General features: G+C 44.3%; 1 protein-coding gene and 1 pseudogene across 2 annotated transcripts; one reads left to right on the forward strand and one right to left on the reverse strand.

The window, feature by feature from the left end:
* Positions 1–1,708: 1,708 nt before the first annotated feature.
* LOC139604310 (CMP-N-acetylneuraminate-beta-galactosamide-alpha-2,3-sialyltransferase 2-like) lies at positions 1,709–6,497 on the forward strand (annotated as a pseudogene).
* Positions 6,498–6,963: 466 nt separating this feature from the next.
* Positions 6,964–35,156, reverse strand: ERGIC3 (ERGIC and golgi 3). Of its 2 annotated transcripts, XM_071455525.1 has the most exons (13): positions 34,999–35,156; positions 34,808–34,878; positions 34,212–34,299; positions 33,971–34,090; positions 32,632–32,725; positions 31,311–31,476; positions 29,349–29,406; positions 16,191–16,222; positions 15,445–15,541; positions 13,712–13,776; positions 12,767–12,903; positions 11,881–11,936; positions 6,964–9,302 (listed from the first exon to the last, which is right to left on the reverse strand). In XM_071455525.1, exons 1-13 carry the CDS (start codon positions 35,084–35,086, stop codon positions 9,223–9,225), a joined length of 1,152 nt encoding a protein of 383 aa, XP_071311626.1. In that variant the 5' UTR covers positions 35,087–35,156; the 3' UTR covers positions 6,964–9,222. The 2 variants fall into 2 exon arrangements, with proteins under 2 accessions (XP_071311626.1, XP_071311627.1); XM_071455526.1 differs by lacking the exons at positions 13,712–13,776; positions 15,445–15,541.
* Between the last annotated feature and the right edge of the window lie 36,481 nt (positions 35,157–71,637).

Raw genomic sequence — 71,637 nt, forward strand, 5'->3', positions numbered from 1 at the left:
AAGCCCAGAGAACTACGGATTACTGCAGCCATGTCCTCTTCCCCTGCTGCTGCTCTCCACCCTGTCCACAGTCCCTGCCCTTTCCAGTTCCCAGACTGATGGTGTGTTTGTTGCTTGCATCATATCATGGTGGAGGACCAGATTGCACTGTGTTGCCTAACAGTGGATGTTGCTGTTGTCCACATGTGATGAAAGGTGTTAGATGACCAGCCTGATTGTTGTTGTGCCTGAAAGTCAAGGACCCCATCTGCACATCTGATCGAGCACAGTGGAACAGTCTGGCCCACACTGGTTCCTCCAGGAGCCAGATCCATGTTCTGGCCATGCTTGGGATGTGTCACCCCTTCTTCCTCGGAGGAGTAGTTTAGGAGGTGACCAGAGGCCAGCATCAGCTCAGTTCCCACATCTGCCAGTATTTATCCCCTTTAGTTTTGACCTGAATTGGTGTTGCTCCTAGCAGTTTCTCTTTTCAGGAGTGCTGTGATTCCTTGGCATTGACATCTTTCTGCAAATTGCTGGGAATGCTATCCTTGTATTGTTTATAATTCCAGGTTTTTAGCAGGTTACAGAGTGAAATTTTGGACATGGAGAAGATTGCAGTGTCTACAGTGGCCCTCCTTCTCTGGGCTGCAGGAGACATCTTTCTTCCTGAGGACACTGCAAAGGCAGAGCCCTTTCCTTAGGGACACCTTGCTTGATCTTGAGATCATGGTGAGCAGCACTGCTGGCTCCGTGCACAGACCTTCCCTGGGAAACTGAGACCCCATATGATGCACCTGCACATGCCTGGGTGCAGAGAATCAGCTGCCTGCATAAGGATGCTCAAGCAGAAGGAGGCATCTTCTGGATCCCTCTCTCAAACTCCCCAGAGATGACCTGCTACTCAGCACCTCCTCTGGACACAAAACCTCCCAGTCTCTCATTTTAGTTCTTCACACCATTGCCAGGGGCTTTGGGATCAGGTCAGTGGAACTAGTTTTGGTTTGTGTCTGATGAAGAAGTTTTCTCCTTCTTTGATTCCTCCAGAATCAACTGCTGCTCTGCAGGGTTCACGGTCTTTATAAGTGTGGTAAGGATTGAGCACACTGGAGCTTGGGAAAGCAAACAAGTGGAGCCAGCACCACAGAGGCTGTGCTGTCCCTAATTCCTCCCACCCATGTTTCATTCTCTGTGTGATCCAGAAAATGTGCTTCATGACAGCTCAGGGCACAGTCCCTGCCTGGCTCCCCAGTAGTGGTGCAGAGGCCCTTTGAGCCTGAAACCAGTAAATACAGACCCTTTGCATTTTCCAGTGCTGTTCTAGTTTGAGTTTCTAGATCCTTCATCTTTGTGCCAAACTTCTTTGCAAAGCTAAGTGTTGACCTCTCCTTGGATAAAATAATCACTGTTTAGCTTGCACTGCTTTTTCACTGGCTATACTTTTCTAATTGCTGAGCACATTTCACAGTGTTCTGTCCCCTCTGAGTGAAAATTACATCCAGGTGTGCAAGAGTCCTGGTGAGGTGCTGGATGTACAAGGCTGTTGAGAGCTCTGCGTTGCTGGTGTCAGTGAGCCATCCCAGCAGGACACACAGAGGCTGGAGGGCAGCTCCACTCCAGGCAGATTTTCCCACCCAGAGGAATTTCTTAATCATTAAATTCCTGATTTGGCCTTGGGAACCTGACTGGGGCATTCAGCTTCTGGGCTTCACGGAGAGGCTGTGCCAGAATGCCAGAGTGGCAGGTACTGACGAAGAAGGGACAGCAGCTCTGACCTTACTGTACCACCCACAGTTCTCCCCCACAGCATGGTACAACACTGCCTCTTCCCTTCACAGTTGCTGCACTTGCAAAAAGCACTGGAGAGGCTACTGAGACCAGTAGCATCACCTTCGCCTGTTCGTGCTCAGTGGAGTGGCTGCTTGCAAGAGTACAAAAGATTAGGTCATAGGAACTTGTGACTGTCATCAGGGAAAGTGTGGGGTCTCTGGTAGCCACCCTGTGGGGAGAAGAGCTGGCATTTCATGGCATCTTCCTGCCTGGGAGAACCCACATCTGGGTTTCCAGTTGCACTGGCAATGGCTTGTTTGTACTTCCCCCTTTAACATGGGGTGATGGTTCCTGGGCTTTTAGAAGGGCCAGGCTATTAGAAGGAACAGCAGGCTTCAGCCACCTAGGATCATGCAGATTCTTGTTGCTGTTATGTAAGAAACGACACAGACTCATCAGAAGGCTGGTTGGCACAGCATCTCGCTTTACTTCAAATTCTCTCTTTTTATACACTGTTCCAATACAGATAGACCAGATTTGTCAATTATCAATACATTTCACCTGATTGGCTAATTAACAAAATGCTTTTCTTATAAACAATCTCTGAGAAAAACAGGAAAACCGAGAGTAGGAGAACAACACCTGCCAGTTGTTTATAATAGGAAGTTATCATTGTTTATCTTCAACTCCCTAAAGTCTCACAAGCCAATTCTGGGAAAACTTATCTGTCGCAGACAACTTTTATGAAAAATCCTTTACTTAGGATTTTTCCTCCTGAGAGGCCTCAGGAACAAAATGTATACATACAATTGTTATCTGCTGCTGTGGAATGCAACAGGTGGATCTGTGATTGGTCTCATAGAGTTGTTTCTAGTTAATGGCCAATCACAGTCAGCTGGCTTGGACTCTCTGTCCGAGACACAAGCTTTTATTATCATTCTTTGCTATTCTATTCTTAGCTAGCCTTCTGATGAAACCTTCTCTTCTATTATTTTAGTACAGTTTTAATGTAATATATATTATAAAATAATAAATCAAGCCTTCTGAAACATGGAGTCAGATCCTCGTCTCTTCCCTCATCCAAGTACCCCTGTGAACACCATCACACTTATCTAGTTTTCTCACTCTCTGACCAGGCTGTCACATCCACAGATTCTTCCATTCTGTTCTGTCTCCCATCTCTGTTGGTTGACTGGACCCCTGGGACAGCAGTTTTGCTGTCTGGGACGTGTATTGGGGGTCAGATCTGAGCACAGATCTGAGGCAGCCACCATGGTGAGCAGGGATGTCCATTAGGGCTCTCTTCTCCAGGACATGCAGAAAATGGTTTCTATGGAGAAATAGAGCTAGTGCTGACACATAGCAACTGAGGGAGGCACAGGGTGCTACTGTGAGAACATGAGGGATTTTCTAGTAGAGAGGGGACACCTCCACAAGCCAGTTGTGTTCTCTTCTGACCCTGGGATGAAGGCTGCCATGAAGCTCTGCTCTTTGCTCTTGCCTTGGGCCACAGAAGCCAAGTCCTGTGTCACTGAGCACTTAATGAATTCCCTGAAGAATGGAAAGCCCTTTTCCCTCTGACCTTAGGCTACATGAGAGCTTTTTGATAGAGAACAGATGTTATTTCTGGCAATGATTTAATGCCCTTGAAACTGCATGACCCCAGGACTGCTAGGGTGGGAGCTGCATGGTGCCTGCATGGGCTCAGCAGGGCAGAGAGGTTGTGGGGCTCCTCTGCCCCAGCTTCTCTTCAGGCATGGGGAAGAGGACTCACTGCTAGCATTGTGCACTTGGTAGGTGAATGTACACCACTTAGGATGGGGAAGCTGATGTTTGACTCGTGGCCAGGGTGATGATGCTTTGCTGCTAGTTCACAGGTCAGTTTACAGACCCTAAATATGTTGCAGGCAGAGAGAAGTTTCTTGTACAGCACATGCTTCCAGCCAACCCTGTCTGGGCTGAAGTAAATGGTGGCAGTGGCAACAGCAGAATACAGCAATAACATCATTGAACACTTAGAAAAGGAAATTAATATTGGGCTTTTTCAGTTCCCTCAGGGTGGGTGAGCATCCAAGGGGTGTCCTAGGAAGCTGGGCAGAGAGAGTGGGTAAGAAGGCATCCTGTGGTGCCACTGCCACTGGTGTTTGTGACACATCACTGCAGGTGGCTCATGGGCTGCTGTTACAGAGGTACACAAAGGTGGTGCTGGCCCTGTGCCCTGTGCTGCTTGTCCTGTGGCATTGTTTCTGAGCCCTCACAGATAGCATTGGTCTTGTTGGGTTCCCTCCCTCCTCCACACCCCTACTGCCCACTGCACTGCCCCTACCAACAGCTCTGCATGGTTCAACACCCACTACAAGGCAGCCATAGGGCCTCTGTTGACAGGTGCACACCACGAGCTCTCAAATGTAGTTCAGTGGTGGCTGGTGAGGCAATGGGCAGGAGCTTGTTGGTCTTCCCAGGCTCCCTGAATCTGTTCACAGTGGGGCAGGGCCAAGAACAGATATGATGGGGATAGAGGGATGCAGAGATCCCAGCTCAATTCTTCCTCCCCTTCATACCCTGCCCCCTGGGCTGTTTTGCACCCTTTTCCTAACATCCCATCTGTTTTTGCTGTCCTTTCCCAGGTCTCTGCTAGGAAAAATGGGGCTCTGTCTCCCTTTGGGCTACTGGTGGGGGTGCTAATGCTGCATGTCACTGTGCTTATTCCCCTAGACCCTGCAGGGTCCCAAGTGATATCCAGCTCCAGGCCATAATTCAGCAACTCTTCAATGTCTTCTGGGCCCTGACAGTTGATGGGTGGGACCCATCTCACTTCAGGACTTGTGCAGTGGTGGGAAACTCCAGGCAGCTGAAAGAGTCCAGTCATGGGCTGCTAATTGATGCTCATGACTGGGTGCTGAGGTGGGTGACCTAAAGGGACTTGGTCTCTCCCTGTCTTCTGAGAACCCTAGCACGCCCCAGTCCCTGTCCATGCTGTTGAAATCTGCCAATACAAACCCTGTGAAGGAGGTGGCTGGCTGACCCTGATTTCCGGAGCCCTACATCCTGGGACACACAGGCCTTGTGTCACCCATATCCACTCTTTGCTGGCTAGGGTGGCCTGCTGTCCCTGTCTGGTGGGACCAAGAGCCTGGGAAGATGCACCTTTGTTTTGGGACACACCATCCTGCTATCCTTTAGGATGAATGGAGCAAAGATCACTGGCTTTGCGCTGGATGTTGGCATGAGAACAACCCATCTCTTCATGTGTTGCATATAGGTAAAGCCTTACAGAATAAGAGCCTTGTTACCCTTGTAAAATCATAGATTAGGCCTGCTGCATCAGCTGGGTGCAGCTAATAGCTAGCCTAGTAAGTTACTGTGAGAAAGGAATTGTACCTGTGAAAATAGAGGCTCTAACCGTGAGAATAATTCTGTACCCATGAAACAAGAAAGTAAACATCATTAGAGAGGAAAGTTTTTGATGGACACATACACTAGCAACTACTAAGCAATGAACTGATTTCCAGTAAGTTACCAAGTAGAATGAAACATGATGCCCTTTGAACTGTGATAAATATGATAAATACGAACTGTGAACAATAATGATTGGGCTATTGTGCATGAAGAAAAGAAGTGTCTTGTCCATCTCTACAGTGACATTCATGTACCCAGAAGAGTGCAGTGAACCTAAGCCCTGATCCTTGTCCCCTTCAAACCTCTGGGCCTGTAGTGATTGACCAGTGTCTTCTCCACTGGAGAACTCACACGGAGTGTCAGCATTGGGGGATGTTGTCTTTTGTGCTGGAAACCCTGTGGATGGCACAGTGTGATCTGGGGATTCTAGTGCTCACTGGAGACCTGACATGAGTCCTGATGGCACAAAAGGTACTGAGCATCCTTCTGCCCTGCACTTTGAGGTAGTTGCACATTGACCTGTCCCCACAGGGCTTAGGCAACCTGCAGTACCATACTCCTATGAGTGGAATGGCAGCTGTGCCCACATTGGGGCCATGAGCTTGATGCGTCCCTTCCTACAGCCAGGCCAGGCGATGCTGCTTGGCCAACTCAAGGGGTGGGAGATGCCACTGGGCTGGGTGCTGGGAGACAATAGACAACCCTCTTCAAAGAAATGGGCCCCCTCAGCAGTGGGTGTACTTACTACATGATCACTGCTTGCCTCTGCTTTTGCAGCACTGAGAGTTAAACAGTTCAAAGGAACAAGGTAATGGCTCCATACACTCCAGCTCCTCAGGGGCAGGCAGAACTCTGTTGGGCAGTGAGCCAATGGCTGCACTGTGTTGGGCTGACTGTCCTGTTCCAGCATGGAGAGCACCATATCACTCCACTCCCCATCCAGATTTTGATCCTGAGCCCAGCTTTCCTCAAGTACATCCATGACAACTGGACAGAGCATCATGGGTGATAGCTCTCCACTGGCTTCACAGCCCTGCTCTTTGCCTTGCACACCTGCCATTAGGTGAGCACAGCCAGTGGTACCAGATGCTGCCACTGTACCTCTCCTTGCACTGCTTGTCCATATGCTTGTAGGATGCCCCAGTGTCCACATGGCATTGGCTCTGGCTGGCATGCGCACAGGTCTCCATGTTTGGCTTTGGAGCAGACAGTGAAGGGAACTGGCATCACTACTGGAAAAAACCCACTGGTCTGGAGCCTTTTGCAGGACGAGAGCCCATGACACTGATGTTGAATTCAGCCTCATTGAGAGACAGGTACATGAAGGCAAGATTGTATTTTACAACTGATGCATTTCTAAGAAACTGGAGCCAGCTGTTTGGCCATGAATGGGCCAAAGGATACTGCCAGCAGCTGTCCTGGCTCTGTAGTTTGCTGTTCCACCCCACCACCTGGGCTCATAGACCCTGCAGTTCATAGGGTTTCAGTACTGCTTGTGCTGGTCCTACCAGCTGGGTACTGTGGATGCCATTCTCCTATGGCAGTAGCAATGTTGTGTTTAGCTGGACATAGGGTGGGCACAGTTCTGCCCAAGCTGGTAGGGAGGGACAAAGGGGAGATGTTGGGGCTGGAAGTGGGCATGGAGCCTGTAAGCTGCTGTGTGTAGCCCTGCAGGGCTGTGAAGCCAGTGGTGGACAGCAGCTGCTCAAATATGGCTGTCCACATGACAGAGCTGGTATTTCCACCTACAGATGGCTTTTGGGGGAGGTCTGTAGTTGGTCTTAGGAAAGGAAGATGCCCTCCTCACCCTGCCCAGTCTTTTACTCAGACTTTTATTTTTACAGTCCTTAACTAAGGGAGTATTTTTTAAATTGCATCAAGGAAGAATAAAAAGGGAAAAATCAAACATGGTGACAGAAGACAACAGAATCAAATACATTTGAAATGATCTTATGTTGAATAAACTTTGAAAACACATGAACCACCACTTCCTTTGCTTTTTGACCCCTTACAACTTTGAAAAGGCATCCCTGCAGAACATGATCCCCCTGCAGATCAAGACTGCAGACCCTGGGGACTGAGCTCCCCAAAGAAGGTTTTTGTCCTCAAGAGCAGGATTAGCTTTCTAATTATTAGAAATTAGATTAGATTTCTAATTATTAGAAATTAGGATTTCTTTTATCACTTTCAATCCCTAACATCCTTGATTCAGACTCAGCTTTATTATGGTTCTTAGTCACTTGGGCTTTCAGTCTATTAAAATCACCAGAACTCTTGGACTCATATCCTCCCTACTGATAGCAGAAGCCTGTATTACTTAACTATTGGCTTCATTAATTTTCTGTCTCTCCAGATAGAATCTCCATTTCAGTGTCTTCAATTTCTTCTCTCCACTATTTCCAGTTTCCCATGATGAATACAAGTATTGCACCTTCACCTTCCCTTCACCTTTCTTTAGGTCCTCAGGTCTGCTCTAGGCAATAATCTCCAGTGCTTGTCCAGTTTACAAGCAATTGGCTTTCCTATCAAGGATAAGCCAGTCCTAGATAGGAAACAGTGATGATAACTGTTTCACTGTGGGTTAAACTCTTGCTGCATTACTTCCTTTCATCTTCTCTCTCCTACTATTCCTATAAATTTAGCTACAAAGCTGACATGCATTGATGAGCAATTGAAGCTGTTCAGGTCACTTTTTGATCCTGAGAAACATACAGATACTGTGTTCCATTCCTCATGCTGTAGTAGTACTATGTGATCCTGACCCACTGGATTAATTAAATAGTTTTGTAAAAAATACATTTAAAACAAACCTGCTTTTCAACATTCTTGCTTGAAGATAATCATTCTCCTTACCCACACCACAAATTGCTTCCCTCCCCAGCTGAAAAAACAGTTTTTAGACTCCCTGGTTTATAGGTAAGTTCAACTAATTAAAAACCCCAACCACCTAGCAAAACCTGCTTCAAAATAAATTGTAAAACAGCTTTCTCTCTGCAGTATCTGATCCTGTGCCTGTCCAACTGCTTGGACCAATATTAGAATCATACCAAAGCAAATCCAGATCTGAGATTTAAGAGTAATCAATCTGTTTTACATCCAATAGGCAAGAATTCACAAATTTTTTTCCTCATTATTTTCAAATTTCTCCCAATATAGTTTCAGATACCAAGCACTTTACTCACTTGTGCAATCATTTAACATAAAAAAGCCCCATCATCATTACAATCTCTACATACTTTGCCATAATGCAATGTGTCTTAATTCTTATTTCCAATTCAGTATCAGGACTAGTTAAAATAATTTAATTATTCTTCCATATGCCTTACTAGAACAAGAGAGGATGGACTTTATTTGAAAATATATGCCAAGGAGAAATGAAAAAAAATCCAATTAAAAACTCAATTAAAATTCTGGACACCTTTTTTTTCTGAAACATCAACTTGCATCTTTCAGAAGAAGAACAATTGGGAGCTCCCCCAGCACAGAAAGTACATCCCAGATGCTTAGGCTCCCCATACATTCCAGGATGGCTGGAAGGCAACAGATGGGATTCAGCACATTTTTATGAAGGTCTGACATACAGCATCAGTGCACCCAGAAACATTTAATGGAAAAATTAAAAATCCCTAATGGTGTTGCTAGAAAGCTTATTTGATGGCAACTTCAATCCATTACAGGTCTCTTGACAATAAAGTACATTATTCCTAGAGGGAAAGAGAATGCAGTATCTCCAGCATCTCTGTTGGGAAGGGGAATAGAACTGGAGGAACACAGACTGACACAAAAAGAGTGTGACAGTAGGGCCTGCAGAGCCAGATATGATAGCTAATCTTTATAGCAGCAAGGTTCAAGTTGTTCCATCCACAAACTAAGGCCAAAGAATCAGGGGATATGAGTGGTTAGGGCCATCTGGAAGTTCCAAACCTCTTCTCCTGTGCACTCTCAGAAGATCACTTGTGCTTCAAAGAGCCTGTTCAGTTCTCCTTGGAGGCTTGAGGGGGTTACTTAGTCTTGTTTGTCTGTTTGGTTGGTTTTGGTTTGTTTGTTTTTAAATGGGTTGATGCCATTGCTTATTTATGTTGTCTTCCCAAGTTCAATTTTCTTCTGGATGGCACGTGCTGAGTGATAGATCAAGGAGTCAATGAAACCAGCAACTAAAGGAAAAAACCAAAGGGATGAAGTCAGACATGCCTCAAAGACAGAACAACTCCCAAAGATAGAAAACACAAACCCTACTGTCAGAGGAAAGGAATCCCAGGTCCACTAGACAGAAAAAGGTTCTGCTGCTGCTGTTGCCGCTCAGAGCAGTAAAGTCCTCATCTCCTCAGGACAGATAAGACCCACCCTACAGGACAGAGGTGATCATGCTTCTCTAGAAAAGATCCCTTTTCCAGAAATAAAAGAGACAGGCTGCATCATGCATGTTTACTGATGACTGAGAAGAGTTTGGAGAGGAAGCTGATGTGCTTCACGCCACTTGTTGCCTTGACTCAGCTTGCAAAGGACTTGTTTCCCATTTCTTGCTCATTTCACAGCAACTCTAAAAGTACCATATGCTGCCCTTGAAGGATGCCCTTTATTGGAGACGGCAATGTACACCTATCAGACACAAAGTAATACAAACCACTACCTTTAATTCTTTCTGCAGTATTTTTCTCAAACCTCTCCAGCCCTGAAGAAGCCTCTTAATTCAGTGTTTGTTTGTGACCACAGAAAAACTCAGAGTGGCCTACTGTACCACAAACCCCAGAGAACCAAGGTTTTCACAGGATACGAACCTTGAGCTCCTGCCAGGGAAGGAACACAAAGGTTGCTAGGGAGCTATTTTTCAATGACTGGATTTTATAAAGCTTCATATTCTTTCTTTTATTCAAACTTCAATCAAAGGAATAAGTAAATGATTACCTGGCAGTATACAAAGACATTTCAATATGATACAAAGCATTGCAGCTAAAATGGGAATTGAATCCTCTGTTTATTACTATATATTACGATATTCTTGGACTTAATATTTGGTCTATCATGCTTCAGATAACTCTTGTGTGGTTGTTTTGCCCTGAAATTATCTCTACTTCTGGAATCAATTTGATACAGTTACACGAACACTGAGGTGACTTTAGAATAGCACAGAATCATCTAGGTTGGAAAAGATCTCTAAGGTCATAGTGTCCAATTGCCCCCAGCTCTGCCAAATCCCCCACTATACCACGTCCTTAAGTGTCACATCTACACATCTTTTAGATTCCTCCAGGAAGGGTGACTCTACCACTGCCCTGGGCAGCTTGTGCCACAGACAACCTTTTCCATGACAAATTTTTTTTTTCTAATATCCAATCTAAACTTCCCCTTGTGCAACTTGAGGCCATTTGCTTTCATCCTGTCCCTGTTAGAAGAAGAGACTGACCCTCATCTGGCTCCAACCTCCTTTCACATAGTTGTAGAGAGCAAGAAGGTCCCTCTTGAGCTTCTTTTTCTGCAGGCTGAGCACCTCCACCTGCTCCTTATCAGACCTACATTCCTGCTCCTTCCACAGCTCCATTCTCTTCTCTGGACTCGCTGCAGCACCTCAATGTCTTGCTTGTCATGAAGGGTCCAGAACTGAACCCAGGATTCAAGGTACATCACCAGTGTGCAGTGGGGGACAGTCACCGCCCTGGTCCTGTTGGCCACGCTATTGCTGGTACAAGTAATTGACCTTATTGGCCACTAGCTGATTTGATCTCTAGAATACAGAGAGTCTGAGCATGGTGTATGGCAGAAACATGAATTGGCTGTCAAACCAGTCAATGCTAAGGGGCACTTGAATTTGTCATGAAAGAAATTTCTGAATGACTTTCCAATTCAGAGATGAATAGGATAAAATTTATTGCAGACAGAAATTCTGTTTAACAGTATCAGGTTAATTTAACACCGTGACACCTCAGATGATGGGAATCTTGCAGATAAAGGTATGATGTTATACGTAATTGATACAGATGTTATGTGACACAGAAACTGGTTTCTCAGGTTCCCTGACCACATCTTCAGGCTGGCCCTTAACACCCACATGTCTGACTATGAGCACCCTGGATTACTACCTGGATTACTACCTGCACGGCTGCACCAAGGCTGCTCCCATGCACAGAGCTGAGCAGATACTGATTAGCTATTCCAGATGCCAGCACTGAGAGTGAAGTGCAGATACTCAGAAGTATCTGCAGGAACCTCTGAGCCTCTCCTCACAAGACCCCATCTAGTCCTTGAAGAATACTAGCTGGAGGTCCTATGTCTGGGAGCAGTTTGATGTCTCTAAGATATATATTATGCCCATGGCAACCTGGGTTCACAGACTTAACTGGCATTGATTCCACATAAAAACAAGTATCTACTTACAGACCCAACCTGGCCAAGAATGCAAGTACAGACACTTTCATATGGTCTGTGAAGAACAGCTTTGTTAGAAAACAAAATGTCTTGTAGAGCATCAAAATGAAATATTATGACAGGTCTACAGGTCTAATTAAATGAAATGCTGTAATAGGTCTACATTATCTACAACATCTTGTAAGCCTCCAGTGCTAGCTACAGTCTGATGCCACTCCTGCAGCTCTGCAGAACATGTATCACTTCCCAAGGGCTGAAATAATCTGTCTTAATCGAACAGAGATTTATTACTAGACATGCAGACTTTAGAAAGTGTAAGATAGTAAATATTTACACTTTAGAAAGCAAAATGATTGAAAGGTGCAATACCTGTAAATATGCCTCCAACAATGGCACAAACTCCAGTGAGAAAGTGAGTAAAGGACCTAGAATTTGAACAACCAACATGAGCTCAGATACCAATGTCAGGTATGTAACAACTAATAATTCTAATAATATTCATCATACTATATAAATATGCATTACCTAAATAGTCATAGCTAACAATTCTCATATTAAGGAATTAATTAACCCCTACTGGCTACAGAATAGAGTTTGTCACTGCTACTTTTAGTCATCAGCACTAAAAGGAAGCACTGAATTTATAAACTTGAAAGATGAGCTTTAAATTAAAGACATTCCTACCCAGTGAGAATGCACAGGAGGGTCACGCAACACAGTAATTAAATTCTAAGCACACATTAATACATTTTAAGATATAGACAATTTCTGCCCCCCATTATGAACCTCAAAGACTGGACAGCTACAACCCCTTCCCTTCCCCGTAGTTGCATTGCCAGCCATTAACCCAGACAGAAGAGGAGGTTCCACACTGGTTGGAAGATGTAGAAAAGTGACAGCAAATTCAGACTAAGGAACCAGTTGGACTGTGTGGGTGCTGCTGGTAAAATGGGTATGCTATGTAAATCTAATCTTCCCATTAGAAGTCTGAACCAAGAACCATTAGATCACACTTCTGCTCCTTGCACCACTTTTCTTTTCCATCTTGATACATAGCAACAGAAAAAAAACAGACCACAGTTCACATAGAGAGGAAGGGCATCGGTGAGCACCTCTTCCTTTTCACTGGCTGGGAAGGGGCTTGGATGAATTTCGGGCATTTGCACTATCATGTCTAAATGACGATGATGTTTCGAGCTATGCAAAGTTACAAAATCAATGAAGGATGAACAAAATAGAATGAAATGTCTCTTACCTGTGTTTCTCTGTCAGCTTCACCATCATGGGTGAAAGCTCATACAGCACAAAGACACCAGGCAGACCCTGGTCTCCCAGTAGCCCATTTGCTATTTTCTCATGTCGTGTAACTGAGAACTGGTTAGTTCTTACCACCTACCAGGAAACAAACACAGCAAACGTTATTTTGCTAACAGGGAATAGGAAAGGCTACTAAAACATGCGTTCAGTGAACCACATCAGTGTGGCCCTGCCCATGCGGGCAACCTGACAGTGGTTAGAAAGAGTCATGAAGAGCTCTATCAGGATCAGGTATTTGCTATCAGGTCTATTTTTACTATAGGCTACCAGTTAAAGCTGCAGCTAGCCCATGGTATGAAGGAAGCATAACACCCAGGTTGGACTATTTGGTCTCTGCTGGCACACAACAGCATAAGCTGTCCCTCTCAACCCTGAGTCTACGTCATCCTCTGCAGGACCAAAATGCAGTCCCGTCAAGCATGCTTCAGGACACAGCACTGATAGCAAAAGGCCATAAATAATCAAGAGTGAGAAAAAGGAAAATAATACATAGAGGCAGGAGAGCAGAGAAAGACAGACATAGCCTGTCTTCACATAAATTAAGATCACCCTTCAGCATTCTTCTGTGCCCTGCCATTTTTCTACGCATTGTTCATACTAGCCCTATTCTTAGAACAATTAAACTGTGTTTCTGTAAAATGAAATTATGTTCTATCATCCCTACTAAGTTATCTGACACAAATTACAATCCAAGTGGAGAAAGATACTATCCAGGTTTCTTTACCGAATTCCACACTTGGGGTTTCCAAGTACTGAATGTACAATACAGCCCCTGGTATACATCTGGCAACACATCTGGATCCACAGTTACTGACAGCATCAAGAATATGAGAAGAAAGTGAAGGCTTCCACTTGTCAAAGTAGCAGGAAAAAAGGTACTTACTTCACCATCTACTTTCCTATACACAGTGGGGACCACTTTGACAAAATACTGAAACATCATAGAAGCTATAAGCAAAGAAAGGGAAAGACATAATTAATATTATGCCATAAACTGGAAGCTTTTCACTGACAGGTCAGGTAGACACAAACTAGTTTTGTTCAGCTTGTCAGGGAACATCTTTCTGCACAACAGCTGCTGGAGGTTTTCAAGGACAGTAAAATTAATGTCTGGAATGTGTCTTCCTTTTGCCAAAGTGAATTTCATTTCTGCTCCAACCAAAACCAAAACTCATGGCATTTTGGCCTTGAATAAATAGAAAACTTCTACAGGCTTGCTACAGCTTTACCAGTAAAACTTCTTGCAAATTCAATCCTAGTCCAGGAAAATGTCTTAACAAAATAGCCCTAAGAAAACTTACTCAGATTTAAATGAGTATCTCATATCAACTTCAATAAACATTGCACTTTATTCTTATAGAAGCATGGCATTTATTGTATCAGAAGATGAAAAGGAAGATCTGGACCAGTGAAGAAAAATAAGAAGAATCCCTTCTGTTGCCCCAGACCAGCCTGTTCCTTCAGTTCTCTTAAGGATAACACAATGCAAGAAAAAAGCTATTTTCTATGAAATTCCTTAAGAGAAGACTATCCATCCATTTCTACAGCAGAAGTAATTCTTGCATATGGTATCTTTAGCTGCAATAAACATAAATTTGACCTGCAATCTACTGCTCCTACTTCTTTACTGGAGCATGTCTTCAGAACAAATTCTTCAAGAATTTACCAACTGAGGTAAATTTCCCTGAGGCTCAGGATGAAAAGCTTGAGCTTATGCAGAAATTTACCAGTCAGCTCAAGGTCCTCCCTCTCAGATAGTTTGTTACTTCACAGAATAACTACAGCATCATAATCGCACTGAACATTATGACACCTTTTAATTTTTTTGTACTTTTTTTTCAAACGCCATCCTCTGATTTGGGTACAAGGATCAAAATCAATGGCAGAAAACTTTAAAGAACAGATTCAGGTAGGACTAACAATCCTATCACCACTTCAAAGCAAATTACTTCTTTCTCCAAGCTTTATTACATACAGTTCCAATTACCTTCAAAGAAAAACTATTCAGACTTCAGTGGATCTAAAAAAAAAACCTCTGCAATGGCATGTAAAGGACCTTTTATAGAAAAGCAGGCTTGTGGAAATAAACTTAAGCACAGCAGCAGCAGGAAGAAAAAATTGTCTCACAAGCCAGCAAATCTGGAGCTATCAATAAAAGATCAGCAATATTTCAACTTCACTGCAGCTTTTCAAGCTCTTACTGTTGGGTATGTCAAGGTCAGGTAGACACCACAGCTCTCCAGCAACTAATAATTAGGCCTTTTTTGTCTACCTTGCATCTTCTGGTTCTCTCTCACCGTAAGCAGTAGTTAGACAGGGCTCTCCTTGAACTATATCGGAGGTAGGCCTTTAATAATGATTCGCTGTAGCTGCTGTTGTGCATTCACGAATGCTGAACAGAGATATCCTTCAGAAAGGTCACAGAATCCAAACATGTTGGCAGATTTCTTCCAGGTGAGTGGAGACAGCTGCTCCAGAACGAGCAAAAGGTGGAGGAGTCACATTTCACATAACACTGTCAGGGTTTTTGTTGAAACTGAGAACTTTGCTCCTGTTCTCTTCTAATATTTATTAATACAGACACTTAAAAAGAGATGTCTTTCAGCTGTCTTTTACCTTGCTGTGCAGTGATGGCTGTCCCATCCAGAGGGTTCACAATGCCTGGATAATCCCTTCCAAATGAGAGATGTTTGATATAGTGCGTCATATTGATCTGAAATGGAAATGCTAATAACTCAAATAGCTGCACAGCACATGAGGGGTAAGGTAAAGGACCTAAAGGTCATTATTGGTATATTTTTCTGAGCTTGGCTCTGGAACAGAGACAGGTGCTCCTTTTCTCTGTGTATCCCAACAGTAAACTCCAAAATATTTGCTCTTCTTTTTTATTCATAGGAGATTTCAAGACAAGGAATTTCTCCTTCTCCTGCTGGAATCTACAGATCTCAGTGCCCTTTCCTCCCATCTATGGAGCAGGCTCTCCCACCCACTCCTCTCCCTACAATAGGAGCACATACTATCAGCTGCCTTGGAGGAATAAGTATGAGCATCGTCTGTTTTCCTCCCAGCACAAGGTAAACTCCAACAGATCCAGAAGCAATTGTGACAATATCAACCATAAGAAACTGTGAAGCATAGATTAAGGAAAAAGGCAGGCTCAGGAAGATAGGCACAGGCTTGCCAAGCAGCATGCAAATGTCATAAAATGTATTTCAGAGCCCTCTGTGAAAGCAGGACCCAGGTTTTGCTTAGACCCATAAAGCCAAATCTGCAGCAATCTAGGATCTCAATGTGGCAATGGGAGGGAAATCCAGAAGGAAAATAGACTAAAAGAACTAGAACACTGCTGTAGGAACACTTACATTATCAAGTCCAAAGCTCTGCAGATCGTGAACTGTAATAGAAAAATAGTTACACAATATAGCTCACATTGTCATAGCAACAATATCTCTCTCCCATATTCTAGCAATAAGGCAGCTCCTTTCATTCCCATCACAATCTAAAATGGCAAGAAAATTGTCTGGGTTTCTCTCTTGCTTGCATAGTAGGGTGTGTGACAGATAAAACTGCTGTAATACCCCTCCTTACACAGAGCCACCGCTAGAATGAAAGAAAATAAATTTAATTTGGGGTTACTTCAGCTTAGGTATTCAATCCTCACCTGCATGTATTCTTCATCTAGGGCAAAAAAAGACCCCAGAGGTCAGAAAAGAAAGCTTTGCTGTTTGCTACACATAACTTCTCTCACTACTGTAAAACACAGAGGCACAACAGATCTAAACTAACAAATGAGCAGAGCACATGCTTTAATATAACATGCAAGTGCCCTTAAAAATCATCATCATCGTCTTAGTAACTCTCAGCACTCTGCCTATCAGCCTTGCTACTGCTGCCCAGAGAACATACTAGGGAAGGAAAAGTCTTTGCAGGAATGGTCCAAGCAGGGTATTTACAAACCACTAGTAGGGCCACAGTGGCTGTCACCAGTGTTGGGATTTGGGGAATTTGGCCTGCATCTCTGCCTTTCCCACATGCAGCAATGTGACAATGCTGGCAACACCACACACCCCTATCAGGATCAGGTACAAGGGATCTGGCAGAGATATGGTATGGGGATTTTTGAAGGAGTTTTGAATGAGTTAGAGACGGTACCTCTGAGTTTTTTAGATTATGTGATTTATTTTTCTTATCTTCTACATAGGCAGGAAGGGTGAGTTTGGCTCACATCTTCACTGCATGGCTCAGAAGGTCACAAGACCTCTAGTTACAAGACTTTTTAAGAATTTATTGACCAATAAAACACTACCAGCAAGGATATTTATGTTTTTGACCCAATCCTTTAATATTTTGTCTTATGGACTCATGCTACAGTGTAAACTTTATTAGCCAATCATGTTATGACACATAAACCTACAGTACTGCATTCTAAACCTCTTGTTTACCTTTGTAACTACTTTTATTTTTTCTGTATCTTAAACTCCAAAACTCTAAACTTTCTTCTATTTAGCTTAACGTGTCTCTGCTTTAAACTATAAATCCATATTCTCGCTTCCAGCACCTAAGTTTGGAAACCTTTTCCAGGGTCTCAGATCAAATCCTGTGTTTAATTCTAAGCTTTGGCTTACAGGCCCAAAGTTCTGAGAGTTCCCTTCATTTTGGATTCAAACATCTTCCCATTCTTTTTGTATTAAGAATACTCTTTTGATGGCTTAGTCAATTATCTTTCGTGCATTGGAGTAGGTAAGGTACTGCTGTAAGTGTAACTATGATGACAATCAATATATACATGCTTATCTTTAAAATCTGTGGGAGGCAATGGTTATCTTCTAGTTTGCTACTTAAATGACTTTATGCAATACCAGGAGCATCAGTCTCAGGATGAAAATCTAAATTGCAACTCCATTTCAGTATCCTACCAGGTTTATCCAAAGTCATACAATCAACTCAAAGAAGCCAGAATCTGTGGCCATTTTAACAGGTGCTCATGTGCTCAGGAAGGCAGACTTCACCTTTCAATTTAGCAAAGTAAAACACAGTTCAATAATCGTGGGCTATTACTTTAGGAGCTAATGGAGTCAGATCACCAAGTGTTGCTACATTATTAACAAAGTTTAGAAATGCTGCTCCCTTGAGAGCCTAGCACAAGAGACAAGTTGCTGTGTTGATTTGGCACAGCCTGGTTTTTGGTAGTGAGGGAGGGCCACAGGAGTAGTTTCTGTGAGAAGCTGCTAGAAGCTTCCACCATGTCCAACAGAGCCAATCTCTGATGGCTCTGAAGATGGACATGCTCTTGGCCCAATTAGAGAGGCTGGTAATGCCTCTGTGATGACACAGTTAAGAAGAAAAATTGAAACACGCATGTGCGCAGTTTTCTCCAGGGGTGGTGAGGTGCCACGGCTGCTGCCGTCCTGGCGCAGTGCATGGCAAGCCTCTGCCGCCTGGCCAACCCCAGCCAACCGTGTCGTGGGAAGAAGGGCAGGGGCAGTGGCAGCAGCCTCTCCTTCCCAGGCCCCGCAGGAAGAGAGGGGTTAAATAGCGCGGGGCTGTGGTGGCCGTCACTGCCTGCTTGGTGGTGGTGGGGCCGCGTGGCCAGCAGCAGAAACATGGTAAGAGACTCTCTGGCACAGAACCTAGATGAGATTGACCTCTCGGAGCTGCGGGATCCTGTAGGAATCTTTGAATTAGCAGAACTTGTTACCAAAAGCACCTATGAGCAGCAGTTTTACTTGCAGTCAGAGAAGAGGAAGACATGAGCACATGTGAGGGAGAACAACAGGGCAACACCAAGGTCAGTGAAAAAAGAGGGGGAAGAGGTGCTCCAAGTGTTAAAACTGAGATTCCTCTGCAAGCCATGATGAGGACTATGGTGAAACAAACTGTCCCCCATGAGGCATGAATTTCATGGGGGATGCAGAGATCCACTTGCAGCCCATGGGAAAAGTGCTCCTGCCAGAGCGGGTGGATGCCAGAGAAAGATGTGATCCAGTGGGAGACCCAAATAGAGAGAGGGCCCCTGCTTCCAGAGATAGAGGGCCCTTGCTTACAAACTCAGACTATCCTTAGGGGACTCACCCCATGGACAAGTGACATGCCACAATAGTTTTGGGAAGACTGTTTCTCCGTGGAAGGGATTCATGCCATAGCAGAAAAAAGACTCCGCTCCCTGAGCAAAAAGAAAGAGATCTTGGGTGACGAACTATCAAAACCAACATGTCCTGTCTCCCTGCACTGTCAGTGGGAAAGCGGGAGCAGCTGGGGGCAGAAAAAGATGGTTTAAAGTCTTATTTTACTTCTCATTATCTTCCTCTGACTCTGTTAATAAGAAACTTACTTTATACCTTTAAATTTGAACCTGTTTTGCCCTTAAGTGTTTTCTCTCTCAGTCCTCATCTCAACTCAGGAGCCCTTAGTTTTTTTCCCCTCTCTGCCCAGTTGAGAGCAAGAGAGGGAGAGCAAATAACTTTCATGGGTGCCTGGTGTTTGGCCAGTAGCAAACCGCAACAGCTGCAAAGCTAAAGATCTGATTTGAACTAGCCTCTCCTTTAAAACTAGCCTCTCCTTTCTACTTAAGTGTGCTGTGAACTGTTTTTTTCAATTAACATTTTTCAGTAAACCACCAGAAGCTGTACTTGTATTTATATAAAACCCTTATTAAACCTAAAGAGATAGGCATGAAAAATAGAGAACATACAGTTAGAAAAGGAAATGCTAAAGTACACTCCTCCTGAGGCTCTGATGAAGGGAGAGGTCCTCTTGCACCTAAATGCCCAGAGACTAGGCTGTCGTACTTGGAATTAAGGCAATGGGTCTGCATTTCAAAGAGCTCAGAGATGCACTGGCTTCAGATATTCCTTTTGCTATCTCTGACTGGAGTGCAGACCTGTCACTGCAACTAGCACAGTGACAGCACACAGGTTTGTGTTCCTGTGCTGACAACTGTATCAATGAACTTTAAAAAAGAAATTCCTAGTAAAAATTTGGAAGTATATGTGATGGTGGGCAGGGGAAATAAAGAAAGAAGTGGCCTTGGCATTATGCTATGTTATTCTTAACAGTTACCAGCAACACTAGGCTATTTCATGTTGCACTTATTATTTGCACTTAAGTTAAGAGGTCAGTGGCTTAGCTGCCAGTGAAGTGTCAAGTCTTGCTGCCTTTTGTACAGACACTAGCTGGCTAACCTTCAGTTATAACAAAGTTCCACAGAGATCCTGGCTCGGATGGGTCTGCATTTAAACTGGACCTACATGAAGATCCTTGTGGGTCCCTTCAATCTCAGAATATTCTATGATTTCATACCACCAAAGGAATAAAACTTTCTTTGTCCCACCATCTTTCAGTCCCTCAGCTCATTCCTATCCCACCCACCTTTCAGTCATGAGCCGTCTCAGACTCTGTAAAAGGCTGAAATGCAAGTCTTGCTTTATCTGAGGCTATTCTTCCTGTCAGAACAACTCCAAAGTAAGGTTAATCCCACAGCTGCACTGGCACAGTGGGTTAATCCCACAGCTGCACTGGCACAGTGATGCACAGAGAGGGAGAGGGATGACCCTTGTGGTAGCTGTGCTCCTAGAACCCTTTGCAGGATATTATGGTGTTTATCAGATTTATCACCTGGGTAGTCACATGTGTTGGTACATGTGAAGTTGTACTGAGGACTAGTGAGCACGACAAAACTTACAGGAACAGCATAGTACCAGAGAAATCCCAGGGCATTACTTGAGAAGGACCAGACATTAACTAACATGTTACACTAGATTTACATTGTGGGTGACCCCTATTATTAGTTATGGCTACTGAAGAAAAAATGTCCCCGGAGTGCTCTGCTATGCTTTCCACAACTAAGTAGTTTTTATAAAACTCCCCTCCAATAAGTGATTTACAACTCTGCAGTAGAGCTGTTCAGTTTCTAAAAGAGTCTTCCACCATCCTGCAGGTTTATTTCTCCTTGATCACTGATGATTATGCTAAGCACATATGTACATACTCTATGTTGCAGATACATGTTTAGCTTAACATAAACCAGCAGGTTATTTAGCCTGCTAAGATAAGGAACAGGACGAGGAAAGAGAACAGAAGATCTTTAAAAGACTGTCTACTAGGACCAAAGACTCTTATTTCTGTAGAAACAAACACATTTTTTCATTTCCTTAACCACACCTAACAGGCAAAATAAAGATACCTGCTAAACATCTTAAGTTTCACAAGAACTCTGTCTCCTTTATAGAACCAAGATTTGTTCATGGTTTTAGTAACACAGTTTTAACTAATGCTGTCTATCTGAAGAATTCTCCCCATCCTGCATTTCTGACCTGGACAATGACAAAGCCTCCTTGGACTTCACAAAACTCAGTTCTTGACCCCTAAAAGAAGATTAACAGCACTTACAGCCATTCGGGACTCTGTCAATAAACATGTGAAGGTTCCAAAAACACCAAAGACTGCCACACAAATACATTGCTCCAAAGTGAGATAGGACACCACTTTTCAAAGTAGGGATGAATTTTATGGAGGAAAGTATCTTACAGGAGCACAGTGGCAGGAAGATGGAAGTGGCATAAAGATGTGTTGTGAAGAGGGGAATGAGGCAGGGAGCAACACAGAAAATGTTGCGGCTAAGCAAAACTGAGTCTGAGCCCTCTGCCAGATGCTACTGACTTTAAACACCACATCTCAACCTGCAAATGCCATGATTACCCATAGAAAAATCCAATGGTTTACTAACGCTTGTAAAAGTTCCTACAAACTGCTCACAGATCAGCTGGCTTGGTACATGAAATTTCAGGACATATTCTGTGGAGAGCTTTGTGGACAGCTGGCTAGCTGAGAAAGGGCATGTGGACATGATACCGCTGATTAAGATAGAAGAAAGCAAGTCTAGAAGTCAGCAGTCAGTGTCCAATCACTGATGCGACCTTGCTGCAACATGAGGATGGGGGAGAGGATCTTTTGCCAGAAATATGGAGATAGCTTCAGCAGAATAACCACAAGAATGTAAAAGTAATAACAAAATAACTATAAAAAAATAGAAATAGGTGTGGTTGCCTGATGAGTAATTAACCAATAATGAGCTCAGCTTTGCAATATGTATAAGCTTCATTAACACCAATATAAATATGTGTGAGCTATCAATAAACTTTGAGATTTGTTGATCACGCATATCGTGTGCCGCAATTCTTCCGCCGACCCGACAATATTCTCTAACGTGCTGCACAAATGAAATTAAGTGAGATAATTCTCTCATCCGACTTGAAAAGGCAGAAGTTGCTCTAACATATCAGCACATTCCCCTCAAGCACATTAGCGGCACAGTGCGGCTAAACATTTGCCAAAACATTATCTCCAACATGGGGATACTAAAATCATTTAAGACAAGGATTCTCCACCTTTTCCACCTCGTTTACCACAGAAGAATGACCTGGCACAGCTCTCCTATTAGCTTCCTGGAAAACTTCTCAAATCCCAGCCTAGATCAACAGCTCTTTCCAAAGGAGATTTATGGGCTCAGCAAATAGCAAAAATCATGTTAGTTCTGTAGTCCAGAGGAAAAAAAAGGATACACCAACACCTAATCTCAACAGCATACACTGGGAAAACAAGTAAAGTAGAAGAGAAAAGAGAAATGTTCATATCCTTACAAAGAGATTCAGGTAGAGTAGTATTTAAAGTTCATACCATAAAGGGAGAGAGAAACATCTGTGCTTATGTGCTTTTTAGGCCATATAAATCACCCCCTAGACAGCTAAAGGAACTGATATATTGTCAAGCAATCTTTTAAAGTGCAACAGAGAACTCAAAATGCAGTAATTAATCACCAAAAGGAAAAACACAGTGGGATGTGCATATATGTTAAGTGAACTCCAAAGCAGCATGCCAAACAACAGTATTGGTTATATTTAGATTATTTTTCAGTCATAAGATAAGAGAGATAATTTTAGGAGCAAAGCTATTCAGAAATGCACTCAAGGTTTATATTTACAACATATTAACATTCAAAGCTGAGTAATAGGTTCTTTATTCTTAATCTGTCCTGTGCTATTTTCATCCCACCTGATATACAGAGGAAATAACAAATCATGAGGCTGATTTTGTTCATTCTGTTGCAAGATCCTGACAAAGGTGAATACCAGGAAAGATTGGGCACAGGGAAATGCATGTTTGAACAGCACATCTCAAGGGAGGTAAACTCCTTTTTTGTTTGTTTCAAAAGCTTGTTCATTTGTATTGAACACTGTGCAGTATATACATTTAGCACTAACCAGTAACTGTCACAGACTTACAGGGCCTTATAGTTGTATGAGCCTCTGAATCCTTCCCACAGCAATTTGATCCCCTCAGCTACATCTCTGCTGGGGCTTCTACAATAGTATGATTTTTGGTATAGAGAAAGAAAGGCTGCTTCAGAGGGCTACTTGACAAATGTTAAGCATTCCCAACAACTGGTACAACTTGAGCTCTGATGGATGATAGTGAAGTGACAAATGAAAATGTCATTTTTGTTGTCTCCAAAACAGACTTTTTATAACTTGAAAACAGTTTGTCCACCATAAATGGGTGAGACCTTGCATCTTTCAGCACCAAGACAACCAAACTCTGGTAAGAGGTCACTAGGGTAAAAAGAAAAGTCCTCAGCAGTGCTGAGGATGAAGTAAGACTCTCAGTGTTCAGTATTCAGTATGGGGATAAAAACAGTTCCCTAACAGACACTACTTTGGGACAGAGGTTAGAATGAGCTCATCCACACCTCCTCTATGGAAGGAATAGTGTACAGGTGATCAGAGGATTTGGATCTTCCCACACTGAACTGGTGTCCTGATGGAGACTGAGTCCCACATCATTTTTTAAAGTAAGTTGGGCAGGAGAAGAACTCAGATAAGTAACTGCTACCAGTAGATGCCTGTGCAATAGTAACGAGCCCACAACTACTTGGGCTGTAGGAAAGGAACAGAGAAGGAGACTGCAGTCTCTGCAGAAAAAGGAGCTAGTGTGACTTGCTCTTGGCTGACACTGAGAAGGTGCCAAGGGACTTGAAAAATGACAACCAGTCTGCAGTCAAAGACTTGGTATCTTTTCACAATTAATAAATCAAAACACTAAAAAGTATGTAAAAAAAGAGAGGCTATTTGGGGTCATCCACAGCGTCCAAGGATGAGTTTAAATAGGTTCTGGCTGTCAAACAAGCTCTAGCAGAGAAATAAAGAAGACCTTTGTTAAATACATAAACAGAACACTAATGAGGATGTACAACTGACCAGTGGATCTGACTCCTAGAGAGCTAACAAAGCTTCACACCTTTCTAGGCAAAGCTTGGTGGCACCAAGGAGAAGACTCTTTTTCCAAGACTATCATCATAACAAAGAGCAGCAAACCTGTGTTTTTTCCTTCCACAGACATCACCACAAAAGAGGATGAAAACAAACAGTAATCTCTCAGAAATAGCATCTTCAAAGATAACTTTGTTCCTCCAGACATGTAGGGTGCAAGGAAACCACAAAATTTGGACCACATACAGATTTCTTCATCCACAGAAATTGTGACAGTCATTCAGAGTGTGTCCTCAGGACAGAATGTCCTGTCCAGATGCCACCATCTTCTTTTTAAGGAATTGAAGGAGTCTAATGAGACATTTTAAATAATCCTGAAAAGCTCTCTGGCTGTCAAAAAAGCATGAAGGCCAATGTCTTTTCTAAAAAATACTGATGATGGTGTAGCCACATCACAGAGAAAAGCAAGGCACAATATGACAACATGATGGCACCTCAGCAACAGAGTGACCCAAAGACAATCTAAAGGAGGAATGAGAACCCTCAGCCTTTTCCCTTGACTATAAGAAACAGAGCAAGAAAGACGGGAAGTGATATAGATAACATCACTCTCCTCAGGAGCCTACCATTAGGTAGGTGAAGTTTCCACAGGCAGGAAAGTCACTCTCAACTACTGCAGATGAAGCAGGAGATGGCTGCTGCTGTATAGGCATGGACAGACATGGCAGCAGCCCCTGAAGCACAAATCTCAGAGGTTAAACAGCTAAATCACCCAATCATTCCTCTTTCCTCTGAGACAGGAAGGAAAGACTGCAGGTGTGAATTGCTGCAAAAGAAAACAGATACAATATTCAGAGTCATAAATTGGCCCAGCTGATGGTGGAGGCTGTCCTTACAGATGCAAAAGTGAAAGAGAGAACTTCACCAAAATCTGCAGCACATTGCATGAACAAACATAAAATCTCAGTTTAGGATTCAAAGTCTAAACAGACAACACTGAAGCAACCCCAACCTCAGCAAGAACCAAATGAATAAGCAGGGCTTGAGGCTGTGCCGCTTAAAACAGAAGAACCAAAACTACTTGTTTCAGTGTTAAGAATTCTGATTGGAAGTGCTTCAGTCCTCCTCACAATCTCTTTCAATCCTCCTCCTAATGATCTGGGATTTCTTAGTGCAACCGAACAACAAATGACCATTTGCAGCCAGTAAGACATTCCAGAGCTGGGGGTCTTCTCTGACACTGATGCTGTCACATCATGGTGCAAGCCTAAAGTGACCAATTTTAAATGCTTCCAATAACTTGGAATGAAAAGCAGCATCACTGCTTGCTTCAAAAGCAACACATTTCCAAAGGTTCAGCTCAGATTCTCAGGGAACACAGGATGTGAACAGAGACGGAGTACCTGTCCAAGAAGTTCAAGCATTATATTTATGCACTAGCTAATAGGTAATTAACCATTTTAGAGGGCACAAAGCCATAAGATCAGCCATGTGAGTCATCCTAGACAGGACAATTCTGATGACCTGAGATTAGGAATGAGTAGCAATACACACTAAAACATACTAATGGTGAAAACTAAGATAAAATACTACCTAGTAGTAAAGTGCTCAGTCTCTAATGGAGAGCTGAGAACACAGAGCTTATGCAAATAAAGTTATATCTAACTGAAGTTAAATAACTAAACAGAAATAAAATTGCACTTTACACAGTGCTGCCACGTGTATCAGCCCCTCTTGTTCTACTTTCTGAGATAAAGCCATTTCAACTTGCTTCTCCCTAGGAAAGAAGTTACAGTTTCAAGATCTTAACACCAAGCACACAACAAGAGTTCAGAAGCTCAGATAAGGATTACATCTGCAATCAGATCTACAAAGTGCTGCTTAATAGGACCCTTGGGACAGTCACAGTGATGCCCATGTCCATTTCCTGGCTGGAGATCTATGATACAACAGGAACCTCAGCATAAGAAGAGAGGAACAATGCAAGAAAATGAAAAGCTGATATGCAAGCTTCAGTATTTCAATGCCACCTCAAAATAAAAATCCAACAATCAGCTGTACAAACGTGGTACAGACTCCAATAGGAGGCAAGAAGAATGGTGCAGTGGACTGAACTTTCCACACTACTCATATTGATCCTCATATTTTCTACTGGTTCATATGAGTAGGGAATAGAAAGAAAACCAAAAATACTGTCAGTCATTAGTTCTGCATCAAGTAGGTCTAGTAAAATTATTTAGTGAATTGTTAATGTGACTTACAACAACAGTTTGGAATATTCAAACTTCTTTTAGACATTCAACTTCATCCTGTGTGACATTCTGCTAAATGTATTAACAGGACTGCATGTTAATGCAGACCTTACTGAAAGAATCAAACACCACAAGCACTTAAGTTCTTGTCTGGAACTATGATCCAAATGAGATACAAGTTCTGGAAATATCTCACAGAACTCTGTCCTCTAATACTAATCAAATTCTTTATCTGTAATTAAAGGGAAGAAAAAACCCCAAAAGATTAGAAAGAAAGGTTACAGTGAGTCATGTACAAGACAACAACCATACTCTAAGCAGTCCATTTTCCTTATGGGTCTTGAAAACTTCCTTGTTTGTTGGCTAGTGCAATGAAAACACTGCCAAGGAAAAGGCTGGGTAAAAAGGAAAATCCCACATTATGAATAACTAGGAAAGCAAGAGAGAATAAAAGGAAGAAAATCATTAGGCCACTGCTTCTCATGCTTAGCCTGGACCACAATTCTGGATGCAGTCTGGTACCTTCAGACAGAGCTGAACTGAAAGAGGTTCAGAGAAATCCTGCAAGGAAGCTCAGAGGTTGACTGGCGTCCACAAATGACCAGCTTCACAAGGTGTGATTCTTCAGCAGGGAAAGATATACCCTGAGCCCTGTACAGGAAAGGCCTATGAAATGCTGAGGGGCAAGGAGAGAGTGGGAAGCAACTATGTTCTTTTTCCATAGACAAAGAGGAGGCCATCAGATACAGCCAGCAGGAACAAGCAAATGAGTGGATGAGGTTGGCAGTAACTACACAGCCCTTTTGGGTTTTTGTCACCCTAGTTTTTTAAGATTTTCTAAGCCTTCTGATGTTGACATTCTTGTAGTGAACTTTCTCACACACTTTCTGTAAATAACTCATTGTTTTGGATTCCTTTATGGAGGAAGAGAGACAAACTGTTAGTTTAACCAGTGTCATTAGAGAAGTGTCACTGTCACCCTCCAATCCGCTGTCACTTTTAGAAAACTATAAATGTTAGAGTCAGAAAATAAACTTCCCTTTTTTCTTTACCTTGAGAACAGTAGTGAGCTTGTGTTCTTTCATGTCCTATAGCGACAGGTTTTATCTGTATTTTCTGAGTGAATTTTAATTCAGCTCTGCAGCATTTCTGGAGGACATGGAATTAGAGAGCTATCCTGACCTCTCTGTACACAAAGTACTTGCTCTGAGGCAGCCTGAATTCCTGTCTGTTACAGAGAGGTGTAATACAGACATGCTTCTCCTTAACATATATGCCATGACTTTGTTGATTCTGGCTGTAGTAAGTTTGCTGTTGTCATGATAGTTTAAGCACACAAAGGAGGTTTTGCCACAATAAGTTAAACATTTTTTTTTATTACAAATGATCAGTATTATGGGGGAAACCAGGCTTTTCTCATTATTGTTGTTTGTACAAGAGTGCTTCTGTGCTCAAAAGTTTGTCTGTTGTTCTCCAAATACACCAGTTACTCCCACCAAGCACATTCACATTCTCCCCTGACCTTAACCTCAGCAGTACAGATTAAATTGGAGTGAGTGATAAAAGGAAAAAATACAGATTTGATGTGTGGACTCTTCACTGAATAAGGAATTGCTTGGATGATCACATGCAAAGGGTAGTGGCCAATGGCTCAATATACAGATGAAGACAGGAACAAGTAGGATCCATGTTAGGAGAAGTACTGTTTAATGTATTGTCCACTGCCATCAGTGACATGGACAGTGAGACTGAAGGCACCTCAGCCTATCTGCAGATAATAGCAAGTTGAGTAGTGAGGTTGATGTGCTTGAGGGGCAGGATGCCATCCAGAGGAACCTGTACAAGCTTGAGAAGTGGGGCCAGTGAACATCATGATCAAGTGGAAAGTGTTGCACCTGGGTCAGGGCAACCCCCGGTATCAATACAAGTCAAGAACTGCCCAGGGGAGATGGAATTGGGGGTGTTAGTGGACGAGAAGCTTAACATGACCTGGCCATACGCACTGACAATCAAGACACCACTTGCATATTGGGTTCATTCCCAGCAGTATGGGCAGCAGGTGAGGGGGAGGACACTCCCTCTCTATTCCACTCAGGTGAGACCCCACATGCAGAGATGCCTCCAACTCTGCGATGCCCAGCACAGGGAAGATGAGTACACAAAGATGCTCCAAGGGCTGGAACACTTCTACTATAGAGAGAGGCTTGGAAAGCCTGGAGAAGAGAAGGCTCTGGGCAGACCCAAGAGCCCCTTCTAACAGCAAAAGGGAACTGTTAGAAAGATGGGAACAGACATTTTAATAAGGCCTGTTGCGATAGGACAAGGGGCAATACTTTTAAACTAAAGGAGTGCAGATTCAGACTGGATATAAGAAATTGTATATGTTGAAAGTGATGAGGCATTTGCACAGGTTGCCCAGAGATCTGGCAGACAGTCCCTGGGAACATTCAAGACCAGGCGGGACTGGGCTCTTAGTAACCTGCTCTAGTGGAAGGTGTCCTTGCTCATTGCAGGGCAGTTGGACTACATGGCCTTTAAAGGTCCCTTCTAACTCAAACCATTCCATGATTTTGTAAACTACCGCTATTGTTCTCACCACGCTATATTTATATACATACTCAAGGAAGTCCTTCACAACATGATTTTACTCTGAACCTCATGAATAGAGGAAAATATCCCTTCTAGAGGTACTTGTAGTTAGGTTCAGGACTGAAAATTTTACTTGAGGTTGTTTGACTGCAAAGCAGCAAAGTTTTGCGGAACTGAGAGACTACCCAGAAACATCCTCTACCAAGTTCTTCCACGCTCATGTGGCAGCACCCCTAGAAACCACTTTTCTGTTTGTCCATGATAGTTCTAAACCACTGTAACAAAACTTCAACAATGTCCTCCTCACTGAAGCAGTGATGTTGTTACTACAGACAGTAATGCAAAGATATTAAAAGAAAATGGTCAGACACTTGAAACCACAAGGTCCAACAAACAGGAAAAGAAAATATTTTACCATGTACATGAGACTGTTGAAAACTTTTTCCTGGTGCAAAGTGAAAATTTCCAGCTACCTGCAGGAGACAATAAACATTCATTAAATGGTCTGAATCTATGTAAGCAAAGCAGTTGTACTGGTGTTTGGATTTTTAGGATTTTGTTTACACAAGCCAGACACCAACTGACTCATTTTCACAGGGGACAGTAGCAGCAGACATTATCCTAAGAGAGGTATGAATTTCCCATGTTCATTACAGCCCGTGATGCTGAAATCCATAATTAATTACTGATGTGGATAACAGCTGTTCTATCCAGATTATTTTGTGGACATAAAAAAAAGAAAAGGAGGAATTAACTCCAAGCAGGGAACTGACTGGTCCTTCAGAAAATACAAAACAGTATCAAAGAAAAAGAGAGGAGAAAGTGAGGATAAACACTTATAACAATAATCAGCAGTGATCCAATGTATAAACCCATGAAAAGAAGAGCATGCAAAAATAAAGCACTTAACCTACTAAACCCCCCTCCCAAAGCAACCCAACCCCCCAAAAATCTGCAAAAGACAAACTGGTAAAATTTCATCCTGGACTCTGAAAGGGATATGGATATTAGATGCCAGTCCTCCCTAACACTTACTAGCAATCACATGCATTCTGCCTTGGAAGATTTGAATGTACCAAGTTCAAGTTCACTCACTGTATTACATCTTTGATGCCTGGACAAACCTATGCTTTATGTTAACTGCAGACCTGTTGAGAATGAAGATGCACAAAGTTCCAAGTGCCTAAAAAAAGGCCCCAACAACTTCCCCAGTGACACTCACACTTGGACCATTCCTACATACAGAATTCCCCCTGGAATCTTCCTGATCATCATATATTGTGAGAGAGGGTCCCATAACGGTTCAATACCTATGATAATGCTCAAATCACAATCTCTGGATATGAGAGTACAAGGTCTACTTTCTGGAAATAAAGACTGTGGTTTCCAGGAAGAATACACAAGGATAAAAAAGAAAAAAAGAAAAAAAGAAAAAAAGAAAAAAAAGAAAAAAAAGAAAAAAAGAAAAAAAGAAAAAAAGAAAAAAAAGAAAAAAAAGAAAAAAAGAAAAAAAGAAAAAAAGAAAAAAAGAAAAAAAAAGAAAAAAGAAAAAAGAAAAAAGAAAAAAGAAAAAAGAAAAAAGAAAAAAGAAAAAAGAAAAAAAAAGAAAAAAAAAAGAAAAAAAAAAGAAAAAAAAAAGAAAAAAAAAAGGAAAAAAGAAAAAAAAAGAAAAAAAAAGAAAAAAAAGAAAAAAAAAAAGAAAAAAACAACAGAGTTTGAAGTTAAAAAGAAACAAAAAAAAATAGCCTGGGTCTGACTTCTTCTACAGGGTACTTGGGTATGCAACCTGTGTGTTTGTGAGGGTAACCCACAAAATGACAGATTACATAGTTACCTGGTGCATCTTGTGTATTTTCATACATCATTTGCATAAACCACCTCTCTGAGCATTTTCAGCCTTGACAACCAACTCCAATAGCCTTGCTTCCTGTTTTTCTAAAGAAGATAACATTTCACTCTCTCCAACACTTCTGCAGGCAAGTCGGTTACTGCTATCTCCAGCACCCACTTGTGGCCTCTGATTTAAAACCGGAAGGGCAGGTGGAACAATTCAAGCTCAAAGAAGCTGCCTCTCCTCCTCCAGAAATCTCAGCAAAAAGACTTGGTACCCAGGTGGGAGGAAAAGACTAACTTCTGCAGCTGCCATGACTTCCTACCAGCCCACAGAACACAAACCAGAATTAGCGTCTTTTCCACTGCTCTTCCTGACTGTCCTCCTGAACCCCATGACAAGCACAAAGACGTTGCTGACCCCAGAGGTTATTCTATAATAGTCTTGTAAGCACCTAAAACTGGAAAAGGAGAGGAATGCCCCAACTCTGCCTTTTCACAGTCCTCACCATCATGCAGCAGGTTCACAGCAAAAGCTCTCTCTCACCTTGTTGACCTCTAGGAAACCATACACTTGGCAGCCCTCATTCTTCTGCTCTTGCATTTTCTGGCTAAACCCTTCCCTCTTGCACTGCTCTATGCTATCTGGGTTCTTGAAGGCCCAGCCTCGCCGCCTGTATGCTTCTCTGACATCGTCACAAGTATTACAACACCTGCAAAAAGCATAAGCACCATCTTACCATCTTTATCATTAAGAAGAGATGCTCCAGCTCAGGACTTGAATCCTTGACAGATTCTTCTTCAACAAAGCAGCAACACAAACATTGGGGACTGGACCTTGGAAAGTGGCCTAATGCTCCTGAATGAGCATGATCTTCTTGATGTGCCTTTTGAGGTTTGGAGGTGAGGATGCACGCTGTTTGAATACAGGACTGGAGTCCAAAGAAGGCTCTGCCTGGCCATTTACACAGCCAAGGCATCCCTTGGCAAAGAAATTTGTCACAAAAACAACATCAGCGTCCCCCAGTTATAGGCAATTTGGAACTTCCTCATGTGAACAAAGCATCTGCCTGTTTCTATTGCTCCTTTCCTCTGTTTTTAGTCCAAGACATTGGGCTAAAGGGGGGCTTAACTACAAACTTTCTTTGTACTTTTCTACCTGTGGACAATACCTTGGTTACCAGAAAAAAACCCAGGTTTCTTCCTTGGTTTCATGTTTTGGTGGACATGTTGAACAAATTCCTGCTGTTGAAGGCAGCAGTTATGAATACCTCAAGATGAAAACATCTCTGGGAAAGGACACAACTTGACAGATGGGACAAACCAAGTTATCACTGAGCCAAAAATAGCCAAAATTAGTCCAGAACCTATATGGATTATCATGGATCCATTTTTACAGTAATTTCCTGTTTGGAGGAATGAGAAATACGAAAAGACGCCTGTTGTTTGTGTGAAGACATAGATGTCTGGTCTTTGCTCCTGTAAGGAAACAATGCCACCAGCAGCAGTGAGAAGGCAAGGCCAGGGCATAACCAGGTTTTATGTCAAGATAACTCATGTAACAGTGAAATCATTTAAACACCTCTGCTCTGGACACCAAACAAGCCCAGAAAATCTCTCACCTGCTGAGATACAATTTTTGTACTGCTTAAACAGGCATGTAGACAATCCAAACAACCTACAGATGCACCTTCTCAACAATCTTGAGTGCAGCTTCCAAAGGCATAGCCAAACCACAATATCACTGAATATGTGCCTGAGAGTAGGATTTCATTGCACAGACCTTCATAGACATTTGGGAAAAAAATATGCATATAATATACCAGGATTCAAATGCTAAGAAGATAGGAAAAAGGTGTAAAGGTTACCTAATGTCCTCTGACTCTGCCCCATAACAGCTCTCGCAGCGATCAGCATCCAAAGAATTTGGATCAAACACTTTTTCTTCTTCTTTTCCCAGCTCTAAGACAAAACGAGATTCAAAGTGATGAGACACATCTAGAAACTCTGTCTTGTACTCTTGTTCTGCTCTATGCATAATGAACACTCTGCACACACAATGTGCTACTGCACATCCTGCACCCAACACCCACCTAAAATGGTATGTATGTAGCCTGCTGATGTGTGGAGTAAAACCAAGAAGGAGAATAGTATCTGTCCTCTCAAGAACAGCCTCCATGGAAAGAACTGGCTATCTGTAAGCCTTGCTGAAGCATCAGACATTACTTGCATAAAGGCTTTGCTAAAATGTTGTCTTAAGTAGACCCAACCAGTACATTATGAGCAATACAGGACTTGCTTAAAAACATGTAGAATAGTTTTTGTCCCCAAATAATAATTTTTAAAGCCACAACCTGTGGTGGCTGCTAAGTGACACAGCAGTAAGAACACTATCACCACATTCCCATGACAACCAGAGAAACCCTTGTGCCTGCCAATTGTTCAGCTCTTGGCTTAGTTTAGCCTTTCAGTGTCAACAACAGAAATGTTAAATCTAAAGTGGTACAAAGCTAAAAATTTGGTCATGTTAGTACTCAGAACTACACTGACTCCCAGAAAACAGAATAAGTAACTCATGCTCTGGAAAGGAAAAGTCAAAATAGTACTACTGTGCAACTGAAAAATGCTTTGTCAGAATCCTTTCTGGTTGGTATCAAAGAACAAGGATGAGTCATAACATGTAAAAAATGTAGAGGAGAGGTTTATGTAGCCAAGGATCACTTATTACAGCTTGCAAACAACAGATCAACTAATATGTATTTATGTAGGTGTGCATTAACACACACAGAGTTAATGGAGTAAAATGCAAGTTTAGGCTTAAAGGTTAAGTCACGGGAGCCTTCCCTAGAGAAAGGCTCTTTCCTTGAATCACACAGTCTCATTTGCTCACCCACTGTGATTTAAAGCCAAATTTTGCAAGAATAGCTGCTTGATTTCTAATCCCAAAAGACCACCAACTGTGCAACTTTATTTCTCAAATGCATCCATGGGTCTTTATCATAGTTTCAGAGGGACTGGACAAAGATTTTCCTGCAAAAGTACTGAGTGTAAGAGTAGTTTAATAGATCTGCATGCTATAAGGTATTCAAGACTTTGTGGCATTTAAATACTCTACAGCTGTCACCTTGTCCCCACAAATCTCAGAACAGGCATACAGTGGAAAGACTAATAGAGCATCCAACCAGGACAGGTAGAAGAGCATCTTACCATGTCTCTCAGCCTCTGGAGTTACACGATTCCCAGCTTTATCCAACCGTTGTTTAAACAGATTGTGCTCTACATCCAGCTGCTGCTCTCCTGCTACATCCATTGCATCAATGCTCAAATCTGAAACCAGTACACAAGGAAAGTGATCTATAAGCATACATTTGTTATGGGCACACTAAGCCTCTTGAGTCCCTGCCAAGGACAAAAATTATTATCATCATCATTCAGAAGTCTTACTCACAAGCACAAGGCATATGCGGAAAAATAACATCTAGATTGATCTTCAGTTTATCTCCCCTTGATTTATCAACGTATAATTCTGGATGAACCTGGGAACAAAGGAAAAACAGTCCCATTTTACTTGTAAGCAAGTCAAAAGGCTCCTTTCCCTGGGTGCTGTGGCCCAGGAACTGATTTTTAAGACAGAATAGGTTTGCCAGACAGCTGAGCCACTGCCCTGCACAGCCCAGCGTATGCCATTTGCAATGCTGTTAAATATTGGGGGATCTCTGAACGTGGGGAAGGAACAGGGCTTCAGCGCTTGCTTTCCTTTCTTGTCATGGCATGGCTGCTCGCAGGCGGCTTGACGTACCGCCGTCCTGGCAGGACGCCACAGGCGGGGGAGGGCAGCCCGCAGCCGCGGCGACCGGACAGGGCACAGAAAAATACCGCTAACAGCAGGTCTATGCGGGGCGAAGCTGCTACTAGGCAGCCCAGGGCGGAGGCCCGGCGGGGGCAGGGGCGAAGGCCCTCCGGCCACCCTGAAGGGTTGCCCCTTGCGAGTCGGAAGCAGCACCGGGGGACTGGGGCCGTGTCCGCTCCGTCGGCGGTACTTACCTCCTTGGTGAGGTAGTACTGCAGCTCCGAGAAGAAAAGCAGCACCATGATGAGCCCGCTAACTGCCGTCACTGCCGGGGAGACGAGAACCACTTTCAGCCCCGCCGCGCAACCCGACCGCCGCCGCCCCGAGTCTCTAACGAGCGCCGGCTAGCCAAGGTCCCCCGGCCACCCGCAGCGCCCCCGCTCACCCAGCGCTCCCCCGCACGTCTTAACCCGAAAATCTTCGAGGGTCTTCGGAAAAGCGTCGAACCGCTTCAGCCGCCACAGCGACTCCATGATGCCGCGCGGCCCGGAACCGAACCCTTCTTCCGGCGCCGGCCTCGCCCCCGCTGCCGGGCCCGCCCCCGGCGGGGAGCAGTTTTCTGTAGCCGGCTGAGCTTCCCAGTCCTGTCTGTGGCCTCAAGCTGCCGGAGGGCGGGAGTAGGGCACTGACAGCTTTTCGAGAGCAGTCGAGCTGTCCCCTGGGACCGCTGTGGCGGCAACAGTGCGGAAAGAAAAGCGTCTCGGCAGAGTACTGAATCATGATTTTAAAGGATTAAAATTTTAGCTGATGGTTAGAACCAATTCATATTGAAGTTAGATACACCAACAGTAGGTTAATGATTATTAGATGCTTAAGCTAAAGCTAATTGTTGTATTATGAGCTCATTTGTAGAAAGAAGTGGAGCAAGTGAACCATTATAGGAACATATTGAAACCAGTAGAACGATCCAGCACCAGGACTCTATGTCAATCCATCACGAAGCAGAGGGCCCTGGATCATGCCAGAGGGTTACAGAGACTTGACAAAGACCTTCCTGACTTCATCCCTGGGACCACTGACCCAATTCAAGAGAAGAATTGTGCACGCATGAAAGACTAATAACCTCATTTTAATACAAAACAGAGATGGGGTTATGCATATGTATTATTTTGGGAAATAAATAGAAGGCACAGTACCTTGTATCACTGGCCAGGGGCTATGTACAAATCACGAACAGGATGGAACTGCTAGGAACACGTCTTGAGCTGTATTATTTTCCAGCATCTGTCTCATTACATGATTATGACAATGGGAAGATGCCATCAGCTCCCATCCCAGGCAGCAGACCAAGAATTTAATGTTACAACTTACTTTCTAAGTTTTTTGACCAATCACACAAAGTAAAAGCATACTGACAGTGGTTCCATCCAACCACTATAAGCAGATGAAACGTTGGTTAAAACAATGCTTACTTATTTCAAATACAATACCTGCTAGTAAGCCTTAAAACACAGTACACAGAGCTCCATTATTAAGCTTGGAACTTCCTAACATCTGGCTAGATATACTTTTGTGCAGCTTAGGGAGTTATTCTAGAAAAACGTTAATAAGAGACAAATGTTCTATTTGTCCTCACTTTTCTATATCTTAGATAATTTTTCTGCTGACCAATCTTATGGCTACTGCTTAGCTCGAATCACAGTTCTGCTGTCACTGAGGCCTGCCTTTTGCGGCTTTCCCAAAACCCTCAGATTTTATGGATTCCTACACTTACCACCCCACTCTCGCCCAGTGTGACAGGCAACAAAGGAAAGCCATTTTCCATGGCAAAGAGAAGTAATTTCCCCAGGGTCTGGGTATCAGTTGAAAGGTGGCCTTTGAGGCTCTAAGGATTTTCAGGGTCCGAGTTGCTGGCAGCTTTAGTTTTGAAGAAATCCAGCAAAGTTTGCCAATTTCTAATCTGTCGCTGCCCTGTTGCCCCAGGATGAGTGGCCTCAAATGGAGCCCATTTTCCATGGAAAAAAGAAGTCCTTTCCTCAGGGTCTGGGTATCAGAGGAAAGGTGGCCTTTGGGGCTCTACGGACTTGCAGGGTCCTCGTTGCTGACAGCTTTAGTTATAGAGAAATCGAACAAAGATTCCCAATTTTGAGCTTGGAACTGCCTTGTTGGCCTGGGTGAGCGGCTGCAGAACGGACACATTTTTCCATGGGAAAAAGAAATCCTTTCCCCAGGGTCTAGGTATCAGATGAAAGGTGGCCTTTGGGGCTCTAAGGACTTGCAGGGTCCTAATTGCTGTCAGCTTTAGTTTTGGAGAAATCCAGCAAAGTTTGCCAATTTCACGCTTGGCACCACCCTGTCTGCAAGGGTGAGTTGTTGCAAACGGAGGCCATTTTCCGTATGTAAAAGAAATCTTTCCCTCGGGGTCTGGGGATCCGTAGAGGGGTGACTTTTGGAGCTCTATAGACTTGCTGGGTCCTAGTTGCGGGCAGATTCCGTTTTGGAGAAATCCAGCAAAGTTTACATATTTCTAACCTGGCGCTGTGCTGTTGGTCAGAGCGAGTGGCCTCAAACGGAGGCCATTTTCTGTGTGGAAAAGAAGTCCTTTCCTCAGGGTCTGGGTACCATTTGAAAGCTGACGTTTAGTGCTGTAAACCTTGCAGGGTCCTAGTTGCTGGAAGCTTTAGTTTTGGAGAAATCCAGCAAAGTTTACCAATTTCTAACCATGTTCTGCTCTGTCGGTCAGAGCGAGTGGCCGCAAACAGAGGCCATTTTCCATGGGAAAAAAAAGTCCTCTCCCCAGGGTCAAGGTATCAGATGAAAGGTGGCCTTTGGGGCTCTAGGGCCTTGCAGGGTCCTATTTGTCGGCAGCTTTAGTTTTTGAGAAACCCAGCAAAGTTTGCCAGTTTTGCACTTGGCACTGCCCTGTCGGACCGGGCGAGTGGTTGCAAACAGAGGCATTTTTCCGTGGGACAAAGAAGTCCTTTCCTCAGTGTCTGGGTATTAGTTGAAAGGTAGCATTTGGTGCTCTAAAACTTTGCAGGGTCCTATTTGCTGGCAGCTTTAGTTTTGGAGAAATCCAACAAGCTTTGTCCATTTCCACCATGGCACCGCCCTGTCGGCAAGGGTGAGTTGCTGCAAACAGTGGCCATTTTCCGTGTAGAAAAGAAATCTTTCCCCCAGAGTCTGGGTATCAGTTAAAATGTGACTTTTAGGACTCTATAGCCTTGCATGGTCCTCGATGCTGGCAGCTTTAGTTTTGGAGAAATCCAGCAAAGTTTGCCCATTTCTAACCTGACGCCGCCCTATCAGCAAGGGTGAGTGGCTACAAACGGAGGCCAATTTCCATGGGAAACAGAAGTGCTCTCTCCAGGCTCTTGGTATCAGATGAATGGTGGCCTTTGGGGCTCTAAGGACTTGCAGGTTTCTAGTTGCTGGCAGCTTTAGTTTTGGAGAAATCCAGCAAAGTTTGCCCATTTCTAACCTGGCGCTGCCATGTCAGTCAGAGTGAGTGGCCTCAAACAGAGGCCATTTTCCATGGAAAAAAGAAGTCCTTTCCTCTGGGTCTGGGTATAAGATGAAAGGTGGCCTTTGGGTCTTTACGGACTTGCAGGGTCCTAGTTGCTGTCAGCTTTAGTTTTGGAGAAATCCAGCAAAGTTTACATATTTCTAACCTGGCACTGCCCTGTCGGCCAGGACGACTGGCCGCAAACAGAAGCAATTTCCGTGTGGAAAAGAAGTCTGTTTTTCAGGGTCTGGGTATCAGTAGAGGGGTGACTTTTGGGGCCCTGTAGCCTTGCAGCGTCCTAGTTGCTGACAGCTTTAGTTTTGATGAAATTCAGCAAAATTTGCCCATTTTGCGCTTTGCACCGCCCTGTCTCACAGGGTGAGTGGCCGCAAACAGAGGCCATTTTCCATGGAAAAAAGAAGTCCTTTACCCATGGTCTGGGTATCAGTTGAAAGGTGGCCTTTGCGACTACAAGGACTTGCAGGGTTCTAGTTGCTGACAGCTTTAGTTATAGAGAAATCCAAAAAAGTTTGCCAATTTTGAGCTTGGCACTGCCCTGTCGGCCCAGGCGAGAGGACGCAAAATGGAGGCATTTTTCCATGAGAAAAAGAAGTCCTTTCCCCAGGATCTGGGAATGAGTTGAAAGGTGACGTTTGGGGCTCTAAGGACTTGCAGAGTCCTAATTGCTGTCAGCTTTACTTTTGGAGAAATCCAACAAGGTTTGTCCATTTCCACCTTGGTACCACCCTGTTGGCAAGGGTGAGTTGCTGCAAACAGAGGCCATTTTCCATGTGGAAAAGAAGTCCATTCCCCTGGGCCTGGGAATCAGTTGAAAGCTGATGTTTGGTGCTCTAAAAGCTTGCAGGGTCCTAGTTGCTGGCTGTTCTATTTTTGGAGAAATCCAGCAAAGTTTTCCCATTTCTAACCTGGCGCCCTTTTGTTGGTCATAGCAAAAGGCCTCAAAAGGAGGCCATTTCCCATAGGAAATAGAAGTCCTCTCCCCAGTGTCTGGGTATCAGATGAATGGTGGCCTTAGGGCCTCTATAGCCTTGCAGGATCCTAGTTGCTGACAGCTTTAGTTATAGAGAAATCCAACAAAGTTTACCAATTTCGAGCTTGGCACTACCCTTTTTTGCCCGGGAGATCGGCCGTAAAACAGAGGTATTTTTCTGTGGGACAAAGAAATCCTTTCCCCAGGGTCTGGGGATCAGTTGAGGGCTGACTTTTGGGGCTCTAAACCTTGCAGGGTCCTAGTTGCTGGCAGTTTTAGTTTTGGAGAAATCCAGCAAAGTTTGCCCATTTCTATCCGGGCGCCTTTCTCGGTCATAGCAAGAGGCCTCAAATGGTGGCCATTTTCCAAAGGAAATAGAAGTCCTCTCCCTAGGGTTTGGGTATCAGATGCTCTAAAGACTTGCAGGATCCTAGTTGCTGACAGCTTTAGTTATAGAGAAATCCAGCAAAGTTTGCCAATTTTGCACTTTGTGCTGCCCTGTTGCACTGGGCGAGTGGCTGCAAAGAGAGGCATTTTTCCATGGGACAAAGAAATACTTTCCTCAGGATCTGGGTATCAGTTTAAAGGTGACTTTTAGGGCTCTAAATGCTTGCACAGTCCTATAGGCTGCCAGCTTTAGTTTTGGAGAAATCCAACAAGGTTTGTCCATTTCCAACCTGGCTCTGCCCTGTTGAGCAGGACAAGTGGCCTCAAACAAAAACTCTCTTCCGCGTTGAAAGGAAATCCTTTTCTCGAGGTCTGGATATCAGATGAAAGGTGGCATTTGGTGCTCTAAGGCCTTCCACGGTCCGATTAGCTGGCAGCTTTAGTTTTGGAAAAAATCAGCAAAGCTTGCAAATTTCACACAGGGAACGATGCAGATGGCCAGGGCGAGTGGCCTCAAAGTGACCCCATTTTCCATGGGGAAAAGAAGTCATGTGGCCAGGGTCTGGGTATCAATGAAAGGTGGCCTTTGGGGCTCTAAGGACTTGCAAGCTCCTAGTTGCCGGCAGCTTTAGTAGTGGAGGAATCCAGCAAAGTTTAAAAAGTTCTCACTGGGCACTGCCCTGTTGGCCAGGGCAAATGGCTGCAAAGAGAGGCCATTTTGCATGGGAAAAAGAAGTCCTTTCCCCAGGGTCTCAGTGTCAGATGAAAGGTGGCCTTTGGGGCTCTAAGGACTTGCAGGGTAGTACTTAGTGGCAGCTTTAGATTTGGAGCACTCCAGCAGAGATTGCAAATGTCTTGCTGGGCACCAGCCTCTTGGTCAGGGCGAGAGGCCAGAAATGGAGGCCATTTTGCATGGGGAAAATGAAGTCATTGGCCCAGGGTCTGGGTGTCAGATGAACGGTGGCATCTGGGGCTGTAAGGACTTGCAGGGTCCTAGTTGCTGGCAGCTTTACTTTTAGGGAAATCCAGCAGAATTTTCAAATTTCCTGCTTGGCACCCCACTTTCTGCCAGGGCAAGTGGCCGCACAGGGATACCATTTCTATGGGAAAAAGTAGTAATTTCCCCATGATCTGGGTATCAGCAGAGAGGTGATGTTTGGGGCCCTAAGGAGTTGCAGGCTCCTCGTTGCCAGGAGCTTTAGTTTTGGAGGGAATCAGGAAAGCTTGCAAATTTCACACAGGGAATGATGCAGATGGCCAGGGTGAGTGGCCTCAAAGTGACCCCATTTTCCATGGGGAGTAGAAGTCAGGTCGCCAGGGTCTGGCTATCAATGAAAGGTGGCCTTTGGGGCTCTAAGGACTTGCAGGGTGCTTCTTACTGGCAGCTTTAGTTGTGGAGGAATCCAGCAAAGCTTGCAAATATCTTGCTGGGCACCACCCTCTTGGTCAGGGCGAGAGGCCAGAAATGGAGGCCATTTTGCATGGGGAAAATGAAGTCATTGGCCCAGGGTCTGGGTATCAGATGAAAGGTGGCATCTGGGGCTGTAAGGACTTGCAGGGTCCTAGTTGCTGGCAGCTTTACTTTTAGGGAAATCCAGCAGAATTTTCAAATTTCCTGCTTGGCACCCCACTTTCTGCCAGGGCAAGTGGCCGCACAGAGATACCATTTTTATGGGAAAAAGAAGTAATTTCCCCATGATCTGGGTATCAGCAGAGAGGTGATGTTTGGGGCCCTAAGGAGTTGCAGGCTCCTCGTTGCCAGCAGCTTTAGTTTTGGAGGGAATCAGGAAAGCTTGCAAATTTCACACAGGGAACGATGCAGATGGCCAGGGTGAGTGGCCTCAAAGTGACCCCATTTTCCATGGGGAGTAGAAGTCAGGTCGCCAGGGTCTGGGTATCAATGAAAGGTGGCCTTTGGGGCTCTAAGGACTTGCAAGCTCCTAGTTGCCGGCGGCTTTAGTTGTGGAGGAATCCAGCAAAGTTTAAAAAGTTCTCACTGGGCACTGCCCTGTTGGCCAGGGCAAATGGCTGCAAAGAGAGGCCATTTTGCATGGGAAAAAGAAGTCCTTTCCCCAGGGTCTCAGTGTCAGATGAAAGGTGGCCTTTGGGGCTCTAAGGACTTGCAGGGAAGTACTTAGTGGCAGCTTTAGATTTGGAGCACTCCAGCAGAGATTGCAAATGTCTTGCTGGGCACCAGCCTCTTGGTCAGGGCGAGAGGCCAGAAATGGAGGCCATTTTGCATGGGGAAAATGAAGTCATTGGCCCAGGCTCTGGGTATCAGATGAAAGGTGGCATCTGGGGCTCTAAGGACTTATAGGGTCTTAGTTGCTGGCAGCTTTGCTTTTGGAAGAATCCAGCAAAGATGTGGTAATTCTAGCTTGGCTGCCCACTTTCTGTCAGGGTGAGTGGGGACAAACGGAGGCCATTTCCCATGGGAAAAAGAAGTCCTTTCCCCAGGGTCTGGGTGTCAGATGAAAGGTGGCATCTCGGACCCGAAGGAGTTGCAGGCTCCTTGTTGCTCTTTGATTTACTTTTAGGGAAATCCAGCAGAATTTTCAAATTCCCTGCTTGGCACCCCACTTTCTGCCAGGGCAAGTGGCTGCACAGGGATACCATTTCTATGTGAAAAAGAAGTAATTTCCCCATGATCTGAGTATCAGCAGAGAGGTGATGTTTGGGGCCCTAAGAAGTTGCAGGCTCCTCGTTGCCAGCAGCTTTAGTTTTGGAGGAAATCAGCAAAGTTGGCAAATTTCACACAGGGAACGATGCAGATGGCCAGGGCGAGTGGCCTCAAAGTGACCTCATTTTCCATGGGGAAAAGAAGTCATGTGGCCAGGGTTTGGGTATCAATGAAAGGTGGCCTTTGGGGCTCTAAGGACTTGCAAGCTCCTAGTTGCCGGCAGCTTTAGTAGTGGAGGAATCCAGCAAAGTTTAAAAAGTTCTCACTGGGCACTGCCCTGTTGGCCAGGGCAAATGGCTGCAAAGAGAGGCCATTTTGCATGGGAAAAAGAAGTCCTTTCCCCAGGGTCTCAGTGTCAGATGAAAGGTGGCCTTTGGGGCTCTAAGGACTTGCATGGTGCTTCTTACTGGCTGCTTTAGATTTGGAGCACTCCAGCAGAGATTGCAAATGTCTTGCTGGGCACCAGCCTCTTGGTCAGGGCAAGAGGCCAGAAATGGAGGCCATTTTGCATGGGGAAAATGAAGTCATTGGCCCAGGCTCTGGGTATCAGATGAAAGGTGGCATCTGGGGCTCTAAGGACTTATAGGGTCTTAGTTGCTGGCAGCTTTGCTTTTGGAAGAATCCAGCAAAGATGTGGTAATTCTAGCTTGGCTGCCCACTTTCTGTCAGGGTGAGTGGGGACAAACGGAGGCCATTATCCATGGGGAAAAATGTCCTTTACCCAGGCCCTCAGTAATATGTTCAAGGTGGCCTTTGGGGCTCTAAGTACTTCCAGGGTCCTATTTGCTGCCAGCTTGACTTTTGGAAAAATCCCTCAAAGATTTGGTAATTCTAGCTTGGCTCCCCACTTTCTGTCAGGGTAAGTGGAGACAAACGGAGGCCATTTCCCATGGGAAAAAGAAGTCCTTTCCCCACGGTCTGCAAATCAAATGAAAGGTGGGCTTTGGGGCTCTAAGGACTTGCAGGGTACTACTTACTGGCAGCTTTAGATTTGGAGCACTCCAGCAGAGATTGCAAATTTCTTGCTGGGCACCACCCTCTTGGTCAGGGCGCGAGGCCAGACATGGAGACCATTTTCCATGGGGACAATGAAGTCATTGGCCCAGGCTCTGGGTATCAGATGAAAGGTAGCATCTGGGGCTCTAAGGACTTGCAGGGTCCTAGTTGCTGGCAGCTTTTGTTTTGGAAGGATCCAGCACAGTTTGTAGATTCCTCGCTTGGCACTGCCCTGCCTGCCAGGCCAAGTGGCCACAAATGAAGGCCGTTTTCCATGGGAAAAATGTCCTTTACCCAGGGTCTCAGTAATATGTTCAAGGTGGCGTTTGAGGCTCTAAGTACTTCCAGGGTCCTAGTTGCTGCCAGCTTTTCTTTTGGAAAACTCCAGCAAAGATTGCATCATTCTAGCTAGGCTCCCACTTTCTGCCAGGGTGAGTGGCTGCAAAGAGAGGCCATTTTGCATGGGAAAAAGAAGTCCTTTCCCCAGGGTGTGGATGTCAGATGAAAGGTGACCTTTGGGGCTCTAAAGACTTGTAGGGTAGTACTTACTGGCTATAGTAGAGGAAATGTATTATATTTGAATATCTGTCTAGAGGCTTTGCCCCACAGGTCCTGGTTGTCCTTGATGGGCTGCAGCTGTGACCATTGAAGAGAACTGGGATAAAAGGGGGCGGTTTAGCCATTCAGGGAGAGCCTTGAAGGAGCCCTGAACTGGGAAAGAACAGCATGCAGAAGAAAGCGTCTGTGCTGTGAAGATCTGCGGCCATGAGAACACACGGAGGAGGTATGGACTTTAGGAATCTGATAACAGCATTATGGGACTCTAGAGAAATAGAACAACAACAACTGGCAGCTTTAGTTTTGGAGCAATCCAGCAAAGATTGCAAATGTCTTGCTGGGCACCACCCTCTTGGTCAGGGTGAGAGGCCAGAAATGGAGGCCATTTTCCATGGGAAAATGAAGTCATGTCGCCAGGGTCTGGGTATCAATGAAAGGTGGCCTTTGAGGCTCTAAGGACTTGCAAGCTCTTGGTTGCCGGCGGCTTTAGTTCTGAAGGAATCCGGCAAAGTTTAATAATTTCTCACTGGGCCACTGCCCTGTTGGCCAGGGCAAATGGCTGCAAAGAGAGGCCATTTTGCATGGGAAAAAGAAGTCCTTTCCCCAGGGTGTGGGTGTCAGATGAAAGGTGGCCTTTGGGGCTCTAAGGACTTGTAGGGTACTACTTACTAGCAGCTTTAGGTTTGGAGCACTCCAGCAGAGATTGCAAATGTCTTGCTGGGCACCAGCCTCTTGGTCAGGGCGAGAGGCCAGAAATGGAGGCCATTTTGCATGGGGAAAATGAAGTCATTGGCCCAGGCTCTGGGTATCAGATGAAAGGTGGCCTTTGGGGCTCTAAGGACCTGCAGGGTCCTAGTTGCTGGCAGCTTTATCTTGGGAGAAATCCGGTCAAGTTTGCCAGTTTCTTACCTGGTGCTGCTCTATCCGCGAGGATGAGTGCCCTGCAAATCGATGCTATTTCCCACGTGAAAACGAAGTCCTTTCCACACAATCTGTGTATCAGATGAAAAGTGGCCTTTGGGGCTCTTTGGCCTTGCGGGATCCTAGTTGCTGGCAGCTTTAGGTTTGGAGAAATACAGAACTGTTTGTCAATTTCTAAACTGTCGCCGCCATGTCGGTCAGGGCGAGTGACCTGAAACGGAACTTATTCTCCATGGAAATAGAAGTCCTTTCCCCAGTGTCTGGGTATCAGTTGTAATGTGACATCTGGAGCTCTAAGGACTTTCAGGGTCCTAGATGCTGGCAGCTTTAATTTTGTTGAAATTCAGTAAAATTTTCCAATTTCTAGCCTGGTCTCCGCCTGGTCCGTCAGGGCAAGATGCTGCAAACGGAGGCCATTTCCTGTGGGAAAAAGAAATCCTTTCCCCAGGGTCTGGGAATCATTTGAAAGGTGACTTTGGGGGTCTAAGCATTTGCAGGGTTCTACTTTGTTGGCAGCTTTAGTTTTGGAGAAATTCAGTAAAGGTTGCCAATTTCTAATGTGGTGCCACCCTGTTGACCAAAGCGAATGGCCTCAAAAAGAGCTTAGTCATTCTTTTCTTGTTTTCAACCACTCTAAGAGCATTAATCAAATCTATTCAGAAGTTCTTGATCTGCGACAGTGACAAGCACTAGGCTGGTAAGAGTCAGTGGGCATCAGCAGATCCCCTATGACAGCAGGTGGCGGGCTGTTCTGGCAGGACTGATGTTTGAGGGGCTCGAATTCTGTGAAATAGAACATTCGAGGGATGGGAAACATGGAAACAGATTCTGAGCTTTCAACCCAACACATGAACAAGTAATAAGGCAGGTAATTTTCTGTGGAAATTTCTTTAGCCCTAGTGTTGTGTATGATGATTATTCTTCCTACCTCCTTTGGCCAGCTACCAGCGCAGACGCGTTACTCCGCTTATGGACAGAAAACCGGAAGAAGGGATTTTTGACCAAAACACCTATCAGGACCTTAGAGTGTTTTTTGCTCCAAGATGTTTCAAGGCAGATAGGGAAACAATTCCATTTTCGAGAGTGTGTTGAGAAGACAAGGTTGAAAGTTGAAAGCCATGGGTTCTCTTTCTATATATGTTACTGATTGTGCTTATTTTCTTAGTCATGTAATATATATAATATATATATATATATTTGGTAGGGTTTGTTCTTTTTTATTTTTCTTGGGGTTTTTTTTTTTCCTTTTTTTTTGATGCATCCTCGAGATAAAAGGCCAAAAGTACAGAAGAGTTCTGTACGGTTAAAATACTTTTGAGATGCCTCATGCTGAAAAACGTGTAGCTACTGCTAAGGCCCATTGGCCAATTCCTGCTTCATTTCTGAGAAGCTGTAAAATTCCCATCTTTATTTTAGTTCTTACAATCTGTTGTTATGGTGGAGATGCAAATTAAGACCAACCATTTTTGAATCTGTAGGGATGTATTCACCATTTTTGTAGCTGCCTTTTCAGTTTCAGAGCCACTAATGAAAAAAAGGAGAAGTATCTACACTGTTTTCAACCTGTAGACCATCCACTACAGTCCATGTGCTCCGATTCAAAGGCAAACAATCCTGTCTGGCCTCATTGGGAGGAGTTATTTGCATTCAAAATACTAGACTAGTATTTGATTTCCACCAGCAGAGTCCATTGGGCAGCTCCTATCATCTGCATTTCAATATTAATCCTCCTCTATGTTTACTGTGCAAAGCTCTTTCAGAATGATGGTGTGCCCACTGTCTCACCAGCTGTGATGTTTGCAGCGAGTCTCCCACGGAAAGGAGCTGTAAAAAAGGCAAGCCAGGGCAGTGATTTCTGTTGCTCACTTGCAATACCCACAAATCAAAGCTATTTAGCCTAATTTAGGGCTGAAAAAGAACATGCCTTTTAAAAAAATCAGCATTCAATACTGCAGTTCAGTATTCCGGACAAGAGCACATCCCACAGGCTGAGAGAATTAGGGCTGTTTAGCCTGGTGAAAAGAAGGTTGCATGGAGACCTCACAACACCTTCCAATATCTGAAGGGATGCAGGAGAGGGACTCTTCATTAGGAGCTCTGGAGACAGGACAATGGGCAATGGCTTCAAAGTGAAAGAGGGCAGGTTGAAATTAGATACTCGGAAGAAATTCTTCCCAGTGAGGGTGGTGAAGCACTGGCACAGACAGCCTGGAGAAGTTATGGACACCCCAACCTGGTGTTCAAGGCCAGGCTGGATGGGGCTCTGAGCAAACTGGTCAAGTAAAAGGTGTCCCCGCCCATGTCAGAGAACTAGATGGCCTTTAAGGTCTTTGTCTACCCCGGCCATTCTATGATCCTGTGATTCTGCTGTGGTAGCGTTCAGGATGGAGTGTGTTCTGCATGTTGGCCATTTCCAATACACCATTGGTTCCAGGTGCCTTACACTAGCTTGCTCCCTGAAAATTCTGTCAGAATGAAGAACATCTCTCTATATATTAGACACATAATAAATGAAGAAATGGGTTTGCACATTTGTCCACTAAGTTGTGGATGAGATTGCTGTGAAGTTTCATTTGGTTTTCTTGTTTGCTCATGAGGCCGACGGTCCTTGTGTCAGCTGCCTCAAAGGCAGCATTTGCCTCCTCCGCCTCCCTTCTCCCTCCTCCCTCTTTCAATTTCTTTCCCTTGACAATTTAATGTCGTTTTCCCTTTCATACCTGAAAATCCCTGCATGCTTCTGGGCTTTCTCCCTTTTCATACAGATCTTCTTCCACCCTTGACAATCCATACTTTTCATACCATAAGGGCCTGCCCTTCAGGCATAAAAGACTTTGATTCCTTATTATATCTATGGGAATTTAATTAATAGCTTCATGCCTTTTCATAGAAAGAGTAGGGAATTGATAGCTTGTTCCCTGAAGTACAGAAGGAAGAGAATGAAACATGAATCATGTGGAGTGGAAAAGTTGCTCTCTATTTTCTTCCAAGAACTACCCCAAAAGATGCAGGGGGTGATGAAGCCTGGCTAGATGAGTTTCCCTTCTAATGGAAGGAAACAACCACGCCACTTCATACAAGTCAGTCCTATAGAAGAGAGAAATTCACTTCTGGGAACATTGCAGGATTTGAATGCAGAGTCACACTCATCCTTTGTTGCTTTGTTGTCTGCTTGGCATGGAACACGCTGCTTTGAAGAGGGAAGTGACTAACAGGCAGTCCACTTTACAAACACATATGCGTCCCTCTTCTTCTGAGACCTCAGCACAGAGCCCTCTTTGGCATGGTACTTCAAGGTAAGAAGGAGCGGGCAGAGGGCACTGCGAACAGACAGCAGTTTGCAGGTTGTATAGGAAAGAGGACTGCCCCTTGAATGTGGTGCTAATACAAACTTCCACCAGTTTCAGGGGTACGCTCCAGCCAAGCTTGTTGTCCTGGTACATTTTCTCTCTGTGAAATGCTTTGTGGTATGATCTGGATGACAAGAAACACAGAATACAGGGCTATGTAGTTCTGAGAATGTAAGTGCCTGGCTCAAGCTTCCTTTGGCAGAAGCACCTCGGCTGCTGCCACAATGATCTGTGTGGGAAATAGATGCTTAATCCCCTCCGGGAGAGTAGAAGCAGGACCAATTACAAGAGTTGAAGAACGAAGCCACAGAGCACTGGGCTGGTGGCTGCCGCATACCAGCTGTAAAAGGATCATGACTCCTACTGGCCTACCAACCAAACTCATGGTGGCAGCGGTAAGGACTAAAGTTCAGCAAGAGCTATTTGTGCTGCTACCTATGGCCTTTCCAACCCTTCTGTGGAAACAAATGTGCCTACCTTTAAGTCCCGAGATCCAGAGAATGCCAAGGTAGATGCGGTGGAGGAGGGAAGTACAGAGTGTGCTGTTTGTGTCAGTGTGGTGAGTTTGATATGGCTTGGTGGGGCAGGCTGAAGGTGCAGTCCAAGGCTCGCTTTTGTTTCTAGAGCCTTTTTCTACACAAACAGCTGCTGGACGTTTGCCACAAAGAGGTGAGAGTGAAAAATTGAGGGCAGATCTATCTGGGAAAGAAGATACAGAGCATTGTGCACAGTTAAAAGATGTTTAAAAAAAAAAAAAGGAAGTACTTTGAGAACATCTTCTGTCTTGACACTTCCACCTGTGTGACCTCTAGTTGCTTGGACACAGCCACAACGAAAGAATGTGAAAATACTTGTGCTGCCAACATCAGTTTGCACAGGAAAGAGGGTAGGTTGGCAAATGCCTTCTGTCCTGGCACATCTATCATTCAGAAGTGCAGCTGAAAACGCTTGGCTGTAACAATAGTCTCTGTCACTTTGAGAGAATGTGCTGATGCTATATATTTATATGTATATATATATCATTGAGAAAGAACGTGAGAATCGCTAGTATGTTTCATTTAGTTGAGAGACTGCAAAGGGAGCGTTATGGCCAGCACTGCCTTTTTGTTGTAGAACTTTTTCTTTGAGAGCAGCCGCTGGACATTTTAAAGTGGTTTGGGGTCTTCAAGAGTTAGAGGGCAAGATGGTACATAGATCTTGAGGGAAAGTGCATGTCTCCAGGGAGCTGGATGCAGTTCAGTGGGTGAGAGTTACATGATGGGCATCTGATGGCCCAGAAAACGTTCTAAAATGAAGAGGCCGTGCTGCAATTGCCTTTTATTTTGAAGCTTCTAAACTGTGCAGCCAACAATGAAATGATTCTTCTTCCTTCTCTGCCACATGCAGGATCCCATTCTGTCAGTACCCGAGAGCCAGGATCCACAGCGGAGCTCTTGTCCCTACACTGCTCCCACACAAACGGGCCTGGACTAGAAAAGTGCTTGTCTTTTTCCTGGGCACTGTCAGCGCTCATCTAAATAACCACACCACAGCATTGTCAACTCACAAAACAAGGACACGCACCGAGCCCAGCTCACAACCACCCCCAGGACCCAGCCAAGTCAGAAACGTCCCTGCTCTCCAATCAACTGTGTCAGGACAAAAAGATTTCACTGATCTTCCCCTTCCAAGTAGATACTCTTCTTTGCCCCACACTCAAAGGCCGACACCAGATCTTCTGCCCTAACAAGCTTGTTCTCTCTCATAGAGTCTGGTAACAAACTTGAAAACATTGGCCGAGCACTCAATAGAGCTCACAAAACTGTCAGTGAAGAAAGCTCTTTGGTGCCTATGATTTCAATTGTTCCCATCCATCTACAAACACACACCTTGCAATCACCACTTTCCTTCCCAGCTCTAGGTACCACCATAAGCCTTCAATCTCTCAGAGTCAGGATCCAAATGGGATGGCACCAGGGACTGCTCACACAGTCCCTAAAGCTACAAGGGACAAAAAAACCTGTCCTGCAGAGGCCTGGCCTGGCCTCTGCATTGCCACTGACAGTTCAACAACTCGAACCCAGAGAACTGCCTATTGGGAAAAGCCTTTCAATTCACTGAGACCACCCAAAGTGGCCACCCAAACTTTGCCAAAGGGAGGAGGAACTAGAAGCCCATCTCAAAAGAAATGGCATCCCCTCCTCCAAAATCCAAAGCATCCAGGGCCTGATCCTCTACAAAGGTGTCAGACCACTGTTATTGGGCATTACCTGTGCGGGGCACTAGCTAGGCTGCACACCAAGACCCAGTGCAGCTCTTTACTTTGTCCAAAAGAAGTATGCTGGTAGAATTTCAAGAAGGCTGCCTCGAGAATGTGGAAAACAGTATTTTGCAAGTTATCCACAACTGTAAGTTTATGCTACCAAATTTATAGTTTATGCTATCAAACAAGCCAAGCAGTTAAAACCCCTATGGTATGGTGAGTGGTAGTCCAAGTACAAGTATGGGGAGGCCTGGCAGATTGACTAGATCACGCTGCTGCAGACACGCCAAGGCAAGCGCTAGGTGCTCACAATGGTGGAAGCCACCACAGGATGGTTGGCAACCTACCCTGTGTCTCATGCTACTGCCCGGAACACTATCCTGGGCCTTGAAAAGCAAATCCTGTAGAAACATGGCACCCCTGAAAGGATTGAGTCAGACAATGAGACTCATTTCAAAAACAGCCTTATCAACACCTGGACTAAAAAGCACAACATTGAGTGGGTGTACCATATCCCCTACCATGCACCAACTTCAGGCAAAGTGGAGAAGTACAATAGATTACTAAAAACCCAATTGAAAGCCCTGAGTGGAGGATCTTTCAAAAACTGGGAGCAGCATTTAGCAAAGGCCACCTGGTTAGTTAACCCCTGAAGTTCCACCAACCGAGCAGGTCCTGCCCACTCTGTGTCCCTGAATATAACAGATGGAGATAAAGTCCCATTAGTACATATCAGAGGTTTGTTGGTGAAGACCATATGGATCAATTCTACCTCGAGTACAGACAAACCTATTCATGGGGTTGTCTTTACTCAGGCACTGGGTGGGAGGGGGGTTGGTGCTGTGCCTGTTAAATAAACAAGAGGGGCTGTGTGGGTTTGCTTTCTGGAGGAGCCCCCTTTGGAGGTTTTCTCCCTAATTTGCCCTAAACTGGGACAGTGGTGGAACAGCTCCTCCCAATGACAGCGTGGAGGAGGAGCTACATGGTGCCACCCAACCCACTGCAGACAGATGTCGACTTCATTTATGTGGTGACAGATAAAGACAACACCATCACCTACAACACCAGGAGAGGGAATGCCACTGTGGCCATGGCAGCAGGGGAGGTGCAGATGTTCGTGGTAAACCATAACTCCCACCTGTATGTCAGAGCAGTGGTAGCTGTGCAGGTGGCATTTTTCTCCAGTGGGTCATCTTGGCAAGATCTCTTCCTCCTTGTTGTCCCACCTGTCACCTCCCATTGCACTGCATTCCACTTCAGCAGTGTGCCCACCCAGTATAACCATTCCATCCTCATTGCACTCACCACTGCCACCACCACCCTCAACCATCGGCCAGACAACACCATGGTGTGGCAGGCCATTCCTGGCACAGATTTCTCCTGGGCCAGCATCACCATGAGTGCAATGATGCAGAGTGCTGAGAACTCAAGGATGCCCATTGGGCTCCTGGTGTTTGGGTTCCAGAGTCACACTGGATATGGCTTCCCAGGGCTCTGTGCTACCAATGAGTACAGTCAGTCCATTGTTGTGTCACCCCCATGGTTGAGTGACGTGCAGTTGACCATTCATGGGTTTTCCCCATTTTTTTAAGTCCCCACACCGCTCTCCTGCGAGGATTTGGTATGCAAGGAGAGGTATGAGATGGTGGATGGGCAACCAGAGTTCATCCAGGAGACTTTCTCCACCTGTTGGCTTGCTGGCAGGCCACACTACTGCAGTTTTGATGGAAAAACCTCTGATTTCATGGGAACATGTGCCATGAAATTTGACCACAAATTTGACCATGCCTACAATTCGACCACCATCTGTGACCCCAATCCCACCCTTCCTGCCTTCTCTGTTGAGGTCAAAAAGGAGGAAAAGGTGAACTCCAAAGTTTCCTCCATAGGCTCCATCACCAATCACATAGACAATATCACTGTCACCACAGTCCTGTCAGAGACTGGGATGGTGAGGGTAAGCAAAAATCAAGTAATTTTTTTGAATTTTGCTGAAATTATGTACTTAGCAATGATCTTGAGGGTCTTTTCCTAAATAATTCCAGGATTTGCTGGTGTGTAGGCTGAATTCAAAGGCTGAATGAAGACACCTCAAATCTTCTTAAACGCCATGTATTGCCCAATTTTGGTGAGTTTTAGTTGTTTTGATGATTGTTATTGTCCTCCAGGTAAGCAGCCACCACTCATGCCTCCCCATGTCCCTCTCCCAAGGGGAGCTTCACGTCTACCAGAAGGGTAAATCCATGTTGATCCAATCAAATTTCACACTGAAGGTCCTCTACAACTGGGATGATCATTTAGTGATCAAACTTCTGGCTGCTCTTTCTGGGAAAGTCTGCGGAATGTGCAGGAACAACAGGGAGCTCCGGGATGATGCACTCCCTCCTGATGGTAAACAGACATGGGATATTGTGGAATTTGGGTGGAGCTGGAAGGTGACCAGTGAGAGTGGCCACTGCCAGGACACCTATGATGGGGAATGTGAGCTGTGTGGATGGGACCAGGTGCTGACATACAAGGCAGAGACCTGGTGTGGGAAGTTGTCCCAACATTCTGGGCCATTCCGGTCATGTCATGACACTATCAGTCCCAATATCTACGTGAAGAACTGTATCTATGACCTGTGTGTCAATGAGTGGCATCGTGATGCGCTGTGCCATGCCTTCGAGATCTATGCTGATGACTGCCAGGAGGAGAGGATCAATGTTTCTGATTGGAGAAAACAGTGGGATGTTGTGAGTAAAGGATGGTTGGGTGAAAATACTCCTTGGGGTGGGTGTAGCCTAATTAATGGGAGACTAAAGATCCATGGGATCATGAGTTGGGAAAGGTTATGGCAGCAGATCCAAGCAGAAAATCCCTGGAAGTTCGAGGAAATTCCAGGAAGTCCATGTAGAAAGTCCACAAAGTCTATGGAGTCTCTAGAAAGTCTCAGCAGGAAGTCCAGGAAGTCTGCAGAGACTCCAGAAAGTCCAGGTAGAGCATCCAGGAAGTCCATGGAGACTTCAGAAAATCAATGGAGACTCCAGGATATCTGTATAGATAGTCAGAGAAGTCTGTCCCACCATGTGCTGCCTCACCTTGACCGCTCTCTCCCTCCCTGTCCAGCTCTCACTTGCCCACCCAACAGCACCCACAGCACCTGTGGCCTTGCCTGCCTCCCTGCAACATCCCTGCTGTGTCATCCAGCTGTGCTGCTGTCACCACCTGCGTGGATACCTACATGTTCCATGAGGATTTTATCCTTGATGCCAACACCCTCATCCCCCGCTCTGAATGTGGCTGTGTATTGCTGGCCAGGGGTCTATGTACAAATCACAAACAGGATGGGACTGCTAGGAATGTGCCTTGAGCAACTGTTTTATTTTCCAGCATCAGTCTCATTACATGGTTATGACAATGGGAAGATGCCATCAGCTCACATCCCAGGCAGCAGACCAAGAACTTAATGTTACAACTTGCTTTATAAGTTTTTTGAGCAATTACACAAAGCAAAAGCGTATTGACAGTAGTTCTATCCAATCAATATGAGCACACGTACCTTCAGTTAAAACAATGCTTGGTTATTTCAAATACAAGAACTGCTTGTAAGCATTAAAACACAATGCACAGATCTCCATTTTTAAGCTGAAAACTTCCTAATATCTCACTAGATATACTTTTCTGAAGCTTAGGGAGTTATGCTAGACAAGCGTTAGTACACAGACCATTGTTCTATTTGCTCTTCCTTTTCTACTTTAAAATAATTTTTCTGCTGACCTATCTTGTGTCTACTGCTTAGCTCTAATCACAGTTCTGCTGTCTCTGAGGCCTGCCTTTTGCAGCTTTCCCAAAACCATCTGATTTTATGGATTCCCACAATTCCCCGTCTTGGTCACCTAAAAAGAAACCTTCATAACCGTGTTGTTTATTAACTACTTTGCGTTTCATAGCTTTACTTATAATATTTTTGTTTATTACTTACTTAAAACATCTTTTTGCTCGCACTAAGCATTGCTATATTACAACACAGCAATTTTAATGCTGTGGAAGTCCAGTCAGTTCAAAGGGCATAAGTCATGCCTGACAATAATTACAAGTCATTTGAAAAAGTCTTGTTGGTTCCAAGGTCTTAATTCAAAACCTTCCTCCCTGCATATACCTTCATCCACCATCTCTGTGAGATTTTGAGAACTCTCTGTGAATCCATTTCCTATGTCTTTCTCTTGTATGATAAAACCTTCTTTGATAGTTTTGTCCATCATTTGTTGCACACACTGAAGTATGCAAGGTATTACTACTAATATAACTACCAAGACACCCAACACATATAGACCTATCTTACAAAGTTCCCTTAGCCAAGGTGCAAAGCTCCATTCTTGGAACAAATCATCTAGCCAGGACCCACCATCTTCTTTAATTTGAGCTGTCAGATCTTTCAGCTTTTGTATGCTTTTGTGGATGGATTCAGAATGATCAGACAGGTTCATATAACACAATCCTTCAAATTCCTCACAACTGTGTCCATGTACCAGTAAAAGAAAATAAATTGCTGCTCTATTTTGAAGGGTAGCATGTCTAACACTATAAACATCTGTCAACATATCACTGATTGCAGTGGATGTGGCATTAGTTTGTTTACTCAGCCAACATCCAACCCAATCTAATTGTTTCAATGCCATTGCTGAAGCCAATTAGGGTAAAAACAAACCTGTTGAAACCCTTTTGGCAGCATTCCAAGGCATGAAATCACTCTTACAGTTTTCATCTTAATGATGAGCAGATCTTGTTCCCCTATGTTGCTTCTTAATGAATGCTTTAGCAGTAGATGCTACCACAGTGAGCATTCCAATGCTACATGGGCCACCTTCAAGGTGTGATGGAATGTCCTGCCAAGCCCTATCTCCACAAATGAACCAATATCCTTTTGGCAATTTTCATGGTTATTGGTCAGCCTCGGAAAACACATCCCAACTGTTTAAATAATTACGCCAAAAGCTGAAATTTCTGTATGCAAAATAACAGGGAGTAACATTGTACTTTGGAGGATCACCTTCTCGCCAATCATTCGCTGTAAATGTAAGGCAAAAATCCATTGTTAGAGAACCAAGGATTTCTAATTCTTGGGGTTCAGATATTGCTTTGGGAAGTTCTTTGGCCCAAAAGTTTCAATACAATACAGGATTGCTCCCATTTTCAGTTTCACCAGTCTTACTGTTAAAGACAAATCCTTTACTGGCAGACTGACTAGACAGGTTGAGAAAGGCTTTTCTGGTTCCGAATTAGACAAACATATGGTATCCTAGCCTGCTGCCTTGGCTAAGGTCACCCAAACATTTGGTTTTGGTTGTTCCACAGGGAAATCTGCACTACAGGAAGCAATTAAAACCAACCAACACCGGCATATCATTTGGTTTTGCTCCATCCGTTTCATGAGCTAATTTTTGGCAAAAAATCCTCCCATATATATGCATAAAAAAACTTTGCTTTTGACCTTAAAATATGATTTCACCTTTGAAAGTCCAATAGAGGGAATCTATGACATAACAAAACAAAAACTACACTTTTGTCAAAAATCAGCTCTATGTAACCGACAATTGACACACTTATAAATAGCTTAAAATCAGAGTTTGCAGGTTCCACCCATGAACAAGGAATGTCAGGCATGACCTGCATGACCTGTGATCCCTCTGTTCAGCTCACATCTGCGTACTTGCTTCTTCAGTCTTGGACTCGTCAACACGTTCTGGGGTGTGATATGGTTTGATGTTTTTGGCTGGGACCCACTTAATTCTTGCACTTGTAGAGACAGAAGCATACCCTTTGCCCCAAGTGATTAATCGGAAAGGGCCTTCAATTTGACCAGTCTCAGGGTTTCTAATTAAAACAGGGGGATTTTCTTTAAGTTTCACCTGTGTGTTATTTGAAAAACACCTGAAAATTGGTGGATTGGGTTCGGCAAGAGAGTTGTTTTAAGAGAAAAGCATACAAAGCTTTGTTCAAGCTCATCGGTGGTGTGACCGTTACTCCCCCTCTCTGTTGATCTAGAATGTGTTTTAATGTCTGATGTGCCCTGTCAATAACTGTTTATCTTGTGGGAGAGTGAGGAGTACCAAAGATATGACGAACACCCCATTCTTTAAAAAATGTGGACAATTTTTGAGATATATATGCGGGACCATTGTTGGTTTTTACTCATGGGGGCACACACAATGAAGAAAAAGATTACAAAAAGAGGTGACAAGCATGATTACCAGTTTCACCTGTGTGAAGAGAAGCAAAATCTGCATAAGAGAAAGTGTTCAGATTGGCTGCAAATGGAAGCCATTTTCCATGGCATAAAGAAGGCATTTTCCCAGGGTCTGGGTATCAGATGAAAAGTTGTCTTTGGAGCTCTAAGGGCTTGTAGGGTCCTAGTGGCTGGCAGCTTTGGTTTTGGAGAAATACAGCAAGATTTGCCAATCTCTAGCTTGGCAACACCCTCGCGGCCAGGACAAGTGGCCAAACATGGAGCCGATTTTCGGGAAAAAGAAGTCATTTCCTTAGGGTCTGAGTATCAGATGAAAAGTGGTCTTTGGGGCTCTAAGGACTTGCAGGGTCCAAGTTCTGAAAGCTTTAGTTTTGGAAAAATCTAGCTATGTTTGCCAATAGCTAGCTTGTCACCTGCCTGTCCACTAGGGCGACTGGCCCCAAATGGAGGCCATTTTCCGTGGGAAAAAGAAGTCATTTCCCCAGGGTCTGGGGATCAGATGAAAGGTGGCCTTTGGGACTCTAAAGACTTGCACGGTCTTAGTTGCTGGCAGCTTTGGTTTTGGAGAAATACAGCAAAGTCTGCCAAATTCTAGTAGGGCAGTGCCCTGTCGTCCAAGGCGATATGCCGGAAATGGAGCCCGTTTTCTGTGGGAAAAAGAAGTCAGTTCCCCAGGTTTTGGGGATAAGATGAAATGTGACGTTTGGGGTGCTAAAGCCTTGCAGTGTCCTAGTGGCTGGCAGCTGTTGATTTGGATTAATCCAGCTAAGTTTGCGCATTTCTAATCAGGTGCCTCCCTGTTGGCCTAGGCTAGTGGCCACTAACAGAGGCCATATTACGAGGGAAAATGAAGTCCTTGGCCCAGGGTCTGGGTATCAGATGAAAGGTGGCATCTGGGGCTGTAAGGACTTGCAGGGTCCTAGTTGCTGGCAGCTTTCGTTTTGGAAGAATCCAGCACAGTTTGCAAATTTCTTGCTTGGCACTGCCCTGCCTGCCAGGCCAAGTGGCCACAAATGAAGGCCATTTTCCATGGGAAAAATGTCCTTTACCCAGGGTCTCCGTAATATGTTCAAGGTGGCATTTGAGGCTCTAAGTACTTCCAGGGTCCTAGTTGCTGCCAGCTTTAGTTTTGGAAAAATCTAGCGAAGTTTGCATATTTCTAATCCAGTGCTGCCCTGTCGGCCAGGACGCGAATCCGCAAACCGAGTCCATTTTCCATGGAAAAAAGAAGTCTATTCCCCAGGATTTGTGTATCAGATGAAAAGTGGCCTTTGGGGCTCTTCGGTCTTGCATGGTCCCTGTTGCTGGCAGCTTTACTTTTGGAGAAATACAGAAAAATTTGATAATTTTTACCTTGGTACCGCCCTGTTGGCAAGGACGAGTGGCTTCAAACTGAGCCTATTCTCCATGGAAATAAGAAGTCTTTTCGCCAGGGTCTGGGTATCAGTTAAAAGGTGGCCTTTGAGTCTCTAAGGACTTGCCAGATCCTCGTTGTTGGCAGATTTAGTTTTGGAGAAATCCAGCAAAGTTTTCCAATTTCTAACCTGGCGCTGCCCTGTCAATCAGGGAGAGATGCTGCACATGGAGGCCATTTTCTGGGGCAAAAAGAAGTCATTTCCACAGGGTTTGAGTATCACTTGAAAAGTTTCATTTGGGGCTCAGAGGACTTGCAGGGTCCTAGTTGCTGGCAGCTTTAGCTTAGGAGAAATACAGCAAAGTTGACCAATTTCTAAACAGTCTCCGCTCTTTCAGCCAGGATGAATGGCCTCAAACAGAGCCTATTCTCCATGGACAAAAGAAGTCATTTCCCCAGAGTCTGGGAATAAGTTTAAAGGTGCTGTTTGGGGGTCTAAGTATTTGCAGGATTCTACTTTGCTGGCAGCTTTAGTTTTGGAGAAGTTCAGTAAAGGTTGCCAATTTCTAATGTGGCGCCACCCTGTTGACCAAAGCGAATGGCCTCAAACAGAGGTTAGTCATTCTTTTCTTGTTTTCAACCACTCTAAGAGCATTAATCAGAACTATTCAGTAGTTCTTGATCTGCGACAATGACAAGCACTAGGCTGGTAAGAGTCAGTGGGCATCAGCAGATCCCCTATGACAGCAGGTGGCGGGCTGTTCTGGCAGGACTGATGTTTGAGGGGCTCGAATTCTGTGAAATAGAACATTTGAGGGATGGGAAACATGGAAACAGATTTTGAATTTTCAACCCAACACATGAACAAGTAATAAGGCAGGTAATTTTCTGTGGAAATTTCTTTAGCCCTAGTGTTGTGTATGATGATTATTCTTCCTACCTCCTTTGGCCAGCTACCAGCACAGACGCGTTACTCCGCTTATGGACAGAAAACCGGAAGAAGGGATTTTTGACCAAAACACCTATCAGGACCTTAGAGTGTTTTTTGCTCCAAGATGTTTCAAGGCAGATAGGGAATCAATTCCATTTTCGACAGTGTGTTAAGAAGACAAGGTTGAAAGTTAAAAACCATGGGTTCTCTTTCTATATATGTTACTGATTGTGCTTATTATCTTAGTCATATAATATATATAATATATATATATATATTTGGTAGGGTTTGTTCTTTTTTATTTTTCTTGGGGTTTTTTTTTTTCCTTTTTTTTTGATGCATCCTCGAGATAAAAGGCCAAAAGTACAGAAGAGTTCTGTACGGTTAAAATACTTTTGAGATGCCTCATGCTGAAAAACGTGTAGCTACTGCTAAGGCCCATTGGCCAATTCCTGCTTCATTTCTGAGAAGCTGTAAAATTCCCATCTTTATTTTAGTTCTTACAATCTGTTGTTATGGTGGAGATGCAAATTAAGACCAACCATTTTTGAATCTGTAGGGATGTATTCACCATTTTTGTAGCTGCCTTTTCAGTTTCAGAGCCACTAATGAAAAAAAGGAGAAGTATCTACACTGTTTTCAACCTGTAGACCATCCACTACAGTCCATGTGCTCCGATTCAAAGGCAAACAATCCTGTCTGGCCTCATTGGGAGGAGTTATTTGCATTCAAAATACTAGACTAGTATTTGATTTCCACCAGCAGAGTCCATTGGGCAGCTCCTATCATCTGCATTTCAATATTAATCCTCCTCTATGTTTACTGTACAAAGCTCTTTCAGAATGATGGTGTGCCCACTGTCTCACCAGCTGTGAGGTTTGCAGCGAGTCTCCCACAGAAATCAGCTGTAAAAAAGGCAAGCCAGGGCAGTGATTTCAGTTGCTCACTTGCAATATCCACAAATCAAAGCTATTTAGCCTAATTTAGGGCTGAAAAAGAACATGCCTTTAAAGGATTAAGGGCTGAAAAAGAACATGCCTTTTAAAAAAATCAGCATTCAATACTGCAGTTCAGTATTCCGGACAAGAGCACATCCCACAGGCTGAGAGAATTAGGGCTATTTAGCCTGGTGAAAAGAAGGTTGCATGGAGACCTCACAACACCTTCCAATATCTGAAGGGATGCAGGAGAGGAACTCTTCATTAGGAGCTCTGGAGACAGGACAATGGGCAATGGCTTCAAAGTGAAAGAGGGCAGGTTGAAATTAGATACTCGGAAGAAATTCTTCCCAGTGAGGGTGGTGAAGCACTGGCACAGACAGCCTGGAGAAGTTATGGACACCCCAACCTGGTGTTCAAGGCCAGGCTGGATGGGGCTCTGAGCAAACTGGTCAAGTAAAAGGTGTCCCTGCCCATGTCAGAGGGTTGGAACTAGATGGCCTTTAAGGTCTTTGTCTACCCCGGCCATTCTATGATCCTGTGATTCTGCTGTGGTAGCGTTCAGGATGGAGCGTGTTCTGCATGTTGGCCATTTCCAATACACCATTGGTTCCAGGTGCCTTACACTAGCTTGCTCCCTGAAAATTCTGTCAGAATGAAGAACATCTCTCTATATATTAGACACATAATAAATGAAGAAATGGGTTTGCACATTTGTCCACTAAGTTGTGGATGAGATTGCTGTGAAGTTTCATTTGGTTTTCTTGTTTGCTCATGAGGCCGACGGTCCTTGTGTCAGCTGCCTCAAAGGCAGCATTTGCCTCCTCCGCCTCCCTTCTCCCTCCTCCCTCTTTCAATTTCTTTCCCTTGACAATTTAATGTCGTTTTCCCTTTCATACCTGAAAATCCCTGCATGCTTCTGGGCTTTCTCCCTTTTCATCCATACTTTTCATACCATAAGGGACTGCCCTTCAAGCATAAAAGACTTTGATTCCCCATTATATCTATGGGAATTTAATTAATAGCTTCATGCCTTTTCATAGAAAGAGTAGGGAATTGATAGCTTGTTCCCGAAGTGCATTAGGAAGAGAATGAAACATGAATCATGTGGAGTGGAAAAGTTGCTCTCTATTTTCTTCCAAGAACTACCCCAAAAGATGCAGGGGGTGATGAAGCCTGGCTAGATGAGTTTCCCTTCTAATGGAAGGAAACAACCACGCCACTTCATACAAGTCAGTCCTATAGAAGAGAGAAATTCACTTCTGGGAACATTGCAGGATTTGAATGAAGAGTCACACTCATTTGTTTCTTTGTTATCTGCTTGGCATGGAACACGATGTCTTGAAGAGGGAAGTGCCTAACAGGCAGTCCACTTTACAAACACATATGCTTCTTTCTCCTGACACCTCAGCACAGAGCCCTCTTTGGCATGGTACTTCAAGGTAAGAAGGAGCAGGCAGAGGGCACTGTCAACTGACAGCAGTTTGCAGGTTATATAGGAAAGAAGAGTGCCCCTTGAATGTGGTGCTAATACAAATTTCCACCAGTTTCAGGGGTATGCTCCAGCCAAGCTTGTTGTCCTGGCACATTTTCTCTCTGTGAAATAATTTGCGGTATGATCTGGATGACAAGAGATGCAGAATACGGGGCTACGTAGTTCTGAGAATGTAAGTGCCTGGCTCAAGCGTCTTTTGGCAGAAGCACCTCGGCTGCTGCCACAATGATCTGTGTGGGAAATAGATGCCTATTCCCCTCCAGGAGAGTAAAAGCAGGACCAATTACAAGAGTTGAAGAACGAAGCTACAGAGCACTGGGCTGGTCGCTGCTGCAGAACTTTTTCTGTTGTAGAACTTTTTCTTTGAGAGCAGCCGCTGGACATTTTGAAGCGGTTTGGGATCTTCAAGCGTTCGAGTGCAAGATGGTACCTAGATCTTGAGGGAAAGTGCATATCTCCAGGAAGCTGAATGCAGTTCAGTGGGTGAGAGTTACATGATGGGCATCTGATGGCCCAGAAAACGTTCTAAAATGAAGAGGCCATGCTGCAATTGCCTTTTATTTTGAAGCTTCTAAACTGTGCAGCCAACAATGAAATGATTCTTCTTCCTTCTCTGCCACATGCAGGATCCCATTCTGTCAGTGCCCAAGAGCCAGTATCCACAATGGAGCTCTTGTCCCTACACTGCTCCCACACGAACGGGCCTGGGCTAGAAAAGTGCTTGTCTTTTTCCTGGGCACTGTCAGTGCTCTTCTAAATAACCACACCACAGCATTGTCAACTCACAAAACCAGGACACGCACCGAGCCCAGCTCACAACCACCCCCAGGACCCAGCCAAGTCAGAAACGTCCCTGCTCTCCAATCAACTGTGTCAGGACAAAAAGATGTCACCGATCTTCCCCTTCCAAGTGGATACTCTTCTTTGCCCCACACTCAAAGGCCGACACCAGATCTGCTGCCCTAACAAGCTTTTTCTCTCTCATAGAGTCTGGTAACAAACTTGAAAATATTGGCCAAGCATTCAATAGAGCTCGCAAAACTGTCAATGAAGAAAGCTCTTTGGTGCCTATGATTTCAATTGTTCCCATCCATCTACAAACACACACCTTGCAATCACCACTTTCCTTCCCAGCTCTAGGTACCACCGTAAGCCTTCAATTTCTCAGAGTCAGGATCCAAATGGGATGGCACCAGGGACTGCTCACACAGTCCCTAAAGCTACAAGGGACAAAAACCTGTCCTGCAGAGGCCTGGCCTCTGCATTCCCACTGACAGTTCAACAACTCTAACCCAGAGAACTGCCTATTGGGAAAAGCCTTTCAATTCACTGAGACCACCCAAAGTGGCCACCCAAACTTTGCCAAAAGGAGGAGGAACTAGAAGCCCATCTCAAAAGAAATGGCATCCCCTCCTCCAAAATCCGAAACATCCAGGGCCTGATCCTCTACAAAGGTGTCAGACCACTGCTATTGGGCATTACCTGTGCGGGGCACTAGCTAGGCTGCACACCAAGACCCAGCGCAGCTCTTTACCTTGTCCAAAAGAAGTGTGCTGGCAGAATTTCAAGAAGGCTGCCTTGAGAAAGTGGAAAACACATGCCAAATTCTTTCAGGGTTCTTGCAGGAAGGAGACTGCCTTCCAAAGATGGATACCGACTCCATGATTGTACCAATTGAGTCAGTGCTTCCACACCAAATATGCCAGCATAGAAAGTTGCTGCCGCCCTTAAGCTGCACGACACAGCTTCTTATCTGCACCTCCAACACTGGGGCTAAGTTCTTTCCTTCCCATGAGAAAGCATTGCTGTTCTCCTTCAGGAACTTACTGAGCAAAAGTTGCATACCACGTCAGGTACTGACTCTGTCCAACAATGGCTCCTACACAGAAGGGGCCAGTACAGAAATGTTGGACTATACCTCCCCACGATACCTTATCATCAGCCCTACCGACATTGCCACCATATCTTTTACTTCCCAAGCAAGGAAAGGCAGACTGTTGTTGTGTGATTTTTATACTTTGTAATACTTTGAAGAAGTTTTGTTTTGTTTCCCCATATTTTTCCCAAATGGTTTATCTCAGACCGTACTCCCCTCCCTTTATCTGTGTAATCCCTCTCCCTGGATGAGATCATCCTCAAACCCCCACCCTGGCTCTCTGTCAATCACTCAGGATCCCATCCCCTCCATCTAGAAGCTTCGCTCCAGGTCCTCGAGTGATTAGCCAGAGGCTAAGGGTCAGCCTCCCAAGCCTTGCCCCATACACAGTCCTAAATGTCCCCCAGTACCCATCCCGTAGGGTCACTTATTGTTTAGTAAAATGTAATCTACTTTAGGTTTCCACCTCCTTTTAAATGTAACCTTGGCACATCTTCCAGGGCTTTCAGCAGGAGGCCCCCTAAGGTGCAGGAGCTCCCCAGAGCCCCTGAATAAAATCTTGGATTAACCCCTGCTAAAAGTCGGCCCTTTATCATCTACTGATGTCTCTGGTGTCTCTTCTGCTGCGAAGGCAACTAGCCTAGGTGCCCTTAGTACCCTCGGGGCACAAGAGAGTGTCTCCCTGCTATCGGCCCTGTTGGGGTTGTCCCCCCGGTGTCTGCCAAATCAGGACTGGCCAAGGGTTCCTGAGAGGCTCCCCAGAGGGACAGAGACAGCACTCCAAGTCACTTGGCTTTGCCTTGCCTCCAGTACCATGCCTAGTTTTCCTAGCCTACCCTACCCTAGCTTTGCTTGCTTGCCTATGTCTGCCTTGCCTAGCCCTTCCAATAACTTCCTGGCTTTGCTTTGCCTTGTCTACCACTCTTTGCCTTGCCTTCCAAAGCAAGTGTAGGCAATTGTAGGCAAGTCAAGGGACAGGTTGGCAAGACTGAAGCCGTGAGGGGAAAGCAAATGGAGTGGTAGGTGAGACAAGTCCCAGAAGTTAGAGGCAAGGCTGGGCATAGGAGGTAATGGTAACCAGAAGGGCTAGGCAAGGCCAAGCCCTGTAGGAAAACTGCAGGCAGGTCAAAGGTTGGGCATGGGTATGCAAGGGAATGCAAAGAAATGGAAAATCAGCAGGACAAGGCAAGGAAACTGGTTGGTTGCCAAAGCAAGGCAAGCGGCAGGTCCGTTCAAAGATTGCTGGTACACAAAAGCGGCCCGGACAGACTGCTCTGTCTAGCCTTGATCTTGCATGGGTCATGTCTAATCTGCACCTAAGACACTTGGGTTGCCTGCTTTCCTTTGTATGCAAAAGAACTGTCACTCTGCTCCTGAAGCCCAAGGGTGAAAGATGAACTTTGTGTCCAAAATTCAAGACATGGAAGCATAGATGTCAGAAGAAAGCTGTCAGGACAGATAGGTGTGCTTGCACGGGGCCTCCTCCAGGCTTCCTCTCACAAGCTCCCGAAACGCTGGGGCCTTGAGAAAAAAAAGCCAGTGGAAGCCTGGAGAATCCTAGGAGAAGCAGGCAGGGCAATGCAGGTTGAAGAGATTCCACAAGAAGAGAGGTGGTGAATTCCAGGTGGGGGACTGGTGAGCAAGGTAATGCAAGGCAAGGAAGGGGTTCAAGGACAAGGCCAGACAAGTGGTGGCTTTGCCAGGCAACACAAAATAGAGGGAGACAAAGCAATAAGAGTCCTAGAAGGAGAAGGAAATGAAAGATTGGAGCTGGACAAATGGGAAGGAAAAGAAGGATAGGTGAGCAAGTCACTACAAGGCACTGGGTTGGTATGAAGGGCAAGGGAAGGACATGCATGGGTCAGGAAGGCAAGGGAAAAGAAAGGAATTGTCAGCAATGACAAGGAAATGCAAGATTGGGTAGGAAAGGCAAGGCAATGTGGGGGAGGGATAGGCAACACAATGGGTATCTTAACAGGAAATGTCCATGCGCAGCAAGGCCGAAGGAGAAGTGGTAGTGAGGTCAAGGTGGGAAATAGGTGAGTGTGTGCAGCTAAGAAAGAAAGAAAGAAAGTGCGTAGCTCTCGTGTCTGTTTGTGTGTGTGTGTGTGTGTGTGTGTGGGAGTGAAGTTTGCAGGATGTAAAGCAAAGAAAGGTGTCTCTTGATTGTGGAGTGAATGGATGTTTTCGAACGTAAGTGGCAAGGTCCAAGCAACCTTTTCATCCTGGTACATCTGTGTCTGTGAGACATAGTCAGAAACGTCTCCTTTTAGATTCAGACTGCAAGCAGGACATAGAATGTGACTGTGTGAATAGCTGAGCAGGAAAGCACATCACATCAGCATGTTTCAACAGAAGCAGTTTGTTCAAGAAGGAGATGGACGTGTGGGACTCCAGCAATATGGCAATGCACTCAGCTGAGAAGCAAAGTGCAATGCCTCGGTGTATGCTCTGAAAATAAAAGGCTGCAAGGGAAAGGCAAGGAGACAGGTCAGTGAAAGCGTTCTGTCCTGGCACACTGAGCTGTTTGAAGGTGAACCGCTGTTTGGTTTCACTAAGGACTCAGAGACATGGAGAGGATGTGCTTGTCCATGTAGCTGAGAAGGAAAGTGAGAAGCACCGGTACGTTTGGCAGAGTTTGTAGGCTGCGAGGAGAAGGTGAGGGCCAGGCCTGGCTTTTGGCTGTGGCACTTGTTGCAAGGAAGAAGCTGCTGGATGGTTAAGCTTTTGGGGATCTGCAAGAGTGAAAGACTACGCTGGTACCTCATCAAACTAATGCTTGTTGATCATCTGGCTGAATCTATGACATAAACCAGAAGTGAAATTTCCCCCCATTTCCCTCAGTTTTTTCACCTTTTCATTCAACAGCCTGGGCCTTTTTGAAGCTGCTGTCAAAGGCTTTTGAAGCTACTTCCAAGGCTTCCTTGCCTTGGAAGCTAGAAGTATCTCAGTTCACCTGCTAAGAAACAGGGAAAAGAGCTCAAGTCAATTTCAGAATTGCCCTGAGCAGAGCTGGTGTTTCGGTACCGTAAATTTCCATTTTATTAGGCAAACATTTGAAATATGCTAGCAGCTTCATCTTCTTGTCGCTGCAGTCCTTGGAAGTTTTGCTATTTACTGAAGCAGGAAACAAATCAAAGACAAGAAGCTTAAGAATCCAAGCTCACTGGCCATGGTGCAAATAACACTTGATGAATTCAAGGTACCATTATAATATAGATAATGGCTCTATTCAAGAAAATGGATGTGTCGTCCTTCACGGGGGCAGAAAACCTTTCTACCACGTGAACTCTGGGAGTAATCCATCATGCCTCAGTGTGCTGTGGCTGGTCAGAGAGCTACACGATGGGTCTCTTTGCCTATGGCACTCTCAGGGCTCAAAGCTGCACATAAACTCCCCTCCTTACAGACACGCTAGTAAAGCCCACCGAAAATGCCATTCTCCAGACGGCTTACTGAAACCAGCCAGGAGTTCCCAGCATCACGCTGGGCACTTCTGTCCACAGATGGCTTTGCTTTTAATGAACCAGAACAGAGCTGCGTTTTTCTCGTCTTTAGCTCTACTAAGGTATTTGATGTAACATGGCGAGAAAAAATCTCTTTCGACAATGATAAATAACAGAGGGGATAATGTACCTTTTGCTGCTATCTTCTTTTGCTGCTCCATTTTGCTTGCTTTGTTATTGCTTTCTGTCAAAGAAACGCCAGCAAAATCCCTCATCAAGTCCTGCTGTGAAGACAGACTGCCAGAAAGGTAGAGAAACTTTGAACCTTTCCAAGACCCTTGTAGCACATGTCTTGGTCAATTGGTATGCAGATCCTTTCTTCCAGCAGGACATTTTTGTACTGTTAGCGCACATTGAACTGAATCCAGTACAAAAGCAGTGAATAGAGGAACTTTTCTTTTCATTGGAATGGTGATAAAAATGCATATCAAATAAAAGCATTTTAGAGCAGCAGGAAGATTTTCTATGTAGCTAGCAAATCATAAAAAGATGCATATTTACCGGTGGGGTTCCTCTCGGAATTTCAAAGAATTCCAGACAGAAAACACAGCTTAGTAAACTGCAAATCTAAATCACAGTATCTAGAAAGGTGACATGAAAAAGAGCAAGAGGAAGAAAACCAAAAAGAAAACCAAAGGAAGCCAGAAATAAGGCACAACCTCTCCTCCTTCTCCGCTTACTACAGTACCTTAGAAGTACCTGCGAGTGTCCTAACAGTCACATAAGTAGAAAACTGTGCCAAGAACAATTGTGGAAACTGGAAAACCCTGCGATGCGAACAGAAACATAGGGTTTGCTTTCACGACGATTAAATCTGCATGCAATGCGTACGGTAAGGGTATGTTTTGTATATTCAAAAACAATTCAAAAATATTTCCAAATCGAAGAGGCTGCTTTTTATTTCTTTTGAATTACTTGGCTAAATATGGTGCACGTTAAAATACTGCAGAGATGTGGTTCATTTTACAGATGCCAACTGCAAAGGAGGGAAGCATTTTGTGTGCTTAAGAAAGTCAAGTATTGGAGAGTGTTTTTGTTACTTCTTTAGAAGGTTAGAATATGCGTAAAAGATGCTAGCTGGGGACTTACAATTCATGAATTATTTACTGTCACTAGGTCAAATGACATTAGCTTTCAAAAAGGAAAAGGAGTCTTATTCCACGTGCCAATTTTAAAGTAGATTAATAAGCCTTCAGCAGAATATGGATATGAAGAGGGATATGACATGAAAGGGTAAGCAACACTGGTGACAGCAAAAGGCTTACCTGCGTCACACAAATACAGGAGATAAAATACTGTTTTTACACAAACATTGCTATCCAGAGCTTTCCTTGAAAAGTTTCAGTGCCAATCATGACAGTAAAATTCTGAGTGACAGTAAAATTCACTCTATCATGAATAAAATTTACTCAATCATGACAGCAAAATTTGCTCAATGATGAGTAAAATTCTTAGTGTAAGCGAAGTACCTTAAGCAAAGGGTAGCTCAAGCATAACTGGCATTTGATGTCAACAAAGGCAACTTGGCCTGCACGTGTCACATCTACTGCATTCAAAAGCTTACTCTGTCTCAGATTTCCTTTTGAGGGATACCAAGGCAAGCCGTTAAACTGCATGAAAATGATGACTTAAAGGAGGATATATTAGAAGACTGGAATAATGGTTAATGTTCTTTTCCTTCCAACTGCTTTGTTTGCCCGTTTAAATTTTTTAAGTCCTTCCTGGTATCACCGTGGTAGCAGTGCAGCAAGTGTTTGGTTGTAAGCTGTCCATATTGCCAGCTTCTGGACTGCCTTCAGAAAACTTCCCACTGGTTTTGTATAGAAATCACAAGCAGTAGAGATGACAAAGACTGCAGAAACCTTCTCATCTCCTTCTAGAGCAGGAGCGTGTCTTTGACCCACTCTTAACTAGACAACTTTCATCAGTCATGAGAGAGTCTCATGTTCAAGAGCTAAGCAATGACAGCTGTAAATGACAAAAAGCACACTGATATTTTCTTGGGACTCCAGCAGAGAGCAATGAAGGAGCTTGAATTCACCTTCTTGGAAAGTTTTAAAATGCACATGAAGTTGAGGAGAGGAGCTAAGCCATGGTAACTTTTGTTGAGTATGTCTGCGTAGACAGAGTTTCCATCACCGCAGAAGGAAGGAATGTCATTTAACCCACATAATCATCTCTAGCTGCTAAGCTGCGCTTACTGCAGATTATCCGCAACATATTTTACAGGGTGAGCTTTTATGTGTAATCCCTGAGTAACATTCCAGAGAGAAGTATTTTGGAGGGGGGGAAAGCCCAACTCTTAACTGTTTCAAATAATGGTTACATTTGAAAGTCAAAAAAGATGTAAAACCTTTCTTTCCTAGACCTATTACCAGCACAAACTGTACCAGAATTTACGACGCTTTTATTATGGCAGCATAACTCTACCGTGGACGCTCTCGCTCTGGACTATTCCTTAAGAAACAAAGTCCCTGAGAGAAATAAAAAAAAAAATTAACCAAAAATACTGGGCTGGATGATTTCAAAGGCTATGTACTAAAGGCCAAACGCTTGTAATAATAGTAATGAGTGGACTAAAAGTTAAAGCATTACTCAGTTCAAAGATAGCTTGTTCTCATGGAAGACTGTAAAAAAACTCTATTTTTCTGGGTCTGTTTTGTGCATTTAGATGTGCTTTCTACGCCTTTCCACTGTCTGCGAATGTTTATGACAAGGTTGGAGGACCTCATGTAACCTTCTAGAAGTAAAGAAAGACAAGCCAGTCAAGAAAGGCAAAATTGTTAATGGCAGGTGGAAAGAGGGAGGCCAAGAAAAGAAAACAAAAGAACAATAATAATTAAACGCCCCTCTGTCTTCTGTGAAAAGTAAAGGCACAGACAAGAAAGAACAACTGCAACATTCTCACGAGAAATACGCACTTTATCTGGCTCAAGTATTTTGTGCTACATTTCTTGCTGTTTTCTCATGCCAAACATCTTAACCATTGAAGGTGTCCCTTTTCTCTTTCTGGAATACAGCTAGGAAGATGGCTGTGTCATTGCTGTCAAGCTGTTATTCTCAGAGGTGTCCAGTTCAAAGTCCTAGATGAACTGCTTTGCTCTGTCTCTTTAATATGGAATGACTTAACCACTTACAGTTTCAGCAGCTGAACTTGCCCAGCCCTACAATTCTTTAATCTTTGAATGGTTATATTAGCTCCTTGGCAACTGGCATTTGTAAGTCCATGAAACTGTGCAGAATTTGCACTATGAGATGATGCCAAGTGAGTCACGGCGGTAGATTAACTAGGACATGCAAAGCAGAGAGGAGGGAATGAGAGCACAAGAAGAGAGTACAATCTCCTTTTTTTCTGCAACAGGGCTAACACCGTAGAAATCAAAATGAACACAAATCCTCCTAGGGGTAGTTCTTGCAAAAAACAAAGACTTCTTTTTGTGTTCACAGATCACAGCAAAATGCGGATGACAAAACCAGGCCATTAAGTCACATACAGTATGAAGCAGTATGAAAGAGGAAAGCAGCTGAGAGCCTCAACCCTGCTGAGTAGTCTCAGTATTCTTCTCAACATTAGCAGAAATTTGAAATGAGTCTCTGAAAATTACAAAGGAGGCAGAAGAAAAGGGAGCAATGACTCCTCTGGCATAGTGTTTCCTAACAGGGATCTTCAAAATGTAAAGATTGTATCATCCTTTCAACTGAAGGAAGGTGTTAAAACAACAGGAAGGAAATGGCATCACATGCTAGAAAGACTGGGCAGTGTACTTCTAGACAGAAAGGCCACTGATGGAAAACCGACTAAACTGGCACCAATGCAGCAGCACTGTATTAAAGCCCAAAAATACCCACCGCTTCACTCTTTGCCATTCCGTTCATATGGACACAGCAGCTCTGCAACATTCCTACTGATCATCTCCTTGGCAAACTGGGAGTGAGGGTCCCTAGTGATGCAGAGTCCCCAGGCAGGTGCAGAGGAGAGCTGCTTTTTTGCAAAAACCAGGCTTTTGAAGCACTCAGGCCTTTATCAGTTCCATAGCTTTAAGCCATAACAAAATTCATTCAACCAACCATCATACACCACGCCGTGAACACGTGACGATTCTAGAACTTGTTGATCTACCTCTGATTCAGCGGCCTCACCTTCCCATAGTCCTTTTCTACTTAGCCAAAGTATCGGGCCTCAGCCCAAGGCCTTCCTTTTGTAAGCTTCTACCTATATGCAGCAGCAAACCACTATTTTCTTCCGTGCCAAGAGTTTAAGTAGATGATTTGCATCTGCCCTTCCGGTGAAACATAATAGGGAGAGAAAATTCTGTCAGAAATGTTCAGTCATTCAGTTTTCTAGACAGGCCAAATCAAAAGAAAAGCAAGCTATAGGATTGTGTACTTGCTCTTACAAAGCACCTGCTGCCCTCTGACAATGAACTAGCAGAAAACCAGCAAAAATAAGACTTGAGGCAAACAAGCCTTTGAAGGGAATTATGACATGATAAAGAAAGACAACACATTTCCAGCTTGTCGAGATACTTGAAATGTCAGCAAAGGCTTGAGGGCAAAGGCTGAACGAATGGGGAAAGGTTACAAGAATCCCAAGAAAAACATGACCATGGATTAAAAGAATCCCAACAGGTCAACTGACCTGTTGAAGTTTTCAGGAAATCAGTGGCTGCTGATTTAGATAAGCCATTCAAGTAAATTTACCCGTGCACCTTCCACTCCTTTTTCACCTGTCACCATCACAGGGTGAATTGGGACCATGGAATCACAATTCTTTGGATTCTGTTCTTAGCTTTAGGAGACAACTACAGCAGCTGAAGTAGCTGTTACTGATGTGATACCCAGGAACACAGAGTTGACATATTTCATTCATGTCCAATCACAACTAGCCATATCTAAGAGGATAAGATTGGCCTCTTTTCATGATGCTTTTCTTATTTTACAGCCTGCTATGATTCTGCTGAAACTTTTTCATTAGTTTCTCTCTAAAAAGGAGAAAGTCCAATGTCCCTGCCTACTGGTGCAGGTTTACCATTCGGTTTGTCGAGTCTAAAAATGGAATTGGAACTAGCAGGAATTACTGTGTTTAAAGCGTCCGGTCCGTTCAGACAGTCTCAGGTCGATAAAAGCC

This window comes from Agelaius tricolor, unplaced genomic scaffold (genome assembly GCF_023055355.1).
Source record: "Agelaius tricolor isolate 1412-34295 unplaced genomic scaffold, bAgeTri1.0.p SCAF_49, whole genome shotgun sequence".
Taxonomy (NCBI): Eukaryota; Metazoa; Chordata; class Aves; order Passeriformes; family Icteridae; genus Agelaius; species Agelaius tricolor.

What these genes read in the sequence shown, in the direction of transcription:
- ERGIC3 (XM_071455525.1), bottom strand. Translation starts at nt 35,086, where the DNA reads ATGGAGTCGCTGTGGCGGCTGAAGCGGTTCGACGCTTTTCCGAAGACC. An exon ending in TCCAGAGGCTGAGAGACATG is followed by an intron (nt 32,726 to 33,970) that starts GTAAGATGCTCT and finishes GTTTTGTCTTAG; the next exon opens with AGCTGGGAAAAGAAGAAGAA. An exon ending in GTTTCCTAGAGGTCAACAAG is followed by an intron (nt 29,407 to 31,310) that starts GTGAGAGAGAGC and finishes TGTCTCCTGCAG; the next exon opens with GTAGCTGGAAATTTTCACTT.